This window comes from Vipera berus (assembly GCF_964194415.1).
Source record: "Vipera berus genome assembly, chromosome: 7".
NCBI lineage: Eukaryota > Metazoa > Chordata > Lepidosauria > Squamata > Viperidae > Vipera > Vipera berus.
The window spans coordinates 20,622,570-20,694,658 of NC_138209.1; the positions used below are offsets into that span (position 1 = coordinate 20,622,570).

Below are 72,089 nucleotides of genomic sequence, written 5' to 3' on the forward strand. Positions count from 1 at the left end.
CATAGAGCACTCATAGTGATTTATTATTTGTTGTGAATATAATTGAAACCTCTAGTTGGCTTCTGTTTGCTGCCCTCAATATATTTTAAGGGCCATCATGCTTTCCACTTTGACTATCTCCACCATTGTTAAGAAGACAAAGTCTAAAGGAAGCCAGAATTGTTTGTTTCTTTGTTTTGGTTTAGCAAGAGGGATTTTTCTGCTACCAGCCCTGCTTTGTGGAACATCTTGTCCCCAGATGTGAGGAAACCTTGCCCCAAACCTTCTGGTCCTCTGCAAATCTAATTATGCAACCTTATGGGGGACACAGGGGCCCACACAGCCATAGGGCTGGTTGACCCCTTGAGCCATTGCAAATGGCTCCCAAAACTCTTGGAAGCCCTGCAGACTTATAAAAATTGTCACTGAAATGTAACCATAGAAGAATGTAAGACTGAGAGTAATCACATTGGTCATTGTTCAATTTAATTAAGTATAATTAAAATCAAATCAAACCTGGCCCATTTTTTAAATGAGGCATACAGTATATCACTCAAAAGTCAAATGCAACCATTCACACATACACCATAAATTGTTTGCCATCCCTAATATAAACCATGCTGAATATGCTGTGTAAATATGATTTTTTTTAAATCTCTATTTGGTTAAAATACATTTTCTGAAACATCTCTTTCATTGTTCCCTGTAGGGTCACTTTTGGCATCTGAATCTTTCCTGCTTATCCAGCCATACAGTATATCCATGATATCCCAGGTTCTGCCAACTCAGCTGGATCTCATTGAGCCAAACACCCCAGTTAAACAAAACTTTCTTTTCATCAGTTCTTCCCCTCCTCCTTTTTTCAGATTTTACATACAGAATCAAGAGGAATAATGTCCCTTTCATTCATGTTTTACTTGAAAAATTGCTCAGAAGCTTTACAATTGCAACTGGACCATTTTTTTCCACCCAGCCCCAAATTGTCCCTTACAGTTGCAGAGATCCAGTCTTTGTAACGGTTCCAAGGTGCATTTAAACTTCATGTGGCTGCCATTGTTCTAGAGACCTCAGACTGAAATCACCCTGGGAATTGCACAAGGATTAGTTAATCAGCCTTAGGATATAAGCAGGAAGATTTTCAGTGCATTGGTACAAACAGTGTTAAGAACCTCTTTCTCAAAGAGAAAGAAAATGAAGGGTATCATAGTATGCCATCAATCATTTGTTTACTAAACGAAGAAATCTTTGCTGCAAAACAGAGCTATTTGCAAAACAGAACTGCAAAGCACCCATTTCAATTCTGCTTCATTAACCAGAACACCAATATTTGATTTTATTACTGGGCTGATATGTCATCTGTTTTCAGAATAACATCTAGGATGATATAATTATGGAAACTCATTCCAGAGCTGCTGAAATCCTGCTTTTTAATCCTCTCCTTGCTGAGCAGAGAGATCTTTTTTTCCATCAGGTTTTTACTTGTTTGCTTTCCCTTCTCTTCTATCACTTTGCCCACGCTTAGCCTAGTGGTCTCCTCCTCCTCCTCCTCCTCCTCCTCCCCGCCCCCCCTCTACAGAGCAGGAAAATCTTTGAGTCATATAAAAGTAGACTGGCATAAATGTTGCTAGTTCAACTGCCAGATTCCAATTTTCAATAATCAAGCAGGCAGTTGGTGCTGCCTTTAGTAATTTTGGACAGGTTAAGGGAAATGGTTGCTGGATTCCCCACCTGAATGTTACTTGCCAGAAGAAAAATAACCATGGGGTTGATAGAGTGTAGATGGGCTTCTAGGGTGGAGCATTTAAGCATATTTCAAGTTACCCAAGTGAATGGTCACCAGTATGGAAATGCTCCATACTGGTAATCTGTCATGCTATTTCTGAACACAAGTCTAACGCTTTTCTGAAAAACACTAAGCCTATATTTAAAAACTGTAGCAGAAGGTTGTGGAGTGGAGGGGTTGTGTTTGTTCATTCATTTGCTTCATTTGCTTAATTAATTTGTATGCCACTCATTCCCAAAGGTTCTGAATATCTAACCATCAGGAACATTATTTTAAAAACCCCAACAGCACTGTAAAGGACAAAGAGAAGCATACTAAGTCATGAGTCTGCCACTTTATCCCCCTATTCATAACATATCATCTTCCTGAGATACATGGACATCTGCTATCTAATAACCAAAAAGGAAAGGAGAAACTAGATTTCTGAAGAGGAGCATCTCAAAATCTAGGAGCAACATTCCAAAATGCTCAGATCTCCCAGTGCATCAAAGGATTCTTCTCCCTCTTCATCCCATTTTCGTCTGATATGCAAGAGACCTGCCAACTGGGTAACGGGGCTGTCTGGAAGGGTGAGGAAGGAAATAGAAAATAATTATTGATAAGCTCTGCAAAGAAGCCACTGTCCTAAAAGTTATGGCAATAGCAATAAGGCAACCCATGGCTAGCCAAAATAATGTAGGAGCAGCAAAATGGAGCAGCAGCAGCAGCCCTCTACACCCCAGTAATATAAATAATAAAAAGCATGCTCCCAGATTACACCCTAGGTTTGTCTGGGGCAGTGAACCCGATCCATGACCAAAGATAATAATTCTCCAGGAACTAAGAGAACCCCAAACCATTCCAGATTCCATAAGACATTCTCTCCTTGCTTTTCCAGCCACTACTCCATTAGTGTTTACAGCAGACTTCTCATGTTTCTTCTGTCCAAATGAAATAATGGAGGAACTGGACTGATTATTAACAGCAACGATCCCAAAGACTTCAAGGCCACATGGAGTCCTTAGATCGGAATGTTCTCATTTTTGTGATACAATTTAATTGTCTCTAAATGTTGATTTCTCATTTATTTATTTTCCTACCAAAGTCTTTCAACTTCATCATTTTCCATGCCATCATTTTCCTTTCTAATGGAGGAAATCATCTGAAGAAGAGCTGCATAGAAATATCAATAATTAAATAAGTTGTGAACTGTTTTTAGCTCTATAATAGGTAAAAGATCCCTATATCAACAGCATACAGGAAATTAATGTTAATAGAAGTCTTACTGAATTGTAATTTTAATCCCACAATTGCAGAGGTTTCTCTCTCATTTGGCAAGAATCTTTGCCTAAGAAAAGGGAGCTTTAAAAGTCTTCTTCCCATTCCTCTACACTGTAAATTATTTTACATTGAAGCCTTCTCTTGTTCATTCAAAATTATAATTTACAGCCTGTTATAGAAATGTCTCTCTTTCACCAAGAAGAATGATTATATCCTAATTTTAGCAACATTACCTCCTTTCCCAACGATTCAACTGTATTTTTGTGTGGCACATTTGCATGCAAATCTGAACTAATTATCAGCACCTATTAGCATGATTACACAATACAATGTTTATACACAGTATTCAGATCGCGGTATTTGTTTAATATGAGTCCAGGATAAACAATTAACAGAGTGATAAATTATATGAGCACATTTCCCATTTTGATACATTTTTAATCCAAATTCACAGAACTGCAGCCTTGGTCACAAACCAGCTCTTTGGAAGAGCTAGCATAAACCAGATAAGATGTACCGTATCTCAATTAACATTTAAATCTTGTATATTTTACCCAGAAGTCTTGAAAATCCAATCAATCTGTGTTAAAGAGAATCAATCCATAGCCTAAAGTTCAATAAGACCTATCAATTTCTGTTTCTAACATGCAACACACTGAGCTAAAAACATTTTTGCAACATCTGCAGTTTTTCAAATATGTAGCAAATGGCTAAAAAGCAATTTGTTCCAGTAAAATAGAGAGCACCAGCTATCTCAAGAATTATTATTTTATAATAATAATAATTTGTTTTAGGGTTTGTATTTTAAATTAATTTTTCAAATAAAATAAAAATTTATTCAAAACCAAAATAAATTCCACTAACTTCAATGTAAGAGCCTTGGTGGAGCAGTGGGCTAATGCCTCCTTAAGTAACACCAGCTGCCTGCAATTAGTGCAGGTTCGAGTCCCACCAGGCTCAAGGTTGACTCAGCCTTCCATCCTTCCGAGGTAGGTAAAATGAGGACCCAGATTGTTGGGGGCAATTAAGCTGACTTTGTAATAATGCTGCTTGGGGGTGTGTGTGTGAAAGCCCTAATAAGCAGGCATATACATAGAATGAAGGCTACTGCTAAGCTTGTAAGCCGCCCTGAGTCTTCGGAGAAGGGCGGGATATAAATGGAATTAAAATAAAAAAATAAAAATGGGATTTAAACATCCAAAACTGATGTATGGCATCACAAAAAACAATAAATTTGTGATTATGTGATTATGAAGGATTTTTTTTTAATAAATCGTAATGTATTTAAATTAGGAGCTGTAGCAGCAATACATAACAGCAACCTAACATCAGGGATATGGAAATTCAATTTAAATTTTTCATAATGTGTTTCACTTGGCACTGGTCCAAGGCATTTGGGAAATCTTAAATCAGTTTCAAACCTAGCTTGAGAAGAGTGCCAAAGAAGGGGGAAAAACATGTAAGTGCCAAAAGAGAAGTTAGTGGTAATAAAAAAAAATCCAATCTCTACTGTCTCACAATCACCATTGACTAGTTCCTAATAGTCTAATATATGGGGGTCCAATCTTTCGGCTTGCCTGGGCTGCATTGAGTGAAGAGAAATTGTTTTGGGCTGCATATAAAATATATAACATAGTTAATGTATATCAATAGTTGGTGTTGTAAAATGAATTGTTTCAGTCTCCACTTGGCCATTTCTGCTGTATACCTCTCAAAAAGTTTGATATTGAATGAAATTGGCTTATATCAGCTTTCTTTAACTTGATGCTCTTCAAATGAGCATTCTAGAGGTTTTTCTTCCATCTGTTCTTGAAACTAATCAAATTTTGCTTGTATTAAAGCAATGCTTAAGGTTCAGCCGACATAAATTTTGTGGTTATGTTCTATAATGTATATCCAGGTCACTGCATCTATTTTATTATTGACTTATACAGCTTGAGGGATACCGTAAGTACTTTCGAAAATGGTCAAGAAGATGTTTTGAGCCATGACAGAAACAAAATCAAGATGATTAGTCTGCTATTGACAATTCTCTATAACATTGATAACAAAGGTGAGATCAACCATAATCTGGTTAGACTGTTCTTTCCTTGAGTGCATATTGAAGATATATTGGCATTTACCCCAACAAACGTCAAAACTGTGCCTTACAGAGAAATTGCAATGAAGGATTTTAAAATCAAAACTGAAAACTATATAAAATATATAATGAATTCTTCTCCCAACTTTTTTTTGTCTTTTCAGTTTTGATTTTACTATTTGGAATACTATTCAGTTTAAACACCAATATCTATTGAGTAAAGATCCTCAACATTGAACAGTTTAGTTCTGTAACTGATTTTAGCCAACAGATCTCTCTTGAATCAGTTTGCAACAGTTCAGTTTAGCTGTCAACCTAAACATAGTTACAAGTGGATAAGTGCCACTAAATATAGTAGAAGTTTGCAGTTAACTTTCAGGTGATTGTGCCTCGTCTTCTTTTCACTCTGCCATAGCCAGTGACAGTCCCTGGCCAGCAACAAGAGGAATGGAGGATTCCTAAATTCATCTGCATTTTTGAAGGGACTGATATAATGCCTATTGTTAATTCAAGTTATTAAGTTTATACTTAGCAATTACTGTACCCCACCATTTCTGCTAGTACTGATTCTCATCCTTAGCCCTTTCCATACAAGACTTCTATATCAGTGAAAATAGTACTGTATGGAGAGTTTTCAATATTTGCTCAATATAAAATCGGATGAGTATAAACTTGTAAAAATGGAATTGGAAAACTAGTAAAAAGGGACACTCATCCATACAGCCAAATCCCGGGTCTGTTTATATGTACTTATCAAAAGCTATCAATTTTTGCAAGAAAGAAGAAGGAATACCGTAATCTTGGTCCCTTTGTCATCATGCTTTTCTAGTTAATCTCTTATTATTTATAATCATCTGAACTTATATATTCAAACAACCTATCACAAACCTGTACTGCTCAATAATGTAGTAATGTTAATCTACTCAAATGTGTTCTGTGATTCATAAAAACCTGACATATATTTATTGGAAATTAACTGTCCAAAGGGTCCTCATACAAAGTTTTCTCAACTCTTACAAGCATTTATTTGAGGTAGATCAACATGATTATCAGATGGAAAACTAGATTGACACTTGGTACTGAATCATGGTTGCCTGATATCTCACCATTATATAAGTCTGACTTTGCAAAAATAGCCAGATTTCTATAATGCCAATTGCAAGAGCCTCTTAGCCCTTCATTGTTGCAGAGGGTATAAAGAATGGCCTTAAGGGGCAGGAGGAACAACCACTACCAATAAAACTGTCAGATAAAAGAGGCCTGAGTCAAGGGCAGAAATGTAACCTGAGAAAAAGCTCTGACAAGACCTTCCCTGAGGTAAAGGAAAGGAGGAAGGAAACATATTCAGACTTTCATTATTGGATTACTATATCTTTATAATAAAAGTAGCATTGACCTACATGACTTTGGCTTCCTAGTCTGATCTGCCTTAAAGGGCTAACAATATTGCCATTCAGTAAAGATCTGGCCTTTCCTTAATATGGTCACTAATGATTATTTCCCCCTCCTTGACTATCCCTATTGCCTGCTGAGCTAAACGGGAGAAAATTGACAGTGAAAATGCTTTTGGCTTGAGAAGATTTTGTTCAGCTCTTGAATGCTTTCAGTGGTTTAACTTTGTACAGTTTTCATTTTACTTGAAAATTAAATTAAAAAATAAAACTGAGTAATGGGGTGTCTGTGGATAGTCAAGGCCCATTAACGTAGGTTTTCTTTTTATGTGTAGTATGAAGTTTGAATAATTGTCTCAGTGGATGCTGAATATTTAGTGTGTGCTTAATTGTGAAGAAACCATCAGCCATTTATCCTGAAAATTATTTTTCAGCAAAGTAGTTTTATTATTGCAATGAGGGGGTTGGTAACTTTGTAAATCTACATTTCATATATGTTAGAGACTATACTTAACAACAGAAGCTCACCTCATGGTTTCTGATTGTTTGTTTAATACTGCCAATGAGGCCACTGAGAGGGATCTCGGAGTCCTAGTAGACAATCACTTCAATATGAGCCAGCAGTGTGCTGCAGCTGCCAAAAAAGCCAACACAGTGCTAGGCTGCATTAACAGAGGGATAGAATCAAGATCATGTGAAGTACTAATACCACTTTACAATGCCTTGGTAAGGCCACACCTGGAATACTGCATCCAGTTTTGGTCACCATGATGTAAAAAAGATGTTGAGACTCTAGAAAGGGTACAGAGAAGAGCAACAAAGATGACTGGGGGACTGGAGACTAAAACATTTAGGGAACGGTTGCTGGAATTGGGTATGTCTAGTTTAACGAAGAGAAGGGTGAATGGTGATATGATAGCAATGTTCCAATGTCTCAGGGGCTGCTACAAAGAAGAGGGAGTCAAGCTATTCTCCAAAGCACCTGAAAGCAGGACAAGAAGCAACGGATGGAAACTAATCAAGAAGAGAAGCAACCTAGAACTAAGGAGAAACTTCCTGACAGTTAGAACAATTAACCAGTGGAACAACCTGCCTCCAGAAGTGGTGAATGCTCCAACACTGTAAGTTTTTAAGAGGAGACTGGACAGCCATTTGCCTGAAATGGTATAAGGTTTCCTGCCTGAGCAGGGGGTTGGACTAGATGACCTCCAAGGTCCCTTCCAACTTATTATTATTATTATTACTATATGTGGAAAAAATCATTGTATTTCCTATCTTTCGTAGAATAAGTTCCTAAACTGTTAGTTTCTCAACTGTTTAAAGATTCTGATCACACAGAAGAGTCCAAGCTGTATTACTGGTTGATATGCTTGGAAATTGGGTCTCGTATCTTTGCTGGTCTTCCAAGTTGTGAAATTGTTAGTAATTTATGGTTAGAGAAAAGCTGTTCCTGATGCAAAAAACATAAAGATTGAAAGTTACATTGCACTTTCTTAGCCAAAATGATTTCTTCTAGACTTAAAAAAAAGAAAGGGAAAATGTAAATGAAGAATAAACCTCAATCAAGGAGTAATAGTTTTAAAAGGATCAGGCAAGAAGGGAACATAAGAATCAAAGCTGTATTGATTTAGTTTAATTATAATTGGTTTTCTAATTGTAATCTAATTCTAACATCAATCTCCACTCAGCTACAGTAATAACCTATTTCTAACACTTCTATAGAAAGTTTATACACTCTCCAGTTTCAGGCATCTTGGAATTTGGATGATTTTTCAACTATTGCCAGTCATGATCTTGAGCTTCACATGGAACCTATAAACTGAAATGGGACTTCAGAAGATCCAAGAACTTCTCCACTTTGAAGATGTCACCACTGTGCAATCTGGTGCCTTAATTAAAAGAGTAGCTGTTGTGCATAATTTTTTTCCAAATTGTTTTGTTGTTGAGGAAGTTTACAGTTCAACCAATTGCTTTTTTAAAGATTTTTTAACCCACATTTATTTTTAATAAGTAACTCAAGGCAGCAAACATATCTAATATTCCTTCCTCCTCATATTTTCCCCACAACAACCACCCTCTGAGGTGAGTTGGGCTGAGTTTTATCTTTACCTATTGGTGCCAGTTGCTGAAGCCAAGGAAACCTTATTTAAAAAATCAACAATATTTATGCAATCAGCTATGCCCCTGCTTAATGTGCCCTTAGTTCCTTCAGCATTCTCACTTTGCTAACATTTTACAATACATATATATTTGTTTATTGCCTTTGTAACCTATCACACTTTTTTTTTAGAATAGAATAGAATTTTTATTGGCCAAGTGTGATTGGACACACAAGGAATTTCTCCCTGGTCCATAAGCTCACAGTGTACATGCAAGCAACAAGTGATAAGAGTCTGACGATCAGGACATGGGTGGTCTTGTCAATGTTATCTGGGAGGAGTTTGATCCTGTGACTCCGGAGGAAGTGGACAGGATTATGGGGAGGTTGAGCTCCACCACGTGCTTATTGGACCCGTGCCCTTCCTGGCTGGTTTACGTGGCTCGGGAGGGGACACGAGGCTGGTTCCAGGCGGTTATATCTGCATCTTTGAGTGAGGGTAGTTTTCCCGCCGTCTTGAAGGAGGCGGTGGTGAGACCTCTCCTCAAGAAGCCTGCCTTGGACCCAGCTGTGTTAAACAACTTCCATCCGGTCTCCAACCTTCGCTTTCTCGTGAAGGTTGTTGAGAGCGTGGTGGCACATCAACTCCCTCTGGTTCTGGATGAAGCGGATTATCTAGACCCGTACCAATCGGGTTTCAGGCCCGGGTACAGCACGGAGACGGCATTGGTCACTCTGGTGAATGATCTCTGGGGGGCCCGGGACAGGGGATATTCCTCTGTCCTAGTCCTATTAGACCTCTCAGCGGCTTTCGATACCATCGACCATGGTATCTTGCTGCGGCGTCTCAGGGGATTGGGAGTGGGAGGCACGGTTCTTCAGTGGTTCTCCTCCTATCTCCTGGGACGTTCGCAGTCGGTGCTGGCAGGGGGGCAGAGGTTGACCTCGAGGCCTCTCATTTGTGGAGTTCCTCAGGGGTCGGTCCTCTCGCCTCTCCTGTTCAACATCTACATGAAACCGCTAGGTGAGATCATTCGTGGTTTTGGAGTTGGGTATCACCAGTATGCTGATGATACCCAGCTTTTTATTTCGACCCCAAACCTCCCCAGTGATGCCCTCGATGTGATGTCCCATTGCCTGGAGGCGGTTCGGGTCTGGATGGGGAGGAACAGGCTTCAACTCAACCCTGACAAGACTGAGTGGCTGTGCGTACCGGCATCTCAGGATATTCAGAATATTCCATCTCTTTCTATGGGGGGTGAGCTATTACCCCCCATAGATAGGGCTCGCAACTTGGGAGTCCTCCTAGATTCACAGCTTTCTTTAGAAGATCATATAGTAGCTGTGACTAGTGGGGCCTTCGCCCAGGTTCGCCTGGTGCGCCAGTTGCGGCCCTATCTAGACCGGGATGCCTTGCGTACGGTCACTCATGCGCTCGTGACCTCTCGTTTAGACTACTGCAATGCTCTCTACATGGGGCTACCCTTGAGGACCACTCGGAGGCTCCAACTGGTGCAGAATGCAGCCGCGAGAGTTGTGTTGGGAGTCTCCCGATACTCCCATGTTACACCTTTGCTCCGTGAGCTGCATTGGCTGCCAGTTGTCTTCTGGGTGAGATTCAAGGTGCTGGTAATGACCTTTAAAGCCCTACATGGCATGGGTCCGGAGTACCTTAGGGAGCACCTGCTGCCGACATCAACTTCCCTCCGCCCAGTGCGCTCCCACAGAGAGGGCCTCCTCAGGGTGCCACCAGTCAGAGAATGTCATCTGGTGGCCCCCAGGGGGAGGTCCTTCTCTGTGGGTGCGCCGGATTTGTGGAACTGTTTACCGGTTGAGCTCCGAATGGCACCCGACCTTCGCTCCTTCCGACGGGATCTAAAGACCTACTTGTTTGAACAAGCTGGCCTGGCCTGATGGGTTTGGGTTTTATTATTGTTTTAATGTTTTAAATGTATTTTAACTTATTGTTCTGAAATACTGGGCTCTTTGTTTAATCCATTCTTAATTTTTGTATTTCTGTATTTTACTATTTATTGCCCTGTTCACCTCCCTGAGTCCTTCGGGAGAAGGGCGGTATACAAATAAAATTATTATTATTATTATTATTATTATTATTATTATTATTATTATTATTATTATTATTATTATTATTATTATTATTATTATTATTAATGTTTTAAATGTATTTTAACTTATTGTTCTGAAATACTGGGCTCTTTGTTTAATCCATTCTTAATTTTTGTATTTCTGTATTTTACTATTTATTGCCCTGTTCACCTCCCTGAGTCCTTCGGGAGAAGGGCGGTATACAAATAAAATTATTATTATTATTATTATTATTATTATTATTATTATTATTATTATTATTATTATTATTATTATTATTATAAATCATTATCATAATCATCAAAATACATTCATCATAAATCATAAGATACAACACTTAGTGATAGTCAAATAAGCAAGCAACATAAATCACACTGGGATACTAAGTAAAACAATATAAATCGTAAGATACAAACAACAAAGTTATAGTCATAAGAAGATAAGGCAATAGGTAATAGGAAAAATGAGAAAGATAATAGTAATACAGCCCTATTAGGTAGTTTGACAGTGTTGTGGAAATTAGTTGTTTAGCAGAGTGATCGCGTGCGGGGGGGGGGGAACTGTCCTTGTGTCCAATTGTTTTGGTGTGCAATGCCCTGTAGTGACATTCTGAGGAGAGAAGTTGAAACAGTTTATGTCTAGAATGTGAGGGGGTCTATAAATATTTTCACAGCCCTCTTTCTGGCTTGTGTAGTATACAGGTCTCAGCAACTAACAAAGACATCAAGATAGTATCCAAAAATCAAACACCAAGCCGTGTTTTTCAATAGGATAGTAATGCAAATACAAGGTTTACGGGGCAGCATGTTATCACTTAAGAGAAGTACTTGGTCCTAATGAATGAGTATGATATTTTTATATAGTGTATAGAAGCTCAAACTAAGTTTACTGTTTCTTGCACTGGACCTGTAGGGAATGACTTTATCAGTGAATTGCTAATTTGCAATTAATCTTCTTCTGAATTCACTGTGTACAGCACAGTGCATCTTTGAACTTGGAATATTAAGAGCTCAGTCCTGGTTTACTCTTGAGGATGTGTGGTAAGCCATTGAAAGTACAGGTTTTGCAGGATGAATGTTTAAATGAGTCATAGCAGTGAAGCCTTTGCTAATTATCCCGTTTCCTTAATGATCTGCATGCATCAAATTGCTTGAGGTTTTAATGAAACACTGGTTTAAACAAATGTCAGAGCCAATCAAAATGATAAAGTAAATTCAGACATAGATGTTTTTGAATGTCAACTATTTTTTATTCAAGACAAAATTAATTGTGTAATTAGAGGAAAGTATCACTACACTTGTTGGCTTTTTTGCTGAGAATACTAAATGTATTTCTTTTCTTGTTTTCTTGTAAAAGTTACCTGTATCTTTTCTCCCACTTCTTGTGCTAATAACAGTTCTAGATTTAGAAGATGTAAAATGGAACAGCAAATGATCCAAAATCTCAAGTCCATGGCCCACACTCAACTTGGATTGAATGTTTTGAGATCCAGTCATAAGTATGCTCCATCATAAATAGTTTGGCATGACAACCTGAAACTGTGCAAGAATTATTTGGTGAAATCCTTCAAGTACTTTAAATCTTAATAGTGCATATACAAAATTACTTACTGAAATTGTCCCTGTGTAAACTCTTCGAACACATCTACTGAGGAATCAGTTAGGACTTTCTCTTATGTATAAGGTTTCCAGAAACAGAGATTTCATGGCAAAAGGGAAGCCAAGTGTTGGTTCTAAGATAATACAACCTATCCCCTGTAGAGTGTTTCAATAAAAATTTAGATCTCTGCTACAGATGTGTTTAGGCATGGAAATACTGTATTTGGAAGCTTCTCAATTGAAGCCTAGGATTGAATGAGTGGTCCATGGACAATGGGAATGAAAACAATTTACATCAGATAATTTTTATATTGGACAGTTTCTTCCAGTTTTTCCTCACAGCAACAATTCTATAAGGTAAGCTAGGTTTAGAGATGATAACTGACCCAGTTTTAGCCACAATGTACCTATTCATTGGCCAAAACTTTTGTTTCAAGACCAGACAACATCCAGAATACCATGCAATGCTTTGTATTCTGGATGATTCATTTCTGACAAACTAGAATAGTTGAATTGCTCTTCTAGGAAAAATATGGACAATTCCAGAGAATGTTTTTTTTAAAAATGCAATGAACGAAACACAAGATTGGGCACATTCCTCTTCCACAAATAAGGTTCTCCACAATCACTCTCAAAAGTGTTATCCTGGCAAAACAACATTAAATTTGGTGAAAGCTACATCCAGGCAACATGTGGCAAATATAGTAACTATACCTCTTGTAGCACAGTTCAGCAAACAGAAAATGCCATGAAAGGAAAATATGTGTGTGCATGTAAGCCAAAGGGATAAAGTGAAGAAACTCCTAGATTAGTGTTTTAAGATGTTGGATTAAGATTTTGAAAAGCCTGGTTCTAGAACTATTCCTTCTTTCGTTTAAAGAATTTCTGATATTCTTTTGCAGGGTGTTTAGCCTCAAGCTAGCAGTTTCATCAGCCTTTAAAAATGGAGAGTAGTAGAAGTGTGAACCCTCAATGAATCACGTCTCTTTTCATTCATCATAAACCACAAGGTGGTCCTCAGATTAATTACAATGTTTATCTTAGCATTTGAATGTATGCAAATAAAAGTAATTACAATAATTACCATGACGTTAGGGGAATGATGGCACTTTGTAATTACGGTCTTTTTTAGAAGCAGCTGTCCCAGTAAATGTGTTTGAGCCTAGAACATTTAACTTTGCCCTCTGTGTCTGGAGCCAGCATAGGTTAGGGGTTATCTAATTTATCACAGACACCCTTCTAAAAGGGTTAGGTTGTTTGGAAATACAAAAGAAATTTCAACTATCTCTCAACAGTTTGTGAGCTATTTATGAAAAGTGGAGTATCTTCTGGACTGTCTTCTGATTTAGGATAAATGTACTTTAGATTGCTGAGCATATTAATCACCCCCATGGTGATGACTGCTGTAAATAAAAAAAAACCCTAAAAATGGAAGGTAAACATTGGGATGTATATATTTTATTACATTTTTTTCCCCAGAAGCAGCACGTAAGGGATGAAAAAAATGTGTGAAGTACTAGCAAAAGGAGAAGAAAGACTGCTTATGCATACTCAGATGTATCCACTTTATTAAAAAGAGGAAAAAGCTAAGAGAGGGTGCAGATTTCGCTAACATTTTTATATGCTGACTTATGTTTGGTTTATAATCAACTACTGATCCAAGATTATGAGATGATGATGATGCCACCTGATTTGCTATCCTTTATCTGATTATGTATTATATTAAGTCATGTATTATATATTTTTTTAGTTCTTATATTAAAGAGTTTTAAATACTAAAAGATAATACAAACAGAAATCAGGGGAAAAAAGAAAAGAATGGGGAAAAAAGAAATGCAAAGTGCAAAAGGAGGAGAAGAGAGGAGAGGTCCATGCATGAATTGTCATTTCTGCCTTAATATCAGCAAAAAAAACCAAAAGAGTATCGATAATTTCATTGTAATATTTCTTATTTTAACCCTCACTGAACAAGTGAACTTTATATTCCTTTCTTTTGCTTCTGAGAACCTTAATATTTAATTCCGGGAATTAAAACATTCTTTCTCACAACTCAATGATTTCTTCAAAGTTTAGAAAGCCTTTTGTAGGAGACGTCCAACCCCTCCTGAATTTCATTGAACCTTATATCACTCCAATTTAGTGTTGAACTTTAGTTGATCCATGTCAGGCACAAAGAATCAAGGCTAGGTTGCAGCACAGAAAGTTTATTCAAGTGTATACTCAAGAATCTAGTACACCTCTTTTGTAAATCAAAAAGTAAGTCTTGCACAAGTCGTTTTTCATCACTTGTTTTGTCATTTATATTTTCATTTGGCTATCATCTCTTTATTATAACTCTCACTTTACTTCTTCATCAGCTACAGTGTGTATCCCCTCTTCATCCTGTCCATAAATTCTTCCATTTTGTTACCTGTCACATCTTTCATTTTTTCTTTACAACCTTGTTCCAAAAAATTTTATAAGTTCAGATATTATTGCTGGCAAACTAGTTATGAATTTCTTTCCAATGCTTCAAAAATCCTTTGAAATATCTTACACCTCATAGCTCTATTAGTCATTTTCTGTCACTTTTCTTTTTCCTGTCTGGAACTTTAGTCCCCTCTAGTGGCCTATTTTTATATTCAGAAAGTTACTTTTTTGTTTTATGTTCAACTTTCTGCCAATGTTTCTTTTCCTGATAAACTAAACAAATTGTGGGTGAGAGCGGGATGAATTATATATCTGAAATTTCAGAAGAAGCTCCAAGAACATATTTTGAAGTTATCTAATAAACTGCAATTTTTAATTTTAAAGAGAAAGTTACTTATAAGTGGGGGGGTAGTCACAGTTACTGCATGCAATTAATTTAATTGGAATTGACTTCAGAGCTTGGGGGACTTATTTTTGCAAGCCTAGACTTAATTATTCACGGGAATACAGTTTCTACATTAATATATTACTCAAAGGTCAAGCATGGTTTTCAAATTATGAGACCAAAAAGGACTGCTTGGACTCCTTGCTACTGCCTGGCCTTGCTGGAAGAGGCAGTCAGAGAGAAGCACCTCATCAAGGCAAATCAGGGCTGCCTCACAAATACCTAATAATAATTCAATCAAAGTAAAAATAGCAGATAGAAAGCCAGTAGCTTGGATTGTTACTCTAGTGCAGGGCTGTCAAACTGCCAGCCAGCAGGCCAGTTGCATCATACAGAGGCCGTGCCGACCCCAGCTCTGGCAATGCAAACAAAGTTGCGATAGGTCACGACACGTCACGTGATGCAGCGAGTTTGACACCTGTGCTCTAGTGCAAATCTGGAATCAGGTTGCAAAGAGGAATGTAATTCAGGCCTTACAGGTTTAAAACTTTGAATTAAGGGGACATTTATTTTCTAAACTCTATATAGCTGTAATCAGCTAGATCTGATAATACTGATAAAGATGGATTCCCTAGTCTTTGCAAAATGAGTTTTCAACATCTAAGAAAGATGTCAAAACATTCTTGGGGTAAAGGATCATCAGGAATAACTGAAACACTGCAAGATGCCACTGTTGCAATTAAGGAAGAATGAGATTTATTTTTTCCTGAACATCTGTGATATAACCTGAAAAACTACGGAGTTATAATGCTTGATCAATAGACAGTAGAACCTCATATGGATCAAGGCTGTTGTTGTTGTTGTTGTTAGCTGCGAAGTCGTGTCCGACCCATCGCGACCCTATGGACAACATTCCTCCAGGCCTTCCTGTCCTCTACCATCTTCTGGAGTCCATTTAAGCTCACGCCTACTGCTTCAGTGACTCCATCCAGCCACCTCATTCTCTGTCATCCCCTTCTTCTATTGCCCTCGATCTTTCCCAGCATTAGGCTCTTCTCCAGTGAGTCTTTCCTTCTCATTAGGTGGCCAAAGTATTTGAGTTTTAGCTTCAGGATCTGGCCCTCTAAAGAGCAGTCAGGATTGATCTCCTCTAGGACTGACCGGTTTGATCGCCTTGCAGTCCAAGGGACTCGCAGGAGTCTTCTCCAGCACCATAGTTCAAAGGCCTCAATTCTTTGGCGCTCAGCCTTTCTTATGGTCCAACTTTCACTGCCATACATTGCAACTGGGAAGACCATCGCCTTGACTATACGCAAGGCTATCTCTGTACAATACTCTTCCAATATTTCAGATCTGCTTGATATTTGTTTTATGAGATTTAAATTATGCCAAATGTTGCTCTGCAGAATTTCCAATTTATTTTCCTTAAGATCTCGTATACTCTTAATTGATGGTGGGAGTGGTGAATCTATAGTCAGGTTCCATGCATGTCATCAGTTTAAGTATTTTGGTCCTTGTTTCAAATGATTTAATCAATAGAGGCATCTTATTTTAACATCCATTGAAAAATGTGTGAACATTGGCTCTGGATAATTTTTTCCTGAATATGTAACTCTTCAAAGAATACGTGGGATTAAGATGATTCTTTCTTACATATTGCTTAATCTAATGGAAGCCATAATGGTTTAATTAGATGTAAGTAGTTTTTAATCCATTCCAATCAATGGTATGATAATGAAGGAATGAGTGTCTAATTAACTCACAAATTGCATTTCTATTTTCTAAGGAACAAATAGAGACTGGTGGAGATACCAGTAAGTGTTTACATTTTCTCCATGTAAATACTGTCTTTCTATTAAATATATTGGGAATAGAGTTGTCCTGTTGAGAGACCAGAATGACAGATCACGAAAGAAAAAGAACTTGGCTGTAGGCACTGTGTGCCTTGACTTAGATCCCTCAGGCAGCCAAAGATCTCGGCTGATCTTACAGAGTCTGCTCCCTCATGAATGCCCATCTTGAAAGGCTGAAGTACTCAGAAACTAAATTAAAGTTGAGAAACTTGTGTCCTTTCACTTGCTGTTGAACTACAACTTCCAGCAACCCTCATTATTTGCCCTTTTCAGTCCCACCCACCCGCCCCCACTCCACATACACACCTTGGGAAAGGTTGAAAATTGCCATAATGACCAAACTTTAAGTCATGCAAGAAACTGATGGTGAGGAAAGAGGAAGGAAATGAATTGTCTGAGGGATATTTGAAGTTGGTATTAAAACAGTTTAGTTTGAGTGTGGTGGAAGATAAGCCAGCCAATATAGGGATCACCAAGCCAGTTCTATTATCTATTTATCTGTCTGTCTCCTATCTATCTGTCTATCTGTCTGTCTATCTATCTATCTATCTATCTATCTATCTATCATCTATCTCATATACATAATACTATTATTTAATAAATAAATAAATATTTGAAAGATTTCAAGTACATGTCAGCTGTGGTAGGCAAATGTGTTGGTTTTTTTCACATAAAGCCATGTATGGAAAAAAATATAATTTAATAATTATCAGGAAAGTGAATCCCTGCTCCATGTTTCATAAACACAAGATATTTCTATATTTTACCATTTATTGTATTGTGCTTAAATGCAAAAAAAAATCTCACCTTGAAATATAATCCTCCTTAATGTTCTGGACCATTTACTTTTAATTAAAGTTCTGCCTTTTATGTATGCAAAGTGTGTTTTAGATATTTGTAGGATTCTTCTCCAATAAATATTTGAGAATTTAAATTATATTTGAGTTTATTTTGCAAGAGGTTATTATTCCAAAATTTATTTGCATAGAATGGTTAAATGTTATCTCATATTGTAGTACTGAAGGAAATCATTCAGCTATCATTTTGGCACATATGAACTATTTTATCATTTTGATTGAGCTGTAATTCTATGTATGTGTGAGAGGGAGAAACAGAGAGAGTGTGTGGAAAAAGAATAACTTTGCTTTCACAAAGAAAAATGCAAGCAAAATGCAAAGAGCCACAAGTTTGGACACTTATTTCTACGTTATCTTCTCTGTTCTTGCTACTCCTTCTTTTTTGCCACTCCAGTCTTCAGGCCCAAATTTCTACCTAATTGGGGAAGACATATGAGCTTTTGGTGTTAGGGTTTCAAGTGTGATGTGATAACATTTTACATTCTTATATAAAAATATCAAATTACCAAAATTAAAAAGTTCATGGCTCCTCTGTACAGCTGATCCATCACTTCACATTATATTTTTACATTTTATTCCTCTAAGTCAGAGATCCCCAACCTTTCGGGCACCAGGGACCAGTTATGTGGAGATGTTTTTCTGCGGACCGGAGGAGACGTGGTTTTGTGTGCTGCCTGCATCCTGTAGATGGGGCTTTGCTTGTTTGTGCAGTCTGGTTGCTGGCATGCTACAGCCCAGTACTGGTCCACGGACCAGGGGTTTGGGACCCCTGTTCTAAGTCTGCTGTTGAATGTTTGGCATTGTGTATCTTTATATGGCTACAAAGTGCTGGACTCCCTTTGTATTCAGAAAAGAAGCAATATTTATCATGTTGTACTGTCAAAACGCATCCTTCTCTAAGTCATTTTATCAGGGAAGGGATGCAACTTTACTTAAACCAATTTGGGACTATTTGCTGCAAACACAGTCATACTTCACTATGCAGCAGAAATGGGAAATCAATATAAAACAATTGCACACCACCTATGTCAATGTACTCTAGGGAAAAAGATTTAACTCTTCATCAAATAATAATAATAATAATAATAATAATAATAATAATAATAATAATAATAATAATAATAATAAGAAGAAGAAGAAGAAGAAGAAGAAGAAGAAGAAGAAGAAGAAGAAGAAGAAGAAGAAGAAGAAGAAGAAGAAGAAGAAGAAGAAGAAGAAGAAGAAGAAGAAGAAGAAGAAGAAGAAGAAGAAGAAGAAGAAGAAGAAGAAGAAGAAGTTGGAAGGGACCTTGGAGGTCATTAGTCCAACCCCCTGCTCAGGCAGGAAACCCTATACCATTTCAGACAAATGGCTGGCCAGTCTCTTCTTAAAAACTTCCAGTGTTGGGGCATTCACCACTTCTGGAGGCAGGTTGTTCCACTGGTTAATTGTTCTGTCAGGAAGTTTCTCCTTAGTTCTAGGTTGCTTCTCTCCTTGACTAGTTTACATCCGTTGCTTCTTGTCCTGCTTTCAGGTGCTTTGGAGAATAGCTTGACTCCCTCCTCTTTGTGGCAGCCCCTGAGATATTGGAACACTGCTATCATGTCACCCCTCACTCTTCTCTTCGTTAAACTACACATAAACTACACATATTCATGGACTTCTTTCTCATTTTCATAACTCCAAAAACGAAGCCATAAATCTTTCCCTACATTTAGTTTTATTATATCCAAGAACATGCTCAAGAATTGAATTAGTTCTGAACATATAATTAAGCAGTAGCAATTAGAGCTTTAATAGTCATTAAGGTTTACAGAATTATCGATGCTCATTAAGAGAGACTGCAAGACAATCTCTGCCAGGCTGATACCTTCCAGATGTTTGAGACAAACAGCAGAGAATTCTGGAAATCTGTCCCCTCTTAACAGGAGGGCAGTGGCATGCATTTCCCTCTGCTTTCAAGAATAAGAAAAGAGTGCATATGCAAATTTTAAAAAATACCATGAGGGGGAAAAAATGCTATGTAAGAACATTTGATTTGATGGAATCATATCTCTTGGTTACTATTGATTACCAAAAAGGGAGGGCCTGGAAGAGGTGGTCAATGTTGGAATGAATAGTTTAGATCAGAGGTAAACAACCTATAGAACATCACATATTGCTGAGCCAGAATTTCTATCATCTGATGCAAATCATACTTCCCAAGAAAACTGGGGTTGTAATTTAGGAGATCTGTCTCATTGCAAATTCCCTCCCACTGAAATTTGAAAAGTTTTGCATCATTTAATGTAATCTTTTTATCATTCTATTAAAAAATGACTGGAAATCCTTTTGTGCCAGGGTTACACAAAAGACCCAGTGTGTGCAGGGCAATGATACCATAAGCCAAATATTTCTATTTTATCCCAGGTTTGAAGAATTTTTCTCATTCTTTTTGCAATTAGTTTAAGTTTATTTTAGGGCTTAATGAATAATATCCATGCATTTCCTGCTTTCACATAGTGGGAACTATGCCATCCATTTTCAGCAGTTGGGTAGAGGGAGGCACTGCAAAAGTAATATTTTTATTGTTGTTGTTGTTGTTGTTATATCTATTTAGCAAATCATAAGGTTTAAATTGTTCTGAAGTTCAATTTCTGGGTCCTCTATGCTATTTCATGGAAATGCAGATGTTCTTTATCATCATACACTTGATCACTAGGTGTCACTGAATCTTCTTTGGGATTTGTTGCCATAAATACAGAATTAGCCAAATACTAAACTGAATCCTGAAATGGCATAAAAAACCATAATTGTGAAAATAAAACTCCGAATGAATACAGGAAGCTTACTGGAGACCAACAGCAAGAGTGAGCTTCCAATGCAATTGGTTGAGCAGATTGTTGGACTAAAACACATGAGGGCGGTGCAGTGGTTAGAATGCAGTATTGCATTCTGCCAGCTGCCTCCAGTTCGATCTTGACCAGCTCAAGCTTGACTCAGCCTTCCATTTGTCTAAGGTTGATAAAATGAGGACCCAGATTGTTGGGGGCAATACACTGACTCTATAAACCGCTTAGAGAGAGCTGTAAAGCACTATGAAGTGGTATATAGGTCTAAATGCTATTGCTAAGTGCTATTGCTATTATCCAGCAGAGTAATTCCTGTGGTATGTAATAATAATGTGTTATGGTGGAATAAAACATAAGAAACATTAGAAATTTCCTTCAAAATTGCAACTTACCTAATTTTTGTTAAAGTATATAAATAAGAGTATGGTTGAAAGACTTTTTTTAATGCCCATAAACATGGCCTGTATCCTTACACCCTGAGTTTTGGGTGCTAATGTTAACTGCACTTTTGCAAGAATAGGCATATTTATGTCACTGAAAGAAGTGTTCTACTCTGTTCTGAACCAAGCCTTCCACATACAGTTGAAAACCCCAATTCAAAGTTGTTCAGGAAAAACAAACATGGGGGGGAGGTTTGTCTTCCAGTATTTTATGTATGAATACAATGTCAGTATATGAATATGTCGTTAACAATTTTTATAGTTGGAACGGTATCGGGAAATGCTATGGGTTATCATACGATGCAATGAACATGTGGATCTCTCCATATAATTGTAGCTTCTGTCAGTCATCTTTTGGAAAGAGATTATCTGCATCTTCAAAGGATTGGTCTTTCCACTGAAGAGAATGTCCACCTTTGATAACAAAAAAGCAGCAGCCATGCTTTGGAATTTAGGAGAAGACAGGATCATTTCTAGATACAATTTAGAAAGTTAGGATTGTCCTGTAGATCTGCATAGTCCAGCATCATTTCCATGTAGACTGGCTGACCTGTGTAAATTTATCACTAATTTATTCAATAAGTCACAATAGGGTTTCACAACATGTCAGGGTTAGCCCAACGTGTGAACAGGCCTTAGGAGTACATTATATAATTTGTCTTCAGTGTTGTATCATTGTATCTCTGTCATCTGCAAGCAACCCATACGTTTGTATGAAACATATTTGACAAAGTATTTTACCAAGTTGGATTTTTAAAAAATTAACCAAAGAAAAATGCATTAATAGATTCCATAAATAATAGGCTATTATTTTCTTCTTTCTTTTTGATCCCAAGTATCAAGTTTCTTATGTTATTATTTGCAAAAAAATAATCATATCTGTATATATTTTAGAGTGCACATAAATTCAGATAAGAACTAAATTACAGCAAGAAAAATACACATCCATCAATATGTAAAATCAAATATGTAAAAATAAATGCAGGAATACAATATGTTTTCTTTATTAAAATGTATGAAGACCTTTAAAAATTGTGAATATATCTAGGCAGGACACCAAATGATGAGTATATGCCATACATGCAAAGGTTCATTGATCCTAAATTAAATCACCAATAGGAATACCATAACCTTCCTGTAAGTCCTGAATTCCTCCAAAATTTCTCATTAAATGTGGTAGAAAAATAATGATTTGGGGCCCTTTGGGGAAATTAAAGCTAAAATAGAGATGTAAAGCTTTTGAAAACTTAAATGTAGTAGTAGTAGTAGAGTTGGAAGGGACCTTTGAGGTCTTTAGTCCAATCCCCAAGCAGGAAACCTTATAGTATACCATTGCAGACAAATCGTTGTCCAGTCTCTTCTTGAAAACTTCCATTGTTAGAGCATTCACAACTTCTGGAGGCAGGTTGTTCCACTGATTGTTCTAACTGTCAGGAAATTTCTCCTTAGTTCTAGGTTGCTTCTCTCTATGATTAGTTTCTATCCATTGCTTCTTGTCCTGCCTTCAGGTGCTTTGGAGAACAGCTTGACTCTCTTTTCTCTGTGGCAACCCCTGAGATATTGGAACACTGCAATCATGATTGGCCCTCAAAACTGTCAATATTTTCTACACTGACCCATTCTGTAATATCTGTATCTTATAGCCATACCTGTTGGGACACAGCCTTTTTAAAAAATCAAAATATATATATAAAAAGTTGTTCACCCCTGGATTAAAGAATTTAATGTAGCAATTCCAGGAAAGATCCCTCCTTAAAAAATCCCCCCAGAATAAATTATACTAGTTATGAACCAGTTCAGTTAGCCTGCTGAGCACAATGATGCATTCCAAAATATTGGGTTAGCAATCACATGGAACATTTACCTGACCAGGCTTCTTATTTAATGTTCGGATATGAAGCTGGACTTTCCATTGAAATTGGAACACAATTCCTATGAGAGCTTTGTGCATATATCAAAGTTTACACAGGCAGTCAATATTTATAGCATATCTAGGCATGCAGTTCACCAGCAGTCATTGCTTTCCTATTCCTTCCATTTCTAAGGAATTTATAACAAGTAAGTTTAATAGTTTGGAATATTGCCTGTAGCTCATTATGTTGAAAGTCAGTAATAAAAGTCAAATGTTTCATGGTGGTCCAATGTTTAATTAAATTCTTCCTTTAAAAATAACCAGGAAAATATAAATGTTATTAATCATTAAAAAGTTGATGAATTTTCCCCAGCTTTTGAATGTATTTTTAATGCCATTCCTATAAGCTTGAAAGAAATAAAAAATAAAAGTAAGACCAATGAAACCAATGTTAATTAGAAATTGGAATTTCAGCATGATTTTTAAGATCTTGCTAAAAATGTTTTTTTTAATTAATAATCTCTGTGGTAGGAACTTTTAAACCTATTTTGAATTATACTGTAGTAACAAAAAGGCAGTGGTTTCTCTAAAAACAGGGAAAGATGGGGGGGAGGAGGAGGAGGAGGAGGAGGAGGTGGAGTTAGTATTCTTTCAGTCCTAATAGGGAGAAGGAACCATTTTCCATAAGCTAGAGATCTGTAAAATCAAAATCTTCCGGTTGCCAGACCATTTTCAGAAAAATTATTGAAGAAAGTATGTAATGCTCATTCAGGAAGGCGACAAGCATGATACTGAAATGGCAGCATGATTTCTCCTACTTAGAGGAGCCCCCTATGTAGTTATAATGCTATTAAACACATACCTTAGAATGGGACTGAATTTTCTGTATATTTTTATATAGGAATGATCTATAAAGTAAACTATTTCAGTTTGGATTATGCTGCACAGAAGTATCAAGTTCCAAATCCAGGGGCTTTTCTGATATAAAGGCTTGGTAGTACATTTTCATTGAAATAAATAATAAATATCTGTTTTTCAGACAAAGAATCTCTTGCATAAATTAGTCCTCTCACACCACTAAATTGTTGCTCACTGATATAAAAGTGACTAACATAGGACAAACACATGGAGGAAAATGTTATCCTAGAACACATATTAGAAAATTATTTTTATATATTATTTTTATATTTATATATTACTTTTATGAAACAAAAGTTTTGTTCCGTGATGGAAGCAAACCAAGTGTCTTTATTACTTTCCAGTTCCTCTGTGAAGTTCTTCCATTTTCATCTGCTAAATTGTCTTCCTTGTCCCATTATTCCAGCTCAATGTCTCCTGCGTAGAGAGTGATGAGCAGAATTGCAGTGAACCCTGTGAGCAAGCCAGCATTTTGAATCAGGAAAAAAACGAGATCTGTTTTTCTTCCAGTTACTTTTTCTCTCAACATGTCGTTCATCTCTGGGAACTGGAGTTGCCATGGAAATAAAACCGCACACACACAAAAAAGAGAAAGAATTTTACAGTAAGTAAGTTTTGCCATCTAGTGGCAAGTAGAATAGCATGATAGTATATTCAATTTTTAAAATGCATTCATTTTTACTTGCATAGGGGGATGGGTTGTACATTACTGGTAAGATTGGTTATGATTTTTAAGTTGCAAGGAAAAAGAGTTTAATGATTTGGGGGATACTCCCATCTTGGATAGTAGAACCAATTACTTCACCAAGACACGGACAAGAAAAAAGAAGCTATAGTTATTTTTAGTTCTCTATTCTAAGATTGTTAGGGACCTCCTCACCTGTCCATCTTAGACAGAAAACATTTTATTGGTACCAAATTTAATTCTCATCTTGCTTGGGCAACCTATCATGAATGAAGAGTTAAGCTGAAGTTCAAATCTAGCTGCAAAACCTAATAAATTACAATGGTACGTAGGTAGGAAAAAAATAAAGCTGTTTCCTTGTAGACCTTTCATTACCCAGCTAGGCTAACATAAAAAGTGCAGGATATGCTCCCTGTTTAAATACAGTAACTTCCCCTTCCAGTTTTGGATGGTTTTCTCCTTGGTATTTCTTTGAATAGGGTGTTGTTTTCTGCTTGGATTGTTGTCTAGTGTTAATCCCTACTTATCTAGCTGTTGGCTGCTGGAGATTGTGTATAAGACTGTCCATACAACATGTTCCAACAAAATGGATATCCATACAATTTTATCAAAAAGTGCCTGACCACTCCACCCACTGCAACACAACCAATATAATGTATGAAAAGAATAATATTACCTTGTCACAAGCATTTCAGAAACAAACCACAGACTATTGTCGCCAAGACTTCATAGTAACACATAAAGCAACTAAAGTCCTCCAAAACATCTTAAGTAAACCAAAAGACTTAGTAGCCCAAAAAGATACACTCTAAGGCAGGGGTCTGCAACCTTGACAACTTTAAGACTTGTGGTGTTCAGCTCCCAGAATTCCTCAGCCAGCATAGCTGGCTGAGGAATTCTGGGAGCTGAAGTCCACAAACCTTAAAGTTGTCAGGGTTGCAGACCCCTGTTCTAAGGACTATAACAGCCACTATGTAAGACAGACAGACAGAACACTATCAAATCATATCCATGAACAACTAGCAGTCAAAAAATATGATGAAAACTCCTTAATCTCACAACACATGGACAAACTCAATCACAATTGGGAAACTATGAATATCCCAGACCAAGTTAAATCTAAAAATAACATTGCTTCCTAAGGCTAAGCGAAAGTGACTGACCCAAGATTGGCTTTGTGCTTAAGGCAGGACTAGGACTCATGCTCTCCCACTACCCCCAAACTGTTTAACCACTACCCCAAACTGTTTCTCTCTGCTTATTTACCCATAATTAATCTGGGCTATGTCTTGATTCTTTTTTGCACGAGTATTTCTAGATCTTAACTTGCTGGAGATTGATATATGTTTTAACTAAAAGTACTCATCTGTTGAACTGTGGTTCTACTACCAATAGAAATACAACAGATGCTTTATGTACTTGGCAGCAAACAAATGTAGACATTTCTCATTCCTTGCTGCATTTAATAAAGATAGGGTTTTTTTCAGTCCAGGATTGGTCAATCTAATGCTTCATTTAATTCCCAGAAGAATATTTCTCCAAAGACGTTACCTAACCAAGGATGGGAAACAAAGCACCTTGTACCACAGACAAGAAGAAAAGAATTCAGAAGTAAGTCAGCCACAAACAGCAGCTATTGTATAGGGCAGACATTTAGAATCAATTCTAGAATGCATTTTTTTAAGGCTAAGTGTAGCAGAGTGAGCGCCTGTTACTCGTCCCAGCTTCTGCCCACCTAGCAGTTCGAAAGCACGTAAAAATGCAAGTAGAAAAATAGGGACCACTGCGGTGGGAAGGCAACAGCGTTCCGTGCGCCTTTGGCGTCTAGTCATGCCGGCCACATGACCACGGAGACGTCCTCGGACAAGCGCTGGCTCTTCGGCTATGAAACGGAGATGAGCACCGGCCCCTAGAGTCGGAAACGACTAGCACGCATGTGCGGGGGAACCTTTACCTTTTTATAACAGACAAAGACATCAGACCAACAACTTTACTAATGCTTTACCCATCGTATGTAAGCATTTTAATGCGCAGGAAAAAATCTTGTGGAGGAACATTCAAAAGTATGAGACCATACAATCTCTGTTTTGACCCAGAGCTGAGAGATTACCTTGAATAATGAGATTAATGAGATTAATTCACCATGATCACCTAAGAAAGGGAAAGAGAGGGAAAGAGAGAGAAACAAGAACTCTTACAAATCCTACCTGTTTCTAGACAGAGAAGAACAAAGTGGGGTTCAGCAATAAATCAGGGTTCTGTATTGATTATTCACACATATTATTACATTTGGCTCAGACACAGTTCCGGTCTAGACACCTAAAGATAGAGAAATTGGAAAGGAGATAGAAAAACCTATCACCTACTGTGCCATAAGTAGGCTTTCAAACAGGGGTCTATACGTTATCTAAGATAGAAAGATGTCACAGAAAACAACTTTAATTTCCAAGCTTGTTCTTTGCTCTCCGTAAAGATGAGAAACAGGTCATAAAATATACCAAACTGCCATATTTCCACTTTTTTTCTGAACTACACTTAACTCATTGTAACTCAAGAAACAAGGCACAAACATATCCTAGAATTCACTGTGCCAGCTATGATTATAGATGTGATCTATTCATGTGTCCTCTCTAACGCTATATCACTACGAATAATTGTACATAGTTTCATTAAGTTCCCTACGTTTTTAATACATTGATTTTTTTTGTTTCAGAATTTGCACAGACAGAAGCATTAGCATGGCACATAATCCCTGGACACATATAGAGTACTCCAAATACTCCAAAAATTGTGAATAAATTGTAATGCACAATTTGATGGAATTAGAAAAATATTACATACTGTATATACCAGGCATGTTAAACTGCTGGCCCGCAGGCCGGATGCATCATGACAAAACCGCACCCACCCCATTGCCGGCAATGGGGAAAAAGTCACGATACGTCACATGATGTCACATGACGTCTCGAGTTTGACATGCCTGATATATATGGAGTAGTTGCCTTAATGGCATTTAATTAATTTTTACTTAGCTATCTTTGTTTGTTTTTGTCCTAGATATACCAAATGTTTTGAAATGAAAATTGCTAGGATGTCACCCATAGGCAAGACGGTAGTAAATTCTAGAACTATAGCTCTTGAAACCCATACAGACTGAATACTAAATCCATATACTTCCCCTTATTTCTTTCATGTTTTTCAAGCCATTGGCCTCATGTACACATGTAGAACTAGTCAATCTTCCATACAGAGTTTTCAGGTGCAGTTAAGTAACTTGGGGAAAACAGCTGTTTTAAGAATTAAGCAAAAAAGCAAGATAGAAGTTCCTTACTTTGTCTCATAGCAATAAATATTTCACCCTAGACTTAGACAGACTTCAAAAGGCGTTTATGCAATTTAACACCATGCTAGGTCACATCCAATATGTCCAGCTAGGAAAAATTGACATGAACTAATTGCCATTTCAATGTTTTCAATTTCCAGAATGAACTAGTTTCATGCTAATAGCATCAGTACTGTGGTTTCTCTTAACACTGTCTCACAGATATAGTCTCTCATAATCACACATTGTAATAATGCTAATGGTTAAGCCCATTTGTACTACAGTAAGACTATAAATATTGTTAAGTAGGTAGATACGCTGTAGCAGAAACTCACCATATCTGCAAGGGAGATGTATAGAAACATGCCTCCAGCTAGTGCAAAAATGATGTTTGGAGCAAAGTTGTTGCCTACAATTATGCCAAAAACTAGGCCAATATAACAGGAGCATGCTGATAAAAAATTGAAAAACAAGGCTTGCCTTGTGCTCATTCCTGCATTAAGAAGGATGACAAAATCCCCTAAAAAAAGAAATGGATGCCATTATGAGTACGTAACACAGTTATAATTTATACTTTCAACCAAGATGAATCAAAATACAGAGAGAAGGTCTGGTGCATGGGTCGGCAACCCGTGGCTCTGGAGCTGCATGCGGCTCTTCCAGCCTTCTCCTGCGGCTCCCAGTCATCCTTTGCCATTTGCAGAGAGAGAGACAGAGATAGAGAGAGGCACTTGCGCTTCCCTTCTCTCTCTCTCTCTCTCTCTCTCTCTCTCTCTCTCTCTCTGTGTGTGTGTGTGTGTGTGTGTGTGTGTGTGTGTGTGTGTGTGTGTGTGTTCTCCGAGAAGCTGACAAGCTTATTGGGCGGGGCTCCTGCCTTTGCTGTGTCTCCACAGGAAGTGGGAAGGAGGAAGCAGCAGAAAGTAAGGCAGGAGAGCCAGTGCAATAAGAACATGTGTCAGCTTGTCCAAGAACAGCGTGAAGCCAGCTTGCCAGGTGAGCAGAAGATCAGAGAGAGAGAGGGAGGGAAAGAGACAGAGAGGGAGGGAGAGAGAGAGAGAGAAAAAAACTCATGCACAGCAGCCTTTATTTCTTTTTAATTAAACACTTCAATCAAGCTCCCCCCTTGTGTGCGTGCGTACGCGCGGGTGGGTTTTGCAGCTCCCAGTGTTTTTTTCCTCTGGGAAATGAGTCCAAGTGGCTCTTTGAGTGTTTAAGGTTGCCGACCCCTGGTCTGGTGAAAAGCTTTAAAGGCATCCTTGGTACTGGAATGGGAAGTTGAAAAACGTCTATCTATCAATATCCAGGACCAGCATGATAAATTACAGTCTGTAACCTTCTATGAAGTGGTTTTCATCTTGCAGTAGATTGATTCAGGATGATAATAATTCAAAATGGATTGGTAAAATGTATATGAAATGTATATGAAAACTATCATTTTCCCATTTAAATATAAAATATTTATGGGTTAGGTTTTGCTTGACGAGAAATTTCCTAAGACAGCTTATCCCAGTCCTGATGCCCTTAGAGTTGGAATGCAGCTCCAGATTTCTGAATAACTATAGTTAAACGCTGAAAGCCATAATTTTTGGAAAAACTATAGTGGCTGCATTGGTTCTAGAACTCTGCCTCAGCTACATACCTTAACCTTTGAAATGATGTAAAACATATTACCTAATTCATGAGGAAACTCCTCACATAAGATTGCTATAGATGTGCTAATTCCCTGAAGTAGGGAAAGTGTGAAAGAAGCCCCAATGGCCAATCCATCAATGAAGTTGTGCAAAGCATCGCTTAATGTAATCATCCAGGCAATTGTACCAATCTCGGACAGGGAAGGCCCTTTGATACATTTCCATGAAGTACTTTGCATTTCTTCTTTCTGCAACAACAAAAAACATGAGAGTTACATCAAATACTAAAGTCACTGTAAGAAATCAAAGGATCATGTAATTTGAAGTGTACTTGTTTATTGAGAAATAACTCATGGAATCCAAAGTACAGGTAGTTCTCACTTAAAAACCGGTCACTTAGCTACCATTCAAAGTTATGACACATTGTCTACCCCTTATAATCCAATTCCGGAGTTCCCACAATGGTGAGCGCGCGCGTGTGCACACACACACACACCATGACCACATGACCATATTTCAGATGCTCATTTTTACAGCTGGTTGCAAAATTGTGACCATGATTTATATTTTTCCAGCTGATTTCCAGCAAAAAAAATGCCCATAAAAACAAAAAAATACCACCACAAAAAATTTATAAAATCAGGTCAATCATGTGAGTATTATGATTGTCATGTCTTATAATGGAAATTCTGGGGTCCATTACAATCATAAATTAAGGATTACCTATAATCATTCTCCACATATAGCAAATATTTCTTTTACAAGCACAGCACCATGAGGTCAAATTCACTTTTGATCTAGATCACAGTTCTTCTGTTTTCTCTGCAGTAAACTTTCCAAATGAACTGGATTATCAAAGAACTGCAAAACAGGGTGGATCCTAATGCGACCAGGTTTCCAGTGTTTTTATATATTTGATTCAGAACACCATGTGTTGGATTCATCTTCCAACAGGCTTATCATAGACAGCATGACACTATTATGCAAATTTTTAAAGTAGGTATCAGATAATATATCAAATAGTACATTTTCCTCAAAAAAGCAACTGAGGTACAGGTAGTCAATCAATGAAAAGTACCGTATATACTTGAGTATAAGCCGAATTTTTCAGCCCACTTTTTGGGCTGAAAAATTCCACTTCGGCTTATACTCCAGTCAACAAAAAAAACTTACCGAGGACTTGTGCGCGGCCGAGGCTTTGGTGCTTCCGGGATCGCGCGCACCTCTCCCAAGCCACCGCCGTCCGGAGACCTGCCGAAGTTTGGGGAGGTTTGGGGAGGTGCGCGCGCACCTCCCCAAACCTCCCCAAACGTCGCCGGGTCTCCGTTCCTCTGCGCCCTGCCTGCCTGCTTCTTTCCACAGCGGAAAGAAGCAGGCAGGCAGGGGGCGGAGGAACGGAGACCCGGCGACGTTTGGGGAGGTTTGGGCGCCTCCCCAAATATCCCCAAACGTCGCCGGGTCTCCGTTCCTCTGCGCCCTGCCTGCCTGCTTCTTTCCACAGCGGAAAGAAGCAGGCAGGCAGGGGGCGGAGGAACGGAGACCCGGCGACGTTTGGGGAGGTTTGGGCGCCTCCCCAAATATCCCCAAACGTCGCCGGGTCTCCGTTCCTCTGCGCCCTGCCTGCCTGCTTCTTTCCACAGCGGAAAGAAGCAGGCAGGCAGGGGGCAGAGGAACGGAGACCCGGCGACGTTTGGGGAGGTTTGGGCGCCTCCCCAAATATCCCCAAACGTCGCCGGGTCTCCGTTCCTCTGCGCCCTGCCTGCCTGCTTCTTTCCACAGCGGAAAGAAGCAGGCAGGCAGGGGGCGGAGGAACGGAGACCCGGCGACGTTTGGGGAGGTTTGGGCGCCTCCCCAAATATCCCCAAACGTCGCCGGGTCTCCGTTCCTCTGCGCCCTGCCTGCCTGCTTCTTTCCACAGCGGAAAGAAGCAGGCAGGCAGGGCTCGGAGGAACGGAGACCCGGCGACGTTTGGGGAGGTTTGGGGAGGCGCCCAAACCTCCCCAAACGTCGCCGGGTCTCCGTTCCTCTGCGCCCTGCCTGCCTGCTTCTTTCCACAGCGGAAAGAAGCAGGCAGGCAGGGGGCGGAGGAACGGAGACCCGGCGACGTTTGGGGAGGTTTGGGCGCCTCCCCAAATATCCCCAAACGTCGCCGGGTCTCCGTTCCTCTGCGCCCTGCCTGCCTGCTTCTTTCCACAGCGGAAAGAAGCAGGCAGGCAGGGGGCGGAGGAACGGAGACCCGGCGACGTTTGGGGAGGTTTGGGCGCCTCCCCAAATATCTTTCTGCTGTGGAAAGAAGCAGGCAGGCAGGGCGCAGAGGAACGGAGACCCGGCGACGTTTGGGGAGGTTTGGGGAGGCGCCCAAACCTCCCCAAACGTCGCCGGGTCTCCGTTCCTCCGAGCCCTGCCTGCCTGCTTCTTTCCGCTGTGGAAAGAAGCAGGCAGGCAGGGCGCAGAGGAACGGAGACCCGGCGACGTTTGGGGAGGTTTGGGGAGGCGCCCAAACCTCCCCAAACATCGCCGGGTCTCCGTTCCTCCGAGCCCTGCCTGCCTGCTTCTTTCCGCTGTGGAAAGAAGCAGGCAGGCAGGGCGCAGAGGAACGGAGACCCGGCGACATTTGGGGATATTTGGGGAGGCGCCCAAACCTCCCCAAACGTCGCCGGGTCTCCGTTCCTCTGCGCCCTGCCTGCCTGCTTCTTTCCGCTGTGGAAAGAAGCAGGCAGGCAGGGCGCAGAGGAACGGAGACCCGGCGACGTTTGGGGATATTTGGGGAGGCGCCCAAACCTCCCCAAACGTCGCCGGGTCTCCGTTCCTCTGCGCCCTGCCTGCCTGCTTCTTTCCGCTGTGGAAAGAAGCAGGCAGGCAGGGCGCAGAGGAACGGAGACCCGGCGACGTTTGGGGAGGCGCCCAAACCTCCCCAAACGTCGCCGGGTCTCCGTTCCTCCGAGCCCTGCCTGCCTGCTTCTTTCCGCTGTGGAAAGAAGCAGGCAGGCAGGGCGCAGAGGAACGGAGACCCGGCGACGTTTGGGGATATTTGGGGAGGCGCCCAAACCTCCCCAAACGTCGCCGGGTCTCCGTTCCTCTGCGCCCTGCCTGCCTGCTTCTTTCCGCTGTGGAAAGAAGCAGGCAGGCAGGGCGCAGAGGAACGGAGACCCGGCGACGTTTGGGGATATTTGGGGAGGTGCGCGCGCACCTCCCCAAACCTCCCCAAACTTCGGCAGGTCTCCGGACGGCGGCGGCTTGGGAGAGGTGCGCGCGATCCTGGAAGCACCGAAGCAAGTCCTCGGTAAGCTCCGGGCGGTCACTTTCTTCGCGTCTCCTGAGGGAAGGGGGGGCGACTGGAGCGGGCGTGTTTCCTCGCCTGCTGGGCGCCGCGATTTGCCCGGGGAACGCGCGGGCCCCGAATAGCAGCGTGGAGCGAGGAAGCGGACAGCCAGGGCTTCCCGGAGAGCCAAGGCCACACAGGGTATTCCTGTGTATTCAGGCTTGCAAAATGGCGGATCGAGCCTCTGCTGGCGGCAGAGGCTTGCAGAACGGCGGATCGGCTTATACTCAAGTCAACAACTTTTTCCAGTTTTTGTGGGTGAAATTGGGGGTCTCGGCTTATACTCGAGTCGGCTTATACTCAAGTATATACGGTAATCAGAAATGAACCTGATAGAGTAGGGTTAATTTTCAGCAATAAGATAGAACTCTTTTATTCCTTTAAGCATATTATGCTATAGCAACTTTTCTGAAAGGGTTATATTTCATATTGTTAACAACTGGAAACTCTTTCCAAGCAGCAGGGACCTTTGGAGGTGAAGCCACTGTATTTTTTTGTCAGCCAATTAAATCTTGTCTATCTCCCTCCAAAACCTGACAGGACTATTTAAGACTTCACATAGCTTAATAAACCAAACCAGAAAGCACAGCTTTCCCTCTAGGACTCTGATTTCAAAGTCAACACAATTGTTGGATAGAAGTTACTGTTCACCTATTAATCATGCCACCTAACGTCAATAGGAAAAGTTTGGAATCCCTGGTATTTTAGGTAAACAAACTAACAAAGGAAAGAACACTCTTCACTAATTAATGTGATTTTGGGATGGCTAAGTTGAAAAAACCCTGTCAATTTAAAGAAATAATCCATTACATTTTTAAAATATGATTAATAATATTATTCATAATTATGGTAGTTTATTTATAACAATCAATAAAAAATAAGTAAGATCATGGGAGAATACACCAAATTTCACATACAAAACAACCACCTTGTATTGTTATGATCAGTCATCCAGTCAACTGGATGTGGATTTCATGGCCAGACTGGATTTGATATTTTTATCCTCCTATGGGGTCCAAGCCTCAAAAAAAAAAAAAGCTTTGCATGACCAGCAAAGGGCCAGACAGGATGTGTCTCATCAACCGTGGGAGGAAGAAGGCAGCAGAGGTCATCTGGGAATGGCAAGGGCAGTGAAGCACAGGGTGGCAAGTCTGTCAGAGTGCAGGTGGCCAAAAGGGCAGAGATGGGGGCAGGTGAGATAGGCAGAAGGGGGGAATTGAAATGCCCTTCAGTCGTAAGTGCAAGTGCCACATCAAGCACCCAATTTTTGATCATGTGACCAAGGGAGCACTACAATGGCCATAACTTCAGGGACTGATATAAGAACCATTTGTTCAGTGCCACTGTAACTTTGAACTCTAACATAGTTAACCAAGGACCATTTGTATGAATTTTTAGCAGACATTTTAGTACTATACTTTCTATTATTGATGAACTGCATTGAAAAATTTGGATAATTTTGCAAATACTATCTAAGTTTCAGTTGGTGCATTGGAAATGCAAAATTAGGTAAATTACAAACTGGCTTTTTACTATTGATTAATATAGCTCTACTCGGACAATAAAATTCCCGGAGACGCCATTTAAAGAACAATTAAGCTGACTTTGTAATAATGCCGCTTGGGGGGTGTATGAAAGCCCTAATAAGCAGGCATATAAATAGGATGAAGGCTACTGCTAAGCTTGTAAGCCGCCCTGAGTCTTCGGAGAAGGGCGGGATATAAATGGAATTAAAATAAATAAATAAATAAATAAATAAATTTCGACATTTCAAAAATTACAGCCAATTTACTAATCAAAGTAAAAATAGAAAAATTAATTGATGTCTGACTTAATTTCCTACTGCGTTCTTTTTTTCTTTAATCTTCTTAATTTCTTAACTTTCAGTAATTAACAAGAAGGATTCTGAAAGAACACAAATCTTCACGCCACCTGAAAATTATTGAAAGTGGCCAACCAATAATAAATAATAAAAAGAAAGCTTTATTAATAATATTAAACAATAACATCTGCCTATCCCAGGTCCTTAGGGACGCGGTGGCTCAGTGGGTTAGGACGCTGAGCTTGTCGATCAGAAGGTCGGCAGTTTGGCGGGTCGAATCCCGAGTGCCGCGTAACAGAGTGAGCGCCTGTTACTCGTCCCAGCTTCTGCCAACCTAGCAGTTCGAAAGCACCTAAAAATGCAAGTAGAAAAATAGGGACCACTACGGTGGGAAGGTAACAGCGTTCCGTGCGCCTTTGGCGTCTAGTCATGCCGGCCACATGACCACGGAGACGTCCTCGGACAAGCGCTGGCTCTTCGGCTTTGAAACGGAGATGAGCACCGGCCCCTAGAGTTGGAAAAGACTAGCACGCATGTGCGGGGGAACCTTTACCTTTACCTTTACCATCCCAGGTCCTTAGGAAGGATTTGATATGTAGATAAAAATGCCAGCTGTAGTCTAAATATCTGTGTGACTGTAATAATAGTAATAATATTTGCCACAATACTTACAACGCCCTCAAACAGCATCTGCCTATCCTTAATCCTAGGGAAGGACTTTATAGGTGAATAAAAATGTCAAATCCAGTCTAAATAATCTGCTGACTTTGTGGTCAATCATAAAATTTCTTAACACTATCTTTGTTTTAAGGCAGAAGGAAGTTTACAATATTGTCCTTTTTCAACCAAATCAAACATTAAAGCTTTCCAGTCTGAGCAACCATGAATCTTGTATAAACATTACATGAGATGTTAAAGGTTAAAGTTTCAACTATGAATGGAATTTAAGTTTACGTGACTGCTGGAAATATTGACACAGAGCTAAACTAACAGTTCAGAAACCTAAAAGAAAGAGAAAGGATACCACCCTAAAGGTTAATTCTATTGTTATATTAACAGGACTTGCCTAAAGTCAAACAGGGTACCTTAAAGTCAATGTTTAAAGTCAGTGAGAAAATCCTATGAACCTGCAGATTCTCCCAATGTAATCTAGTATCAACTTCCTGGTTATGCCTAATATTACTATATAGCTGTATATGCCTTGGTCAAAGGCAGAATCAGTTTCAGGGGAACGTTTTAATGGGCAAAGCCAGAAAAGAGAACCCACCCCAACAGATTCTTACCTCCAATTTACATAGCATACTCAAAGAGATTATGAATAGCTACACATTTCTCAGTTTATGTGTTTTACATATTCCACTGAGTGGAACGTGGGGTATCATTTCCAATTACGTCAGATTCTTGGAAGCAGTACTGGCCAAGCCCAGCTTTTACCTGAGCAGCTGCCAGATACTGTCTAGTCTACATAACTCCATAGTGTGTGTGTGTGTGTGTGTGTGTGTGTGTGTGTGTGTGTGTGTGTGTAATGTGGAGTGAGTGATGAATGTAAATTCAATTTTAAAACTATTATCAACAAAGAAAAGATCAGCAATCCGCTCTTTGCTGGAAATGCTGTGATAAACTGGCAAGACGTGTTTATTCATACCTGTCCAGAAATCACACTGAGATTATCAAAACCCAAGTTTCCATTAGCTTCTGCTACTGCTGGATTTGCATAGCACACGGTTCCATTAACTGGTTTGATTGATTCTGCAGGAGCAGGAGGCACAGAACAACCTTGAGGAAGTTTCAGTTCTTCGGATTCAAAATGGCTGTGACCCATCTAAAGGGAACCAGATAAAACAATTTAGGAAGGGATCAATGGACTTCAATGAAAAGATAACTTTAGAAAATGAAGAGAGAGAGAGAGAGAAATCTTGTCCAAATGCACTTTTTTCCAATACGTATGAAAATAGCTGTACAGATTTAAATGTACAGTAAATATATCTCAATGTGAGAAATTTGGCATTCTTAGCCAAAAGTGCACATCCTGGGTCTGAGGAACACATGTGACTCTTGAAAGCCTTATGTACAATCCTCAGGACCCTCCAAAGCTTACCACAAAATTGTTGTTTATAATGGGACTGAAAGGGAAACCATTCAATACCTTGCGGAGAATCACATCCTGTACTTAAAAGTATGTGATTAAATGTAAATGAAATATACTTGCAAATTAAATCCTAATTAGCTTTTAACCTGGCCCTTTTTTAAACAGATCCATGTGTGGTTAGTGTATGACATTAGTATAGGACAGGGGTAGGCAACCTCGGCTCTTTTATGACTCATGGACTTCAACCTCCTCAGGGTGCCTCCGATCAAAGAATGCCGATTGGTGGCCCCCAGGGGGAGGGCGTTCTCTGTGGGCGCGCCAGACCTGTGGAACCGCTTGCCGGTTGAGCTCCGGATGGCCCCCGACCTTCGCTCCTTCCGGCGCGATCTAAAAACGTATTTATTTGAGCACTCTGACCTGGTCTGATGGGTTAGGGTTGGGGTTTTAAATATGTTCTTAAATATTGTTTTAAATTTTAAATTTGGGCATTATATTTAATTGTATTTTAACATTTATATTTTGTTTTTTATATTTATTGCCCTGTACACCACCCTGAGTCCTTCGGGAGAAGGGCAGTATAAAAATATAATAAATAAATAAATAAATAAATAAATAAATAAATAAATAAATAAATAAATAAATAAATAAATAAATAAATAAATAAAAACTCCCAGAATTCCTGAGTCAGCATAGCTGACTCAGGAATTCTGGGAGTTGAAGTCCATGAGTCATAAAAGAGCCAAGGTTGCCTACCTGTGGAATAGTAGATCAAAATGTTTTTTGTCTTTTCAACCTACACATCACACGTCAATGGCATTTCCCTTCCAATCTCATTCTGGCTGCTGGAGAGAAAGAACTGGCTTTCCACTCAGTCTCTGCTTCTCTGTAATGAACTGGATTGAGTGAGATCTATTGTCTGATGTGGTCTTTCGTTAAAACACAGCATCGGGGGGTGTGCTACTTTTGACACACTTAAACAAACATAATCATCTCTAGCAGTGAAAAGCAGCCCTTTAATTCAATCCTGCTACCCAACTCACCTGACTATAGGTCTTCAATAACATTTTAAGAACTCTTTCCACGAAGAATAAGATGTAGAATCCACCAAAAACTGCAACTGCTTTTTCAATGTAGTTATCTACTTTGGGATCAAACCCAAAGGCCTAGAACAAAAATATTAATAATAATTCCATATCATTTTGATATTTCTGTATTTTTTTAAGAAAGCTTTTTTTATTACAGTATTCACTTTTGCATTATATTCATTCAGTAAATTCAACCCAAATTTACTTTATATTGTAACTCACCTAAACTAAATCATATATGGTATGTCATCATTTGATAGGCCTGTCCCATAACAATGGTTGCCTGTTCTATATTTAATTATCTACTCCAAACTGATTTTTTTAATCAATCTTGAATTAATCCACAAAATGTACATGTGGGTCAGAATGAATGCTGAACAGGATAATTTGGAAATAAATTGCAGTAGCCAACTCTTATTACATATCACCTCTCCAGTGGACTGGGGAGTGCTGTGCAAATCAGGAGATTCAGGCAGTTCAAATAAGTATAAAGATTTATTCAAGGTTGAGCTGTCTACAAGAATCTGAACTATTAACAGTCAAGAGAAATTAGTGGGAGTTAAAGGAATTCAAGGTGGGCTGGACTTAGATCTCTTGTGGGCATGAAGGGACTCATGATGCGTTTGACCCTTCCCTCCAGCTCAGCCTGGTAACCTCCTATATCACAGGTCTGCAACCCGCGGCTCCGGAGCCGCATGCGGCTCTCTCAGCCATCCTCTGCGGCTCCCAGTCCTCTGCCATGTGCAGTCCAAAAAAAAAAAGTGGGACTAAAAAAGTTCAACCAATCAATTCAAATATGCAGGGTAGGTGCATATCTCGACTTGGCTCCACTCTTCAGTCAAACCCTGTTCTGTGCATGTGCGCATGTATGCGCATGTGCACACATTTTTTGCGGCTCCCAGTTTTCCCTTTTGTGAGGGAACCGGTTCCGAGTGGCTCTTTCACTGTTTCAGGTTGCTGACCCCTATATGGATTCTATTCTTCCAACATGCTTAAGCAGTTCAGCCACTAACCCAATCAATTTTCCTTATCAGTGGTTCTGGCAGCACACATGATCATTTGAGAAATAAAAAACTTCCCTTCCTCTTTCCAGAAAATACCTGAACAATCCTACCAAAGCTTCATGACATCACCAACCTTTTTTCCCTTGGCAGGCAACCACAGATATGTCTTGGTGACTGTACTTAATCAGTGTTTTCAAATTATGTTCTGTTTGCCAGGCCACTGCCAATGGACATATGATATTAGTGTGTTCTCCCTTCCACTTCCTGTCAGAATGGTAATTCATCTTTTTTAGATGGGGAATACTGGTTCAACTCTAATCTATCCCTTTGAAGGAGTTTTTGGTTGGAGGAAATGGAGAAGAAAGGGAATGACTACAAAGCTGTAATATTGAAGAGCATCTTTCTGGAAAACATAGAATATGGTTATATTCCCACCATTTTTGTCTACCTTTTCCTTACCTCTGGAATAAGTTGAAAAATTGCATTAGAGAAGAGAGTTCCAATGGCCAAACCTACGAAGTAGGTTAAAATCTTAGGGAAATAGTCCTTCTTTAAAAGAGGCGTTAAAACCAATCCAAGAAGTGACGCAAGGCTGATTATAGTCACAGCAAGGAACCCAAAGCCCCAAACTGTAAAAAGAAAAAAAATCATACAGTAAAATATATATTAAAACCAACAAAGTCCTTCTTGTCATTTGATAAGAAACTCATTTGACAGGAAAAAAAAGTTTATCCATCTGGAATTGGGTATGTCTAGTTTAATGAAGAAAAGGACAAGGGGGGACATGATAGCAGTGTTCCAATATCTCAGGGGCTGCCACAAAGAAGAGGGAGTCAAGCTATTCTCCAAAGCACCTGAAAGCAGGACAAGAAGCAACGGATGGAAACTAACCAAAGAGAGAAGCAACCTAGAACTAAGGAGAAATTTCCTGACAGAACAATTGATCAGTGAAAATCTGATTAAATAAATGAATAAAAAAAATGGTAAATTGCACATCGCAACACACTAAAAATACTACATACAAGATTTTTCTTGTTTATTATCACTATTTCCATTCTTAAAAAATAGATTATCTCAATAACTTCAAATTAATTGTTCCTTTCCCTTGGCATTTCCCATTGTGCTACATTTCTCATCAGCTAAAATTACAGTAGTTAAAAATCACAAAAAACAATAAGGCAAAAAAATTTGTGAGCTGACTAAAATGCACATAGATGCAAGAGCAAGTTTTTTGTTCTTTTTAACTGCTTTAACATTCCCATTTTTATTCATATCTTTAAGGAAAATAAAAATGAACAAAAATAAGAAACAAAAAAAAGGATGCAAATATATACAGATAGTCCTCGACTTAGCTCATTTACTCACCATTCAAAGTTACAACACCACTGAAAAAAGTGACTTATGACCATTTTTCACACTTACAACCGTTGCAGCATGCATGGTCACATGATCAAAATTCAGATGCTTGGCAACTGACTCATTTATGACGGTTGCTGTGTCCTGGCATCATGTGATCACTTTTTAACCTTTTGACAAGCAAAGTCAATGGGGAAACCAGATTCACTTAACAATTGCGTTACTAGCTTAACAACTGCAGTGATTCATAACAACTCTGGCAAGAAAAGTCATAAAATGGGATAAAACTGACTTAACAAATGTCTCATTTAGCAACAGAAATGTTGGGCTCAATTGTGTCCATAAGTCAAGGATTATCTGTAATATTAGTAAGTTGGCAGAAAAATTACAGAAATTGTACAGTTAGTGCTCAATATATCATTGTTGAAGAATTAACCATAAAAACAAAATACATTGTTTTTAACAATAAGGGAAAGGATTTTGCAGATCTTTTTAAATTTCTGAGTGTCAAACTCTCCATTGCTTTGTTATTTAAAGACACTATTTTAAAAAAAGAAAAAGAAGTACCAGTACCACTAAAAGCATTAAAGATGAGTATGTGGTTTCTAACAAACCCTTTGTTGTATTCTGACTTATTTATAATATTTATAAATATGGTAAATTTCAAGTATTTCTGATTTCAACTCTTTTTTCTTCATAAACCATACTCTAGTCTACACGCTTAAATATTCCTTGTCTTTTGCCTTAACCAGAAGCTACTTTGATTAAAATCCTAGATGTTGAACGTCAAACTAGACAAGACTTTGTTACATAGTTTGTACTGAAATGAATTTGTTTTTATCTAATAGCTACTTCAGGATCTTCTGATTTCTTTGGCAAAGGGCAAAATGGCAGCCTTCTTTATCCTGCATTACTATATTCCAATTCCAAAAATATGTCAGAGCTGATGTTGACCAGGGATATTGCACCCACTGTTTCAATAACAATTGTACCACAACTGATATCTTCCAAACTTCTGCAATCTCTATTTACAAATCTTTGAAATCTTTTCCACTTCCTTGTCTTCAACATTACCATCTCCTGGAATGGCTACGGTATGTTAATAAGCCATTGTTCTTTTCAATAACAATGATATCTGGTGTGTTATATTTTAGGCATAAATTGGTATGAATTTAAAATGTCATAACATTTTTACTTTGTCATGTTCGGTGATTTTTATCTGTGATTTGATGATTCCACTGATGTGAATCCATAGTTTTAACCATACTTGCTAGTGTAATATCTTCTCAATTCAATCATAATCATTTTTGTAATCAGTCTGGGTTATTTTGCTACATCCAGTTACTGTATACTCAACTGTCTTATCCTTACTTTGGCTCAAATGGAATTTACTACTTGTCTTTTCTCGTTTTGCCTTGATAACTTTGGTGCATAGTGTTCTTCTTAGACTAAAAAAAACATTGCTTCTGCTTCCTTTTTTAATGTAACAATCTGAATAGTGCTGTCCATTTTTTTTCACTACCTTTCAAAAAATACCCATGGAATGCTTTGGTATTTTCAAATATCATATTCAAGCTATTGTTTTGTATAGTCAAGTTTAGAGTCCATTTCTGTAAATTGCCTTTGTTTCTGAGATTCTTTTGATAAAATTTCTCTATTTGTTTTAACGTAAAGCCCTCAATTTTTTTGTCCTCTGTGATTTGGTTTACCTGCAAAAGTCCTTGCTCACCAGTCTTCCTTGAAAGAGATATAATCTATTGACATCACTACATGTGGGAGGCACTATTTCCAGTTATCAATATTCTAGTTTGCTAACGAAGACCATGAAGGTCCTTCTAAATTCAAGCAAAATTCCTGCACTATACCAGGTTTTATGCAATTAGTTTTTAAGTTTAAAATCTTTTGCAACGATACCTTTCTAATAATATCTGCTAAGGCTTACTCTTAACGGTATTAGAATCACAAGCCAATGATATCTGACAATGGGATGCAGCAATATTTTGTTATTATCACAATATCATATTTAATGATGATAGTTATCTGAGTATATATTTAAAATTATCATACAATACCAGTTAGTAGTGAAGACTGGTGGCCAACATTATGCCACTGGAGGTACAGAAACATTGACAGAAGTGCATAATTAGAAATAAAAATAATCTGCTAACTAAACTAGGTTCTAAATGGAGAATTACCTTCTGTGGGAGATGGCTTGGAACTACCTTTGGGAACAGATATTTCACAAGGATGAAAAATCACTTGTTGTAAGACAGCAGGGCATATTGTAGAGAAGGTAGATTGCATTATCCTGGTATTGTTTGATATTCCATACAGAGAAAAAATATCTTCAGAAGATATGCACTAAAAGACAATGAAAAACCTATGTTAGTTTGACAAAGAAAATGAATGCACTTATAGCAGAGAGATGCAAAACATTTTAGATTTGATTGTCATCAACTGCATAAAAGATTATCTTTAGAATGGCATCTGAGGAAAAAATTCTCATTATACTTCTCAGTGTCCTCCTGAAAGGATCTAGGAACCTTGACAAGCTCAATTTTATTTTAATTATAGCTTTTAAAGTGAACCTTAAATATTTGCAAGAAAGCTTTCTTTGAACTTGATCCACTCTACCATTCTCTTTTTTTCATGTTGCAAATAAGGAAAATTAAGATACCAGAGTACAAGACATGATGGGCAGTCTTTAGATTCTCAATGCATATATCTCAGCCATACATTATTCCATTTTATTATTATTTTGTTCATTAATTTATTCCAGTTGTACACCGCTCAATCTAGAATGACTTATTTTACCCGCTTGTTACTTGCTCCTATGCAGAAAACTATGGCACAGTTTGAAAGCTGCACTTCATCATGATCATGTGACAACCCCATGAAGTTATGGGAGCTCATGTTGCATGCTATGGCTGCTGCAGTTTGGATTCCAAACAAGGAATGGATAATAAAAACTAACAATTAGCAAAGCTGTGTTGATCAATTCCATATATTTACACAGGGAAGTCCCTTCCCTGATCTGCCATAGTGGAACAAAGTAGCAGAAGTGAGACATCACAAGTCCATTTAGTGGATTGCTTTTGCTCGCCAAGTTGTATAGCCTTCAATCCCTCCCTCTTCCTCTAAGTGAGGTTTCTTAGACAGGTTTTTTTCGGAAAATAAGTCAGGAAATGGCTGCATAGTTTCAGCAAAACAAGATTATATATTAGTAAGAAATACTATTACTGGTAAGTGTAAGTCAGAAGGAGCAAATCATCATCCAGTTGGGATCAGAACAAAAAGCTCTTTATCATTAGGTTTGCACAAAGCAAAGAGAGGGTCCATGGTTTTAGGGAAAATATGAGGAAGAGAACTACCTTGAGTAAACAAGGTTTTGTGGGCTGAATGAAAGTGCAGGTCATTCACAGTTCAGGCCATGTCTCTCTTTTCTTTTATTTCTGTAATTTAGGAGATACTTTTGCACAAGCAGATCAGCAAGGAAACCTAGCCTGAACAACTTTCATTGGATCAGCCTTTCCAAAAGGAAATGAATAAGAAAAAGATATAATCAAGTGACATACAGAGGTACATTCCAGCGTTTGCTTGAACTGCAAGCAAAACTCTATAATTGAAATCCTGTGCATTTATGCTCCTAATATTTTATAAACATGTTGTAATGTTGTATTTCTGGAGACAAGATTTCATTAAAATGTGCATGAATTATGTTATGCTTCATGCTTGTTTATACAGTTTCACACAAATTGTGTTAACACTATGAATGCTTTTGTTCTGAAGCTTTATGAAACAATACTCTTCCCTGCAAAACTTGAATTGCTACATATTTATATTATGAAATCCGGTAATCATTCAGTTATAATTTTAAAGTGTTCCAGTAATAGTTATTTAATCTCGGAAATGGAATATGTAGCAATATTGACTTGTTTGGTTAGGGAAAAGACAATATCTACATTTATTGTTGACTAGAAACCTCTTGTGAAATTTTTGGAGAGAAAAACATCAACGTATATTTTATGGTTTTGATTATTAGGAAGGGTAGATTATAGAAAGAGAATCATAAAGTTACTTTAGCGAGAGAGAGAGGTTCAACTATCATTATACATATAACTGGTGTAAACAAGATTGGATGACATTTCTTTATATATTTCTTCTATTTTTCTTCTACTTATTTTCTTTTTGCACTTTTAGGTTTTTCTTTTATTTTTTCCTTTTTCTTCATTTGCATTCTATTTTAGTTGGTATTAATTCTTACTACTGTTGTTAAAACTTTCCGTAAAATTATGTATATTTTAAAAGGGAAACAAGCTTCCACCCTCCCTTTGTTTAAGTTTGGAATATCAGTTAAATTCTTTCTGCCATTATTCCAAAGATAGTAGTTGGGGTATGACTAGCTGCCAAAGCAATATATATTTAAATGTTTATGCCATGCCAGTCTAGTTATTGTTCAAGATAATTGCCTGACCTTTAGCCACAGTGGCATCTGCAGTCAATAATCACAGTAAAAAGAATAAGAATACAGTAGATAGTTTTTCCAAGGAAATGATTCAGATGCAATTCAACTCTGCATCCAAAATTGACTCAAAGCAAGTTGAGGGAAAACTCTGCAATACCCTTCATGATCTATATATAATTATTAATCAATACATATAAATTCTGTATTGACTCTTATGTCTTCTAAGCATGCAGTTTCCCCTCTCCTCCCGTACTTCCTGAAACCCCTCTATTTGGATCTGGTGAAATAATTGATGAATTATTCTGTCAATAGGCAGATGGGTACCATTAATTTTACTCAATATAATAATCCTCAACTTACAACCGGACCATTAAAATTTTTGATAGACTCCTTCCAAGACATATTCATAACCCAGATTCAATATTCCGATGGCTGCACCCTTCCCTGCAATTATGTGATTTCATTTTAGGCACTCAGAAAACGGCCCACATTTAACACTGTTTGCAGTCTCATATCATTATGTGACTGTGATGTAGAATGTTTTTGCTAGAAACTGGCATTTACTTCTAGTTTCTGGCAAAAAAAGCCTACTGCAGAGAATAATTTCCCTTAATAGCCATGGTGTTTGCTTTATAAGCACCACGTTCCCTTTAAGAGTGCTGTTTGCTTAACAACCACCACAAAAAAGGTTGTAAGATCAGGCATGGTTACGTAATGATAGAATAGAGGAATAGAATAATAACTTTACTGTCACTTTAAATGTATGCTAATCAGTATACATTAAAATGAAATTTCGTTGCATTCAGCTCTCAGAGGGTAACCATATCCAATGTACACTACATAAACATGTCAAAAGATTATGCATATACCCACATACACACACACATATATATGACACACAGAAATAACATAGTCTAGTTCAGATGTATACATATACATAAAGAGAAAAAAGAATTGTGCGAATTTACAAGACGGGTGGCTATTGCAGAATCTAGTAGTCCTAGAAATATCCACTTAACTGGCACAATTTACAACCTTAATTCCAGGCTGAATTGTGGTCATTAGTTGAGAACTGCTTGTAGGTTTTCATTGGCTGCTATTCTCATGACCTATGTTATTTAATTATATAACAGTTTTATTGTCATTAAATATACTTATGTGTATAAATTGCATTTTTGTAAGTTATCGTGATGTTCTACAAAAAACAAAAAATTAAAACAAATAAAACTGGTTCATGTTCCATATTCTATTAAACAGTGCTATATAAATAAGGTGGCAGGATGGAGTCACTGAAGCAGTAGGCGTGAGCCTAAAAGGACTCCAGAAGATGGTAGAGGACAGGAAGGCCTGGAGGAACGTTGTCCATGGGGTCGCGATGGGTCAGACAAGACTTCGCAACTAACAACAACAAATATAAATAATACAAAAATAACTAGAACAATCTCATCTAGTTCGTCATATAAAGTGAGGTATAAATAAGCTATTTTCATGAATCCTCTGGCTTGTACAGTAATTCTGTTGACGTATGTTCCAATTTACATATTCACCAACTACCTTTGTAATTTGCTATATAGGATTTAAAAACCATGCTAACAAAGCAGTTATTATCATGTCCCTGACCACAATAAATATTTTCCTTAAATCACTATTCAATGTGGGGACAGATCAGATAAAACAAATTTATAAATATATGTGGTATTTGCTAGAGTTTATATTATGTGTATGAAGCAATAAGCCGTTGCCCTTTTACTCTTTAATTGTTTGCATTATTTCTATTGTTGTGATAACTATTCTGTTTTATTTATACTGTTGTGAGCTGCACTGATATTTATACTGAAAGGAAACACTAAAGAGAACAACATGGATAAATAGCATTTATAACATAATTATAGAACTCCAGGTTGCAAGTTGTACATATTACTTTTTGATGGTCTAGTAAAAAAAAATAGAAAACATGAAAAAGTCTAACATTTTATTCTTTGCAAAACAATGCATTTTACCACTACAGCTCACCTATCCTTTTATACTACGAGGTCAAGCTTAGATTGAGTTTTATCACAAGGAGACAGACTAAAAAGCTGAAATAGCTTTCTGACCCATATGGTGAAAACCAGCTTGTATTAAGTCATTGTTGCTGTTGTTTATTTTCTGGATGATCCCACTCCACTAATAGCACTTTGGGTGGATTATTGCATGCCTGGTGTTTACTTCCAAAATGAATGTGTGCCTTATTTCTACACAGAAACATTTCATAACAGGTGTTCTCTGATCTTCTTCTCCTCTCTGCTTTTCTTACATGTCAACCCCCACATTTGGGAGATTATGCTGTACAAATTTTTCTGATAACTCAATGCACAAGAACAGTATTACTAGCCTGAGAGCTACAGCATGGCCCAGGGGTAGGCAACCTTGGCTCTTTTGTGACTCGTGGACTTCAACTCCCAGAATTCCTGAGCCAGCCAAGGTTGCCTACCCCTGGCCTAATATATAAATAATGGCCAGATGTAGACATTTAATTTATTCCAGAATTTTGGGGCTACAACTCCCATCATCCACATTACACACTAAAGAAGGAGAGCAAAATTTAGTAAGGGAGATTTATGTGTCTGTGTTGTGTCTGGAGGGTACCAAGATGAGAAGACTGGTTTATATTCTAACTAAATGCAGAGATAAACACACAATTCATTGTGAAGCACAAAACAGAGAATAGCAGAGAGATGGCAGAGTCAGTCCTTAAAGGAAAAAACAGTAAGACTCAAGCCTATTCTGATGAAATTATGATTTATAATATATTTATTACATATAATTATTATATAATTATAGTTATATAACAACATTCAGACAAGCCTACACTGGTGTAAATGTAATGAGCACATTATTGGATTTATTTCTTCTGGTAGGTACACTCATCTTCTAAGTGTATGAAATTTTTCCACAACATACTTTCCCAATTTGTAGCTCAGGGTTGAAATGAGGAGTGCTTGATGCTCTCTGAACCTGGTTGTTTTCTTGCAGATGTCTCATTACACAAACTAGGTAACGCTATCAGTTTTAGACTCACTTTCCCAATCATTTGAGTGAGACTCTGAGATATTAGATCTTCTGTGTATATGTAAAACATGTCCTATGGCACTAAACCATAATTCTTCCATACTATAACAATGCTAACTGCATAATGAGCTACAATTTGTGTGTGATTTCTTTTCATATTTTATTTATTGAAGAAAGGGAATATCACCACTGTCCATAACTGGATGTCTCTCCAAGGATACATGTGGCAGTTTGCTTTGCTTTTATTTCGAAAATAACTTATTTCATTTAAAAAGCTATAGAGAGATAGTCAAGAGGAGAACATCTACAAGTATACTTTTTTCTCCCATTCTTACTCAATATTTTCAAAAAAAATCCAGGAAAAGAAGGATTAGCTGCATAGTATATTCTAACAGGTAGCATTAAAAGCTGTCAGTACTGAAGCATGTTCAAATATTCTATATACAACATTTAGCACCGAAGATATAAATCTGTCTTCCTAAATCTAACACCCTCCAAAGATGTTAGATCTCAGTTTCCGGGATTGCCATCAGTGGCTGAGAAAATCATCAAAGTTGCAGTCAACAGAGGGCATAAATATATTCAGGCATAATTCCTGCCCAACACCAGCTAGGTTTCTTTAACCCAGAAAGTCAGCCAATTTAAGATGGACCAAAAATAAAGGAACTCGGCCTGAAAGTAAACACGTTACCCATAATTGAACATGCAATTTATTTGACTTGAGTATATAGGTAGTCCTCAACTTACAACAGTTCATTTAGTGACTGTTCAAACTTACAACGGCACTGGCAAAAGTGACATGATCGTTTTTTCTGTTACGAACTTCGCAGCATCCCCCATTAATATGTGATCAAAATTCAGACACTTGGCAACCAGTTCATATTTATGATCATTGCTGTGTCCCACGATCACGAGATCACCTTTTGCAAACTTCTCACAAGCAAAAGTCAATGGGGAAAACCAGATTCACTCAACAATAGGGTTACTAACTTACCAATTGCAGTGATTCAGTTAACAACTGTGGCAAGGAAGGTCGTAAAATGGGGCAAAACTCACTTAACAAATGTGTCACTTAACCAAGAATAGAATAGAATAGAATAGAATAGAATAGAATAGAAAGTGAATAGAATAGAATAGAATAGAATAGAATAGAATAGAATAGAATAGAATAGAATAGAATAGAATAGAATAGAATAGAATAGAATAGAATAGAATAGAATAGAATAGAATAGAATAGAATAGAATAGAATAGAATAGGTTTAGTTGGAAGGGACCTTGTAAGTCATCTAGTCCAACCCCACCACCACCACCAGGAGACCCTGGGGTAGGCAACCTCAGCTCTTTTATGACTTATGGACTTCAACTCCCAGAATTCCTGTCAACTATGCTGACTCAGGAATTCTGGGAGTTGAAGTCCTTGAGTCATAGAAGAGCAGAGGTTGCCTACCCCTGCCCCTACACCATTTCTGACCATATGTTAGCACCATGTATTAGACCAGCGTTCCCCAACAACACATACAGTACTTGCTATGGTTGCTTACAAAGATTACCACCATCAAAACTCCTTCTGGTTCTATGATAGAACATTCTGCCACTGACATGACACTAAAGGCAGAGCTGGAATAAAATGGTGTGGTCAGTGGATCCCAGCTCTTAGACTTTGCCAGTTCTTCCTCCTAACCATAGAGGTGAAGAGGGGAGGGAGGCAAATGGAGAGCTATGAAAAGTCTACCTTCCCCTTTATCTGTATGTAGCCTTTGACCTTTTCACCATTGACTAAAATTCTTAAAACGAAAATCGAGACTTTGAATCCTCCCTCCCTCTTCCACAAACGTGGAAGTCGAAACTGCTGGGTGGAGTTTCCAGCGCTAGGGATGCGGGGCAAAGGGCGGGATGTCTCCATACCTGGTTGTAGCGCAGATGCGCCAGCGATCCTGGGGGCAAGAACTCGCTCATCTTCTGCCGGGCGCCCAGCTTCTGCAGCATCTGGCCGACCTGCTCGCTCGAGAGACTCCGGTTCCCTCCGAAGACAGCGAAGAGATCCTGAGCGAAGGGCCCTCCGATCGACGCCGACGCTGCTGGAGGATCTTCTTGGGCGCCGGTAGAAACGAAGACGCCAAGTGCCAGAGCGGCGGCCAGCAGCGTCCGAGCCACGAGAGGAGACATCGCCGGCAAGCGCGAAGAGGCGAGCGAGAAGGGAAGGCGAGGCCGGAGGAGTTCAATCAACCAGCCGAAGGCGCGCCGTGTCTTTGGGGCTGACGGCAAGCGGGAGTGACCCTTCCTCGGGCACTCAAACTTCGGCACTGCTGCAGGTGGAGGCCGTTTCTTCCCTCCCTCTTGGGCAGGGACAAGGGCCCTTCCCCGGACGTTCCCCAAATCCTATCCCGGAAGGGTGTAGGTAGGAGAAGCTGCCTCAGCCAGAGAACCGAAAGACTTTTTCAGTCCCGAATGCCAGGCGCACTTGGCTCTTCCTGCAACAGGAGGGGGGAAAAAGTAAGGACAGAAAAAGTGTCAGAAGCCCTCTTGACCCCAATCTGTTGCCCAGAAAGGGCACACTGGACTACGGCTCCCATTATCTCCTGATTGCTTACCCAACCAAGAGGGCAATGATGTCAAGAGTTTATGAAGGACTGCATTGTTCTAATATTTTTTTAATTATTATTCTGTTCCTCTGTTAATGCAACCTAGGATTGCATTGGCTTTTTTAGCTGCTGCTGCTGCACACTGCTGGCTCATATTTAAGTGATTGTCCACTAGGACTCCAAGATCCCTCTCACAGTTACTGCTATTGAGTACTTGTACATTTGTTTTTTCTTACCTAAGTGCAAAACCTTACTTTTCTCTACCTTGAATTTCATTTTGTTAGATAGGGCCCAGCGTTCAAATCTGTTGTCATCCACATAGATCAGTGGTGGTGAACCTATGGTACGCGTGCCAGAGTGGGCACCTAGAGCCCTCTCTGTGGGCATGTGCGCTTTGCTCTTTGGCTAAGTTTTCGCAGGAAAAAGCCATTTCTCAAGCCTCTTCCTAGCCAAAACAAGCCTCCGGAGCAAGCTCTGGAGGCTTGTTTTCGCTGGATTGCTCTTAAGAAGAGCGAAGTATGCTCGCTCTGGAGGCTTGTTTTGGCTAGGAAGGGGCTTGAGAAATGGCTTTTTCCTGCGAAAACTTATCCAAAGAGCTTGCAGTCTCTGTCAGATCTCCGCTCTTTTAGCTCCTATATAGTGCTTCCAAATACAGCCAGGCCCTGCATTTGGAAGCGCTCCATAAGTGCCCAAACATTTTTATCCCAGCAGAGATCTGGCAGAAGGCTCCATTTCTCAAGCACCAAATTCCAGGCATACGGAGCTTTCAGTCTCTGCCAGATCTCCATTGGGATAAAAAAATGTTTCCGCACCTATGGAGCGCTTCCAAACGCAGGGACTGGCTGTGTTTGGAAGCGCTCTATAGGAGCTAAAAGACTTTATCCCAACGGAGATCTGGCAGAGACTGCAAGTTCTGTATGCCTGGAATAGGGCGCTTGAGAAACGGAGCGCTCCTTTCCATGCAGTCACACAGGGTGCTTCAAAATGCAAGGAATCCCTGTACTTTGAATAGCCCCACCAGAGCACAAACATTGTGCAATGCCAAACCCTAACCCCCACCACACCCCAGGGCATCCACAATGCCAAATCCTAACCCCCACCACAGGACAACCACATTCCTTCACTAATCTCCTTTCCAGCTCCGTTCTCCATGTGCAGGGCAACAAAAGAAGTTTGTGGAACTAAAAAAAAGATCAATCTGACCTTCCAACTTCTCATGAAAAAAAATAAGTTCTTGCAAAGTTGGAAGGTCTGGTTGAACTTTTTTTTTTAACCGGTAGTCCCACAAGTTTCTTTTGTTGCCCTGCACACAGTGGCGGAGAACAGAGCTGGAAAGGAGGTTAATGAAGGGAGGCTTTGGGGAAGCGAGGGGAGACAGGGAAGGGTCTGCTTTGGCCTCTTCTGCCTCACTCCACCAGCATCAGGGCTCAGAGGCTTATTTTCTCCAGGAAAAAGCCATTTCCCAAGCCCCTTCCTGGTGAAAACGGAGCCAAAGCGCACCTCGCTCTTATTGAGAGCAATCCTGTGAAAACAAGGATGACAAAAGGCAGCACAGTTAGTTCTGAAAATGAAATTCTTAAAGTGTGGAATTCTCTGCCAAATAATTTTAAGTCAATGAAAGCACTTGGCATTGCTTTTCTACTTTGTTTGGATCATCTTGTGCTTGTGAGCAGCTGTTTTCAACTTTGAATTATATCAAATCTGACGCCAGAGACTAACAGATGACCTGAGTGCTGCATGTGTTGCTCTCAAACTTAGAAGTATGAGCCAAGGTTAGACAAATTATCAGCATGCATACAACAGTAAAAATCACATTAATTGTTCAAAAGCATGCCAAATGGAAACTTTTACCTTTCAATAAAAAGTTGTTTGTATCATTGAAAGCTTTGTTATTGTGTTTTTCTTTTAAGACAAAAGATGTTAACGTATGAGTTGTTTCTTCTAAACTAAAACCTCAGTATTCAGGTTAAATTGCCGTGTTGGCACTTTGCGATAGATAAGTGGGTTTTGGGTTGCGGTTTGGGCACTTGGTCTCTAAAAGGTTCGCCATCACTGATCTAGATCTTGAGCCTGTCTTCTGAAGTATTGGCTATTCCTGCCAGTTTAATATCATCAAATTTGATGAGTTCCCCTTCTATTCCCTCATCTAAATTGTTTATGAAGATGTTGAAAAGTACTGAGTCTAAAGCAGAACTTTGGGGTATCCCACTGCTTACTTCCCTGTAGATGTAGTTCTATTACATCTGTAGATATAGTTTCATTAACTCTGTTGTTGTTGTCATTGTTACAAATTTGAAATTCAGTACTGCCAATAATAATGGAAAATCTCTTTTCCCAAATCAGCCCGTAATTCCATTTGCTCTATGTTGACTGATAGACCTATTTGAACTTCAGACGTATCTCTTTCTTAACTGTCCCAGAAACTGAAACTGAAATCAGGCATATAAAGAATGAAATCTGGCATATAAAGAATAAGACTATTATTGAGCAATTCTAGATCACCTTCTGTTTGATAACAACGCTCTTCTGTTTTTCACTAGAGAGGGAATGTTTTTCTAGTTATATGCAACTCAGATTTTCTCACTCTAAATCAAAGATGATCCAGCTAAATAAACTTTGCTTGGTTCGTATATCACAATAATCCACAGTTTCGTTTATCTGTTTCTGTGAATGTCAATATAATCTGGTTCATATCTATTGCTACGTCAAGGCTGAGCAACATTTGACCACAGTTCTAAAGAGATCATTAGAATCTGATAGATGCCACAATAACATCATGTACATTGAAAGAATATTGGGCAAATAGTGGTAATAATTGCATAATTTGTGCAAAGACAAAATATTATCGGTTCCCCTTGCCCCCTTCTCTCCTGCAGATATCCATGCCCAAGTCCCTTATTGTGGCTACCGTCTTCTCTGACCACAATGCCTGAAAATCAGCTGTATGGTTTTCTTCATTATGTGGCAAGAAATACTTAAAACTGCAATTCAGGTACTACAATAAGTAACATAGTTCAAAATCAAATATCAAAATTCTTCCCCACAATCCAGTAAAACCTTGAAAATATTGGTTCCATCTACGTATACAAGTCGCTACAAATTTTGAATGAGTTGAGATATTGTGGGGACCTAACATTTAATGAATTATGTCATAGCACAATTTATTTTGTGAATTTATACTGACTGGATCATTAACACATTAAAACACTGAAGTTCTTGTACAAAATTTTACTCTCCCCAAACTTCATTCGGATTAAGAGAAGCCATAGTTGAGCATGGTTGGGTCAATCTTACTTTCTATATCAAGTATATCCAAGTATATCCACATGACAAAAACGTGCATATATCCATATACAGACACAGAGAAACACAATCTAGTTCGGATGTATAGATATACATGGGGAGGGGAAAAAATCCTGTGAATTTACAAGACAGAATAGCACCCCAGTGCAAAAATCCCTTCAGGTTGATTTTTTTTAAGGAAAAGGAACTAGAAACATTTTAATTATTGTTGTTAACTGCTAGCTAAAGCAATATGTAGCTAAGCATTAACTTTATTTGAAAAAATGCAAAATGCAATCATGGGCTGCAGAGGGAATGGGGCACAGCTTGGGCTTTGCAGTTTCAGATGGTAAACAATAGTTTACTGAAGCTTTGCTCTTGCTTTGAAATGTCAACATCTGAACACAAAATATGAAAGAATCTGCCAAGAAAACAGTGGGATCATCGGGCAGTTCCCTTTATCAACTCCCTGAGTAAATGATATATATTATTAGAGCATGAGTTTATGGAGTAATTTTTAACTTCCAGGTATGCCTTTAAAATTGTGCAACACATCTATAATATTTTATTTATCTACATGAGAGATATTGGTAATAACTACCCACATACTGTAGCACAATCCATACATTGAGTGTCAGCATTCTAAAACTCTCCTACATTCTTTTGATCTTTTACCCAAAAGACTCTGTTTCAACTCGATAAACGTGTTCTTTAGCAAGAGACAATAAAAATGCTGTTTCTCAAGACAATCTCATTAAGGTTGTCTTTTTTTTTCCTGGCACAGCTTCTAGCCTCCAGGTATTGTAGAAATATCCCCATAGAAATACCCCCATGGAAGTTTTACTTATAATTACATAACCTGTGTACATGTTTACTTCTGTCATGTTCTCAAAATATGCTAAATAAATAATAGATTGTAGGAGGCATTAACCAATGGTAGTCAAAAATCAGAAGAATCTTATAAAAATGCATAAGCTTTCAAGAGCCATGGCTCACTTCACTTCATCTTCAATTGAGGATCCTACATCAGTTTATCCATTCTGTGCACCTCTCCTGATTTTGGCCAACAAACATGTTTAGTGACCTCTGTCTGTGGGTTGGGGAAGATAATGGTACAACATCTTAAATTTATTTTCATGAACAGCTACAGTCCTCTATCTCTAGTCATTCAACCATCTCCTAGGAAAAGAAAGCAAACAGGAACTTACCATGGCCAAACATTTTTTACAATGGGAAGACGGTAAGAATGCTTTCTCTGTTCTGCCACACAGTAATTACATTCAGCTCTCTTCATTCATTCACAAACATCTGTGTTGTCTATTCTTTTCATCACTTTCATAATAGTTTCTGCTACTATTTCCCATTGTAATGGGCAGGAGAGAAAGGCACTTGTTCCTTACTCACCTTGCTCTGTCTCTGGTTACTCCAACCGTCCTTCAGAATTAACACTGTTTCTTCCTTAGATAAAAAGCCTTGAGAGGAACACAGGTTGTCGTTCAGCAACTACCGGTATATGCTGCCAGATAACTTGAGGCACATGCAATTTCTAGGATCAAAGATCAGCCACTATTTGCTCCTCCCAGCTGTGGTTTTAGACCTCTTTTTGTTCCATAAAACACAGCCAAACTGAATGAGGCACTAAAATGATTCCCGCTGCTAACTCAGCTGCTACAGATCCTTGTTCTGCACAGTAAGCAGTATACAATTATGCCTCGAAGCCTGACTTGAGAAGTCACTGATTTGTTTTCTGTGTAAGCAAGGTTATAGAAGCAGTTCAGCACAACAGTTAGAATATAATTTTCTTACATTCCACTGAAGCTGGTTTCCATTAAAGTCTTCCTTAATCTACAGACAGATTGTAGTTCCTCTTCCCACCCCCCACCCCATAATTTTGTTTCTTTTTGGCTTGTATAGGCATGGAACTTAACAGATAAAAGGCACAGCAACAGGACTCCACTGGAGAAACCCTCTTGGATGTGCCACCATTTAAACCAGGAGTCTTCAAACTTGGCCCTTTTATGACTTGTGGACTTCAACTCCCAGAATTCCTCAGCCAGCATGCCTGGCTGAGGATTTCTGGTAGTTGAAATCCACAAGCCATAAAAGGGCCAAGTTTGAAGACCCCTGATTTAAACTGTCAGTAGGTCTTGCTTGTTTCTAGTAAGTTATTCAAAGGAAGTTCCATGGATCTTTAGAGAACTAAGCCCTGTCAATATTCTATAGATTCAAATGAAAGGGATGTATGTTTGATAAGGCCGGTAAGAGTTATATCAAGATGAAACTATAAACTTGCTTCTTGAAAAATTTCAAAAGGTAGGAAACTTTAATTTTTCAATCCACCAGAAAGTTTAAATATTGAACTGAGTATATAAATGTTTTGCAAAACTGTTCAGTATCTTTAAAAAGGAATTAACTTTTTATAGGTTAAAAGCGGCATCTATCTATGAGTGGTATGTGGGTAGAGCTAAGATGAACATTTCATTTCATGTACTATAAACATTACTGTATACTAAATTAATAAAATATAGTTCACATCATTCTTTTCTATTCAGAAGAATTCACTAAATTACAATTTTTGTGAATAGTTTTGCAGGTCATCCAAGGACTGCACACAAGACTTGGGGAATTGCATATACTGTTACTGTATTTCAGGCTATTCATCCAGGTTTGAATGAGATGCTAATCATAAGGAGCCAACTTAAGCAGCTGGCAATGGGAATTGAATTTCCTTTCTGCAACATTTTCATTTTACTTTTTCCTAGTTTACTTTTCCATTCCAGGTTTTATGCACAGATACTTTTGTATGTTATAATTTGACTCATCATAGCTATGAAGAACTTCCTCATACTAACAAAATTTCCTGGAAAATAAAACCAGGCAAATCACAAGATATTTGCATAACAAGCTTTTTTTACCTCACATTCTAGGACTTCAGACTAATGCAATCTGCAAGAAACTGGCAAATGGCACTTTTCAGCCCCTTCTCTGACAAAGAAAGAGCATTTTGGGAAGAGAGACAGGTGCCTGGAGGTGTTTCAGGTGATGACTCTTATCTGAATTTAGGTCTTGTACTTTCAGTCTAATAAATTAAATTTAGAAATGTCCTGGGGTGGACAGCAAGTTAAGAAAGAATAATAACAGTCTAACTACAGGCAATCCTTGACTTATGACCACAACTGGGCCCAGAATTTATGTTGCTAAGTAAGAAATTTATTGAGTTTTGCCCTATTTTACAACTTTTCTTGCCACATTTTTTAAGTAAATCACTGCAGTTGTTAAATTAGTAACATGGTTGTTAAATGAATCTGACTTCCCCATTGACTTTGCTTGTCAGAAGGTCGAAAAGGGGGATCATGTGACCCCAGGACACTGCAACTGTCATAAATATGAGCCAATTGCCAAGCATCTGGATTTCAATCACGTGACCATGACGATGCCACAACGGGCATAAGTGTGAAAAAACAGTCACAAGTCACATTTTTCAGTGCCGCTGTAACTTCGAACAGTCACTAAATGAAATGTTGTAAGTCAAGATCTACCTGCACAGTGAATAGAGCAAGAATATTTATCTCCACTTAAAATTAATGGAAAGATTCGTCCATCAAGTGTTTTTAGTTTATTCATCTGTAGTTTATTCATCTGGAAACAATTCATCAAATTGTAAACCTTTAATATCAGGTTTGGAAATATGTAGTCTTATATAAAGCTCAGATGGTGATTCCACTATCTTGTTCTTTATGGGCAACTGGTTCTCAATACAGCTTGCAGTTTCAATGAAATCATTTGCAGCTACAGGAATACAGTCTGTGTTTGCATAATGCTGGAAAGTTTAACTCCTGAGCAATTCCAGTCAGAATTATCTTCTCTTTCCAGTCCACTGCAGAATGAAAATCCTTTTCTGACTAGGAACCAGGGCTTTTTTTGTCATAGAATGCTGAGAACGGAGTTCGGGCAGCTTTTTTGGATGGAACCTTGTAGGGTAGGCAAGGCGGGTTGTATGACGTGTGAGTTCCGGCACCTTTTTCTTTTACAAAAAAAGCACTGCTAGGAACTAACAAAGATTTGCCTCAAATACTGATACTTCCTCTCTCTTCTTCTCCTCTTCCAATAGGCTAGGAGAATTTTTAAGCAGCATGTTATTAAAAAAAGAAGGAAATGTCAAATAAGCCCACTAAAATCTTCTGTAGTACATACAGCACTGAAACTTAAGTACAATTTAGCGGTGAAATCAGCAGTATGTTCTACAAATAATTACCTTCCATCGTGGTATTTTACAGTGAATATAAATCATGTGGTACAGTATAATCTTGTCAAGAGCTACTTGGATTCTAACAAGTTACCATGTGGGGACCTAACAAAAGTATATACCCTTAAAGCTTACCAGTCCAGGCTCTAGGTGTAAAAGTCTTCCTGTTTGGCCTGGAATTATAAACATGATCAAGTAATCCCCCAGGTGCATGAAGGCATTAATATGTTCTTGCTCTGTTCACTATATGGGAAGGTCTCAATTTACAACATTTCATTTAGTGACCGTTCAAAGTTACAATGGCACTGAAAAATGTGACTTGTGACTGTTTTTTCACACTTATGCCCGTTGTGGCATCGTCATGGTCAAGTGATCAAAATCCAGATGCTTGGCAATTGGCTCATATTTATGACAGTTGCAGTGTCCTGGGGTCACATGATCCCCCTTTTCGACCTTCTGACAAGCAAAGTCAATGGGGAAGTCAGATTCACTTAACAACCATGTTACTAATTTAACAACTGCAGTGATTCACTTAACAAATGTGGCAAGAAAAGTTGTAAAATAGGGCAATCCTGTTATTGATCCACTTCTGATGTCCCCCCCCCGCCCCCTTTGTTGGAGCTCCTTTTCTGCTCAGTTTCTGACATAGTGGTAATAAATGACAAGGTCTGAATGGATCTCTCCTTTTATTTGTCTCAAAGTGAATAACTTATCACTCACATTTGTTAGTTCAGGCAAAGTTAGGTGTGCAATCACAGAAAAGAAGTCTGCTTCTTGCATTCAAACAGACCCAAGAACAGCTGTCTTCACGCTATCAAGTATAAACACAATAAATCCTGTAATGTGAGGTAACAGCATGCATTTATGTGATGTAACAGCATGCATTTATACTTGTATACATTTAGGCAGAAGTGTGTAAAAGTCTTTTCTTGCCTCCTTATATGATCCTTGACTTTGCCTTCTGAGTTTCAACCAAGTTGGCACATTCCAGGTTCCTTAATGCTTTCTATTGGGACCCCAGAAGTATGTCTTCTCTGTAGCCGCGCCTGCCCTCTGGAACAAGGTTCGTCCCAAGATTCAAATAACCGAAATTTCTGGTGTTTTGAAAGGCCCTGAAGACTTAACTCTTTACCCAAGCCTTTGGTAAGGATGATTGATGCCTCTTTTCTTCCTTCTTGTACCTATCCAGGTATGTTTTCTCTGCCATTGTTATTCTTTTTTGTTGTCTCCTTGTTTTAAATATTTTGATTAATTTGTAAACTCACCAGGAATCAGGTGGCATATACATTTATATTATTATAGTTGACTGCACAATTAGCCAGATGTTTAGACTTTGCTCTGAGGTAAACAGACATGAGATTCTAGCATTAATCTATGTATTTAATTGCATGTTAGGCCAAGTTAAAAATAGTTGTTAATGTAGCATTAACATCATTCTTTTTCAGTCTTAAGAAATATTTTGCTTTGAATGTATTACCTCAATAAGCCTCCAAAAATCATTTCTGCTAGGCTGCTATTATGATCTTAATAGTGTAGTTAACTTTTGGGACTGAAGCAACAATATAGCACCTGGTCTAAAGCTGGGGCTAAGACAAGACTGAGCTAAGAATCTCCCACTTCTGAATTCTGAGCAATCCAATGTCTACTTAAGTAGAAGTATGTCCAGTGTAGCTTATTTGTACATAAATTGACCGAGAATTGCCATTTTAAGCATTATATACTATTTGTATTTTGCAGATTAATAGGAGTAGTTGTAGTAATAGTAGTAGTAGTATTCTTAGTCACTTACAGGCTAATTACAGTGTAGTTCTAGTTTTTCAGAAATTAAGCTTAGCTTGGAAACAGCCTGCAAATATATTCTTGGACATTAAAGGGCAAGAGCAAATTGCAAAGAAATTTCCTAACATTCTCTTCTGTGCTGAAATAATCTTCTGCACTCTTTTTTTTTTTTTTGGTTTGAGGAGAAAGATGACATTACATTTCCATTGAGAAAGAACAGCACATCTAATAAAATTCTCATGGAGTGAAGTACAAAGGAGTTCCAGCATGTATTCTGGTTATGACGTAGCTGAGAAGTGCTTGTTGAGTGTCCTTGTTGAGTGTCCGCCCAAAAGTCTGAATTTCCCAGATTTCTCTCCCTTTCACTAAGTCTGATGGGACAGCAATACTGTATATGGGAGAGAATTTCATCATAGAAGCTACATGACTGTTATGACCCAGCACTGCCATAAACCATGGATTGCAAGTTTTCCTTGGCTTTCCTCACATCTGGCCTTTGAGCCTCTGGCCTCCAAAATTTGCATGGAGCTGGACAAAACTAAATTTTATTTAAAGCTAAACTTCAGTACAACTAAATAAAGTTAATGATTACCTACCAATCATATATTATTTTCAATTCAGTCATATTTGAAAATCTCCAAAAGACACCTTTGAAGCTTACCATTGGCTGTCCTGGAGTCTCTGGTTGGCTCTCTGCTAAAAACGTCTTAGCATATAGTAGGGCTGACTCCAGGCACCAGTGAGTTAAGATTGGAACAGGTATCATGTGCTTCCTGATGTTATCACCACAAAAGAATAACATGACACATGTTATTTCATGATAACATGATACAATAGTCACCAATGACATAATCTGAATCCATTGCAAGATGATGTCATTATGTGGATGGCATCACTCTGGTTTGTACCAGATACCAATACCTATGTCCCTGTAAGTACCGTGACTGGGCTTATTGGCCTACAATATACTATAATGTCTGGAAATTTGTAGCATTATGAGTTCAACATTTCTCTGCTACTTATTAAAGCAGTTGTTGCTTATTTTTAGATGTTCCACATAAGGCTGGAATAAAATGACTTCTTTAAGGAATCATCTGATGCAACTTCTTAAAGCAGCCACACCTTTTTTCAGGCTTGTGTGAAAGTCTGAAGAAAGATGTAGCTAATTTAATAAGTAGTAGAGAGATTCTAAAGACACAACACCGCAAGTACTGAGGCACTTTATTTACAAATTGTGCACAATTTTAATATCTAATTACTGTAACTGGGAAATTCTGACTAACATAGTATGCTGTGAGTTTTTCCCATTTGTGGGTAGATGTCCTCAGAGATATTTATATTTCTTTTCTTTCTTCCCATGCTATCATACCATTTTTAAAATTACAAGAAATCTTTCTTAGTGAAATGAAAGAAACATTTATTGCAGAGTAATAACTCTAGTAACTCTTTTAAATTGTAGGATGATTCCTTTGTTACAATTCAAAGAATGAGAATTAGAGCAATTATGTCTAATTAGTGATTTAATGATACATGACTATCCTATGATTAATGAATATATTTTGCAAAAGAAAAAAAATCAAAAGTACCAATTTTGTTTTAGTAAGTAAAGTTTAAACAATTTGTAAAACCTTCAAACATAAGCAGCACTCCAATGAGACATGCTGTTTGATCACTTAATAGCTCTCCCAAATAGGAAATTCCTCCTAATTTCAAGTTTGGAAGTCTCCTTGTAGAGCTTCCATCACTGATTGGGGTCAAATGCTCAGTCTATCAGGATCCTTTTGAAACTTGAGCCTGCATTCTGGGCTGTTAATAATTCCCCCTTATTGTATCATTTATAGATGTTATGAACATCCCTTGTACTACCTTATCTAAATCATTTTTATGAAGATATTGTAGAATATTAGTACTAAGTCTAGGATGGAATCCTGGGGTATCTCATGTAAATGTCCACCCTTTATTTTAAGATCTGCATTCTCATTTTGTAAAAATATAAATAAAATATAAGGTTATATACATCAATTACACTGTCACTTTTGGATTATATATATTTTTACCTGAATTACATAGAATTTATACTGCTCTAGCACATTTTCAAGCATTATACCTCTGATTTGATTTCCTGTGCCATCAAGACTAACCATTATTATTGAAATCTTCGTCATCTACCAGAGAGTAACAGTAATTCACAGTGTAGTCACCATACCAAAACCAGATTATTAAACTATTACAACTTTATCAGGATCAACATTGGCCTCCAATTCTGAAGTGAAACCTGAAGAAGTAGTTCTTGTGGTTCATTATGACAATCCAAGTGATGAAAAGAACTCTGTATCAGCCAGATTTGAAATACTGCTGAGATAAGCAGAAAACACAAAGATCCATGAAGCTACCAGATTTATGATGCCAAACATTATCTAAGAAAGCAAATAATTTTAAATTTAGAAAACTTGTATGGAAACCTATATCCATAAGTTAATATATATTCTTCTATGAAACATTTTTAGGATGGTTATTTATCCAATGTGAGAGGAAAACCTGAGCTAACAAAGAAAGAAAAATGCTAAGGGTCAAAATGTCCTGGGAGAGATAGTGGAGAATAAGGAACACTCAAAATAGTTAAAGGAATTATAAAAAGTGAAACACCCAGAAATTCCTAGTAAATTCCTAGTAAAGCAATTTCTCTTCATGAGAAACACAACATAAAATAATTAACATGATACTTTCCGATCACTTTATAATCTTAAACACAATCTGCCTCTAATGCACATACACCAAAATTTGCAAGATATTATATTTGCTGTACATTTAGACGGCAGTTACTGAGAGCTTGTTTAATTGTTTCACTTATGCACTTTTGTAACATAAAATAATATAAGTCAGTTAAACAAACTTTATGTGAAAATAACAATAATGTACTTAACAATAATATACTATCCTTTTTCAAAATATTAGCTGGGAAGGATATGCAAATATCTTTTTATGCAAATTCATATATCAGATATGATACATCAGAGTTCTTTTGGTAGAAGCAAGAAATATCTTTGTAGAGTCTGGATGCAATCATCACACTTAGTTTGGAGTAAAGTAAAATATTAGTTGAATTTAATTTGGACTCATTGCCTACTTATGAATTTTGGAGTGCAATTAGCATATTTGTATTTCAGGAGTAGTTCCCAGAGATTTTTGCTGTTATTTTCTCTTCTGCAATCAAACATGACTCTTCTACAATGAAATATGAACTCAGTGGCAGCTAAATAATCAAGCAGTGTGTGAAACCTCCAAGCATGAACTGGAGCCCATCAGTAATAATGAAATCAGACTGGCTAAACCAGACCTTCTAGATATAATCTGAAGAATGTATTTCTCTAATAATAAGAGCTAGTTAAAAACTAGTCGGCATGTACGTACAATTTAAGCAAGAGATGTATTGCAACTAATGCAGAAGTAATTAATGTAACAAACTAAATAAATTATTACTTACAAAGAATCAATGTAAAAACAAATAGGAGTGTTATATATTTATCTAGTATACAAACCTGTCTGGTATAGTTTGGGGCCTGTTTGGAGTACTGGTTAATATACCAGGCTAGACAATGGATGACTATGAGTTTTATTCATCATCTAAATTATGAATATGAATTATTGTGCCATTAACTAATTTTAAATTTATAATAATGCCTGATATGTTTAAAGCTCTAACACAGAAAATAAGCAACCTGGTCTTCTGTTCCAAAGTCTGCATTACTTTAATCCAGGGGTCTTCAAATCTGGCCCTTTTATGACTTGTGGACTTGTGGACAGCGTGCCTGGCTGAGGAATTCTGGGAATTGAAGTCCACAAGTCATAAAAGGGCCAAGTTTGAAGACCCCTGCTTTAATCCATAAGTTGCTTTGAATGTTTTTCTCCTCCAACTGCCCTGTGAGGCAAGTTGGTTGAAAAATAGAGGTGCTCTTTTTTTCTTGTAAGGATTACTGCCTGATCCAAATTAAATGCTGGGGGGGGGGAATAAACAGCTGAATGCTATGTAAATCTTTACCAGCAGCTGGGTAGATAAATGGAATGAAATCCATAGAAGATGGCTACTAAAAGCTCAGGAACAAGATTTTCCAGTGCATGACTGAAAATATAGAACAGAATTCCAAGTTATATTCTGGAATATAGTTTTAGTAAACTCATTCTCCAGACCCTTGATCACAACAGTGTTTAAACCCATTGTAATTATATGAGTTTTATGTTTTGTTCTCAGCTGTAGAGGACTGAGGGAATGGCCTTGAAAACAGGAGGAAGAGCTTTACCAAGGCAATGGTCAGATAAAATTACCTGAGCCCAGGCCAAGTATGTAAACATCTCAGGCAAGCCCCTCCTTAGTTTGCACAAAGTTAAAGGAACAAAGGGAAAAACACATTCAGACTTGCTTGATTCTGTTACTAAATTTATAATAAAAGTAGTACTGACCTACATGGTACTGGTTTCCTAATCTGGCTGACGTCAGCCTGGTGTGTGTTTATTATTCCATTGTGATTTTTTTCCCCATTTTGGGAGGTTTATCATACTTATTATACACCCAGAATCACTGCATAAATAAATACATAACAGAGCATCTGTAGCTGTTGTGAAAATAGCCTACTATAAGAACTTGTATCTTGACTTTAATGCATAAAAATATTTATGTGTATATTCTTATGTTAATAGAGGCTGGTTAATCTTACTAGATATAGATAATACTCAACTTATAACCATTCATTTAGCCACTGTTATAACTTACAATGGCACAGAAAAGTGAGTTACAATGAGTCCTTGCCCTTATGACTGTCACATGTGATCAAAATTTGGGTGATTGGCAACCAGAATTCTGGTTCCAATTGTGGTTTATAAGTTGAGCACTAACTTAACTAGACTAATTAAATGTAAAGTATGAGATAGAACTATCACATCTAGGCTGCAAAAATTCACTTAAAAGCAGGAAAAAGTTGCCATTTGATGTCTTTTGGGCCCAGTCCTGGGAGAAGCCAGGTCTTTAGACAGCATATTACACAGGATAATCAAGATAATCTTTATCATTCAATTAATACATTCAATTACATGCATCAACATTGCAGTTGTTATTTTGCTTATAACATGACACCTATGCAAAAACATACAAATCCACCCTTTTGTGCAAATACTAACGAGCTGGCCTTTGCAAATGTAAAATGGTGGCTGTTTTGTTGGAGCATACAAAAATATGCCAGCCTACACTGTCTCTATTTCTATGTGCCCGTCCAACAGAAATGTCAGTGCAATATTCGCAGGCATTTATAGTGCATATAAAACTGGGGTACAACAGAACCAACTTCACTAATAGCCATCCACAGTAACATCATGCATTAATTTAAAGCAATCACTGCATAATTTCATGAAAACAATTTTCATTTAATTCTATGTAGGAAAGTACTGAAGCTTGCATATAGTCACGTCATTGTATCTTAGGTTTTAATATTAAGAAAGATGGGAGGAAGCTCATGTCCACTTTTTCTACTCCATGTAATTTCTACACTTTTGAAATGCATTGCATCAATAGTATTTAAAAACAATTCCATTCCCTCCCACTCAAAAGAAAGTGTTAATCAGGATACTGCAATAATGTACACGATGAGGAAACAGTATGTCCAAAATAGTCTGGGTCCATGATATGCAGAAGGAGAAGATTTCAATTGCCTTTTAATAGTCTGAGAAGTTTTCTCCTTGTTACACACTCTATCAGGTTACACATAGAGCAGGAAAAACCTACTAACCCAAATTTTCTTCTGAATGGCAGAAAAGCATATTTGTCTTCCTTCCTGAAAGAATGTAACAATTTTTTCAAAGTTCTCTTACTCAGAGTAAAACAGGGGTGTCAAACTGCCAGCCCATGGGCTGGATACATCACGCAGAAGCCGGGCCGACCCCAGCTCCGGTAAGGGGAAAAAAGTTGCGATAGGTCATGACACATCAAGGGATGCAGCAAGTTTGACACCCTGTAGTAAAAGAAAAGGGACGCGGTGGCTCAGTGGGTTAGGACGCTGAGCCTGTCGATCAGAAGGTCGGCAGTTTGGCGGGTCGAATCCCGAGTGCCGCGTAGCAGAGTGAGCACCTGTTACTTGTCCCAGCTTCTGCCAACCTAGCAGTTCGAAAGCACGTAAAAATGCAAGTAGAAAAATAGGGACCGCTCCGGTGGGAAGGTAACAGCGTTCCGTGCGCCTTTGGCGTCTAGTCATGCCGGCCACATGACCACGGAGACGTCCTCAGACAAGCGCTGGCTCTTCGGCTTTGAAACGGAGATGAGCACCGGCCCCTAGAGTCGGAAACGACTAGCACGCATGTGCGGGGGAACCTTTACCTTTACCTTTACCTAGTAAAAGAATGTAAGCACTTTAAGAAAAAGTTCTAGCTGAAGAAAGCTTCAACTCAAAGAGACTTATTCAAGAAGTTTATTTTAGCTATCTTGCCTGATGAAGCCTTTTTGGAAACCGAAATGGTTATACCTGTTTTGTAAAGAATCAGGTGCCAAAGTATTGACTCAACAGATTACGTGCAATCTACTTGTTGCACAATAGGTTAAAAAAGAATCATCTGCTATAATGTTGATGCAGCAAAGCCCTCATAAAAAAATATTTCACTTAATATATCCTATACTGTACTCTAACTTGCTTCAATAAATGAAGAAATAGTTGTTATTATGTAGCTGTGTGTTACTCAATAGAGTCAGCTTTGGGAATGTACTGTATTTACCTTTATGATTAAGAGAGAATATAACAGAATTTCCCAGCAATCTCACCTGATTCCAAAAATTTGAGCTTGTGGTGTTGTTCTGACAAAGGAAATAAGTAACAGAGGTAAAGAAAATATTTTGCTTATGAAATTGCAAATGTGTTTACATTTACATTTTCCTCTTTGCATTTGAACTGAAACATAAATATATATGTATATTTTTAATTGATTGATTTGAATCCTTTTACAATACTGTAACCAAATATTTAGTCATTTCTGCATTTATACACACTTTAGGAGGAAAGGAACATTAGACAGAATCAGACTAAAAGTGCATTCTCCATTTAACAAAGGCCATTGTGCTGCCTTATACAACTTGCTATTCCTCAAGGCAGATATAATTTGAGTTGAAGTGTCTGGCAACTTCCACCACTTTACTTTCCGACATATCTTTTAACTGTTAACACAGGTAGATTCACAAACATCTCTCTGATCAAAAGAACTAATGTATGTTGAGGCTTGCATTAGCCCACTAGCCTTGGTGGAGCAGTGGGCTAATGCCTCCTTAAGTAACACCAGCTGCCTGCAATTAGTGCAGGTTCGCATCCCACCAGGCTCAAGGTTGACTCAGCCTTCCATCCTTCCAAGGTAGGTAAAATGAGGACCCACATTGTTGGGGGCAATTAAGCTGACTTTGTAATAATGCCACTTGGGGGGTGTATGAAAGCCCTAATAAGCAGGCATATACATAGAATGAAGGCTACTGCTAAGCTTGTAAGCCGCCCTGAGTCTTCGGAGAAGGGTGGGATATAAATGGAATTAAAATAAAATAAATGGATTTTTGATATCTCAGTTTTACACAGAAAGAGGAGGATGGGAAGATTTGCATATCTCAAACTCTGCATAGAAATTGTTGTATATATCAAAGTTATACTATTTTTGAGAGCCAGTATGGTGTGGTGGTCAAGACATTGGAGGATAACTCAAGAGAGTTCACCACTAGCCATGGAATTTCAGTAAGTAACTTTAATTGCTTTCACTCAACAGATTCTCACTGACATCCTTGTTGCAGATAGTAATGAATTGATAGAACTTGGTTCTCCCCCACCCACCCCAAAAAATCATTCCATAAGAGAGAAGTAGCAAACTACTACTCCTTTGCTGCCAAGAGAACAATTACATTTCCATGAACTCACAGGAATTGAGCTTGACTTGAAAGTACTTTCTATAATATATCCCACCAGAGTGAGGAAACCACTCACTAGATGCCTCCTCAATTTTCTGCTCTAATGATCACTGCTGGGGAGTAATTTCAAGGTCCTAAGGGTTCCCTTCTCTCTCTAGGTCAAGAGATAAGAGAACCATGGTCATATAACACTTGATGCCCCAGAGTAATTTTGTGGTCCTCAGAATTCTCCAATATATTCTAGCAAAATTTTCAGCAGTGATTTTTGCAAGTACATTTTTTTAAAAAAAGAAGATATGGGTTACATTTCTAGTAATTTTGTGCTGGCCTTTAAAAAGACATCCCCAGAAGCCAATCACAAACCAAATACAATTTAAAAATTTAAGAATCCAAATCCTTAGGCTTGTCCATCACAACAGCAACATGAACAAACAAGGAAGTGAGGGAGCAGCCAGAGGATCCGTGGCTTTCAACCTCTGTGGGGAAAAATCTCCCCTTTTTTACATTCTGAAGATTTCCTGATTTAGGTAACCCCAGGACGCTATGGAAGTATGTGCACTGCTACAGGGCTCTGGGAGGGTGGGAATAGATACTGTATAAGTGAATGGCAGCAAAAAAAAAGTTAGGTTTCCGCCTCTTTGGTGTCACTGAACGGGCACCCACCGTTTTTCACTATACTAGTGCTGCTTGATAAGTTTAAGCAAAATTTAAGCTACCTTAAACTCTTCCAAAAACCTTCACAGTTGAGTGGATATTTGCAGAAGTTCACATCTGAATAATAGCCACCATGTGTAGGCCAAACTTGTCTTTACCAAGGGCCATCTGTGGGCCAACACTATCACAGTGCAGAGTTTGATTATTACCATTAAGCCGATGTGAATGCAGAACACAATAAGTTCTACATAACCTATGCATGTATGCATTTACTGAAGTAAACAAAGACTTAGGAGCTTTATAAGGGAGTGGGGGGAAATGCAAAACTGTGATTACAGGTAATCTTTGGTCACATTCATCATACTTTAAATCCCTAGCAAAGATGAGACCTCTCTTTCTTGCTCAGCCAAACCACGTAATGGAAAAAATATTCAGGGGTGACGAGAATAGTGGTTAAAATTTCCTGGCTTATTTACCACATCACACAAACTGAGGGGGTATGAAAATAGCAGCTTCAAAATTAGTGGTGCAGCAAAACACACATTTTAAAGTAGCTTGAAAAGTGGTTGTTGCTACCTTACTGACAGTGCAGAAATGCTGAGGGCAAAAGGCTCAGCACACAGGTAGTTGTTAAGCCCTGTAATTTACTTGTTCTTTGTCATCCTATGGTAAATAGATTTCTGTAACACTTTTTTCCTCATTTATGTTTTATACTCTATGCCAGTGATGGCGAACTTTTTAAAGACCGAGTGCCCAAACTGCAACCCAAAACCCACTTATTTATCGCTAGGTGCCAGGTGGGCATGGCCCACTGGGTGGGTGTGGCTGTGGTGGTCATGGAAGATTGGGTGGGTGTGGTCAAGGTGGGTGTGGTCACCTCAATGTCCCTCATGGGGAGGGACAACCTGTGGAGGGTGGGCAGGGCTGGGGGAGCTCCAGGAGGTATCTGGCAGGTGGGATGGTAGGCAGGAGACTCATCCTGTGGGGTGAGGCGGAGCAGGGTGGGGGTGTCATTGCCATGGGGCAAGGCAAGGGCTAGGGCAACTGCTGCCTCACACCATTGGGCCCCGCAAACAGAGGCCAGTGAGCGCATGGGGGCCAACAGTGTCCCTCAGCAGCCACAGCCTGCCGGCCCCTCGACAGGCGCACTCTGGGGCTCCGCAACCTGTCACCAGCAGTTCAAAGAAGCCGCCTCCGAGATGGATGGTTGGCCAACAACTGAAGTGGCAATGCAGTGGGTCGTGCCCGGGAAAAGGAGAGCATGCGAGGAGGGACGGGATGCGGGGGAGGGAAACCAGCTGCACCGGGATGCATTCAGCCACATGGGAACTCGGCGAATTAGCAGGCGGCTGGTTGAAGAGGGACAGTTGCCACCTACGGGGCATGGCACAGGTGCCCACAGAGAGGGCTCTGAGTGCCACCTCTGGCACCCATACCATAGGTTTGCTACCACTGCTCTATGCTTTCTTTTACAAAATCTTATTTCAATATTTGGTTAATATCTTTGCTCACTAAGCATATTCTACTTGGAAGTACCCAACAATTTAATAATGGCATAAAATTTGCTTTTTTAATGGAAGATTTACATGCAGACATGGCAAACCCATGCTGTTAAAGGTGAATCTATTCCTTTTATTAGTTTTCCATTCCAAGTCTTCCTGGACCACATCTCTAAGATGATCCATTAGACTTGCACCAAGTGTATTGGATTTGTAGTAATACAAGTTTGATGAAGACTTTCAGTTTGCTGATGCTTTTGTATGCTCAACTTTACAGTTGCCTACAGGGCTTATGTGCCAAGTTTGGGCCCTATGATAGATATTGCCTAATATTGGGTGGTGCCTAAGTCTCAGTCTTACTGTATATGCAATGAGCTCTAAATAACTAGGTCCAATGTTACTTGGTTGTTAGTATATTTCCATTATTCTGAAGCATACCCACCTGCATTTAATATGTGAAAAAAGAATTATTCCTTGGATTTAGTGGAAGCAGCAGGGCACCCACCAAAGATGATCCCCTGGATAATTATCAAGGCCAAAGGATGCCAAACCAACTTTTTCAAGCTTCTTAGAAGAAAATTGGATTGTAGGTTTGAGGGATAAATGTATCAAATGCAACAGTATCTCTGTAATCAACTGTACTGAGACTGATCTAATTTGGTACTCAATAGATTTTGACAAAGGGACGCGGTGGCTCAGTGGGTTAGGACGCTGAGCTTGTCGATCAGAAGGTCGGCAGTTTGGCGGGTCGAATCCCGAGTGCCGCGTAACAGAGTGAGCGCCTGTTACTCGTCCCAGCTTCTGCCCACCTAGCAGTTCGAAAGCACGTAAAAATGCAAGTAGAAAAATAGGGACCACTACGGTGGGAAGGTAACAGCGTTCCGTGCGCCTTTGGCGTCTAGTCATGCCGGACACATGACCACGGAGACGTCCTCAGACAAACGCTGGCTCTTCGGCTATGAAACGGAGATGAGCACCGGCCCCTAGAGTCGGAAACGACTAGCACGCATGTGCGGGGGAACCTTTACCTTTACCTTAGATTTTGACAAGAAAATTTTACTTGTCATTTGTTTGGTACTCAACACATCAATTAGAATTTGTCGGTGTTATTTATCTTGTGATTCATTACACTTTCCAGCTGAAACAAAGGTTGATGTGTCAATCACACAATTATTCTTGCCCTGTGCATATCTCCTTGCAGTTTTAGCTTCTGAGGTCATTTTGTGTATTTTTGTGCTTTTTTTCTCATCAATACAGGTAAAATGAATTTTTTTTTATTTAACCTAAGTATTCATTAATTTGGCGCTATGTTACTTATGTAAAGTAATGATATACAACCTTATTTTTTTATGCTGCAAACATTGACATTTTACATATTGCCCTAAAAATGTGCATTGTCTTTGGTTTGGGAATGCATTAAATTTATTTATATTATTCCTTACGGGAAAAATTTGTTTGGTACTCGTACCTCCCAGAACTAATTAATGATGAGTACCGTATATACTTGAGTATAAGCCGAATTTTTCAGCCCACTTTTTGGGCTGAAAAACTCCACTTCGGCTTATACTCCAGTCAACAAAAAATTTTTACCGAGGACTTGCGCGCGGCCGAGGCTTCGGTGCTTCCCTCCAGAGGAAGAAGGCGCTGGATGCGGCCGGCTCTGCGGGGAAGGGGGAGCGGCGGCGGGGGCGACGGAAAAGCCGCAAAAACGGTAGGAGAGATGCTGACTGGCGGCGGCCTCGGAGGAGGCGGAGGGGGAGGAGGGAGGGAAGGGTGACCGGGCGGGGGAGGGGGGGGTGAGCCAGAAGGAAAAGGGAAAGTCATCCCGCAGAGCGGTTGCGAAAAGAGGGAGGAGATAAGCCAGCCCGGTACCTGGATCCGCTTCCTGTGTCTCCTCTGCTCTGCCATGATGTCCCCGTTTTGGTCTCCTGGTGACGTGGGGCTGAGCCGGAAAAGGGGGAGGGGGAGACCGAGGGAGGGAGGAAAGAAGAGAGAGAGAGAGACGAGCTAGCGTCAGCCAGCGGTGTCACGCGGGGCAGCAAGCCATTAGGAGCCCTTGGGGAGGCAGCGCAGTCTGGCCGCTGGGCTTGTGTGTGTGTGTGTGTGTCCCATCTGCAAAGCTTCCGAGGAAGGAGAAGCGGGATACTGGTTGGGGGGGGAGCGGCAAAAGCGGGGGGGGGAGAGAGAAACGGCTCCGCCTTGATTCCCCCTCCTAAAGCACAGGGGCGCTAGAGAAAGTTTGGAGTTGGGTAAGGAAGCGCAAAATTCAGGAAGAAAAGCGGGGCGGCAGGCAAACGGGAGACCTGTACAAGGGGGAAGGGGAACTCTCTGCTGTGTGTGTGTGTGTGTGTGTGTGTCCCATCTGCAAAGCTGCCGAGGAAGGAGAAGCAGGATACTGGTTGGGGGGGGAGCGGCAAAAGCGGGGGGGGGGAGAGAGAGAAACGGCTCCGCCTTGATTCCCCCTCCTAAAGCACAGGG

The 72,089-nt window shown here is 38.9% G+C and overlaps 1 protein-coding gene across 1 annotated transcript; it reads right to left on the reverse strand.

Moving 5' to 3' along the window:
• Positions 1-23,540: 23,540 nt before the first annotated feature.
• On the reverse strand, positions 23,541-50,564 carry SLC39A8 (solute carrier family 39 member 8). Its single transcript, XM_081332276.1, has 8 exons — positions 49,557-50,564; positions 42,331-42,496; positions 39,239-39,408; positions 37,731-37,853; positions 36,247-36,423; positions 29,498-29,705; positions 28,162-28,346; positions 23,541-24,366 (listed from the first exon to the last, which is right to left on the reverse strand). Exons 1-8 carry the CDS (start codon positions 49,815-49,817, stop codon positions 24,217-24,219), a joined length of 1,440 nt encoding a protein of 479 aa, XP_081188402.1. The 5' UTR covers positions 49,818-50,564; the 3' UTR covers positions 23,541-24,216.
• Positions 50,565-72,089: the final 21,525 nt, after the last annotated feature.

What these genes read in the sequence shown, in the direction of transcription:
- SLC39A8 (XM_081332276.1), bottom strand. Translation starts at nt 49,817, where the DNA reads ATGTCTCCTCTCGTGGCTCGGACGCTGCTGGCCGCCGCTCTGGCACTT. An exon ending in CAAGCCATCTCCCACAGAAG is followed by an intron (nt 39,409 to 42,330) that starts GTAATTCTCCAT and finishes TTCTTTTTACAG; the next exon opens with TTTGGGGCTTTGGGTTCCTT. An exon ending in TTTTTCAACTTATTCCAGAG is followed by an intron (nt 37,854 to 39,238) that starts GTAAGGAAAAGG and finishes TTTTTGTTCTAG; the next exon opens with GCCTTTGGGTTTGATCCCAA.